The 60,948-nt window shown below is 37.5% G+C and overlaps 3 protein-coding genes across 3 annotated transcripts; 2 read left to right on the top strand and 1 right to left on the bottom strand.

Moving 5' to 3' along the window:
- Positions 1 to 8,472: 8,472 nt before the first annotated feature.
- On the bottom strand, positions 8,473 to 29,826 carry nol10 (nucleolar protein 10). The gene is made up of 21 exons (XM_030127522.1): positions 29,679 to 29,826; positions 28,705 to 28,750; positions 28,514 to 28,612; positions 27,948 to 28,025; positions 27,816 to 27,853; positions 27,406 to 27,542; positions 27,250 to 27,315; positions 26,982 to 27,042; positions 26,154 to 26,239; positions 25,784 to 25,862; positions 24,513 to 24,662; positions 24,155 to 24,221; positions 21,813 to 21,865; positions 16,887 to 17,013; positions 14,037 to 14,116; positions 13,819 to 13,917; positions 13,469 to 13,561; positions 12,496 to 12,672; positions 11,888 to 12,201; positions 11,579 to 11,681; positions 8,473 to 9,099 (listed from the first exon to the last, which is right to left on the bottom strand). The coding sequence occupies exons 1-21, from the start codon at positions 29,742 to 29,744 to the stop codon at positions 8,959 to 8,961; spliced, it is 2,160 nt and encodes a 719-aa protein (XP_029983382.1). The 5' UTR covers positions 29,745 to 29,826; the 3' UTR covers positions 8,473 to 8,958.
- Positions 29,827 to 30,530: 704 nt separating this feature from the next.
- LOC115414001 (V-type proton ATPase subunit C 1-B-like) lies at positions 30,531 to 42,061 on the top strand. The gene is made up of 13 exons (XM_030127170.1): positions 30,531 to 30,651; positions 30,882 to 31,081; positions 31,596 to 31,663; positions 32,230 to 32,315; positions 32,817 to 32,911; positions 33,109 to 33,200; positions 33,284 to 33,379; positions 33,467 to 33,535; positions 36,666 to 36,758; positions 36,850 to 36,937; positions 37,023 to 37,120; positions 37,229 to 37,358; positions 41,858 to 42,061. Exons 2-13 carry the CDS (start codon positions 30,953 to 30,955, stop codon positions 41,945 to 41,947), a joined length of 1,134 nt encoding a protein of 377 aa, XP_029983030.1. The 5' UTR covers positions 30,531 to 30,651; positions 30,882 to 30,952; the 3' UTR covers positions 41,948 to 42,061.
- A 2,137-nt stretch (positions 42,062 to 44,198) lies between these two features.
- kcnf1b (potassium voltage-gated channel, subfamily F, member 1b) lies at positions 44,199 to 45,700 on the top strand. Its single transcript, XM_030125918.1, has one exon. The coding sequence runs from the start codon at positions 44,317 to 44,319 to the stop codon at positions 45,640 to 45,642; it is 1,326 nt and encodes a 441-aa protein (XP_029981778.1). The 5' UTR covers positions 44,199 to 44,316; the 3' UTR covers positions 45,643 to 45,700.
- The last annotated feature ends 15,248 nt before the right edge of the window (positions 45,701 to 60,948 follow it).

Here is a 60,948-nt window from a genome sequence, read left to right on the forward strand (position 1 = left end):
AAATATTATACATATCAAAATAAACTCTGTCCATTTCATAGCTGTATCATGCATATAGATAGATAAATAGACTGTATTTGGAACATAAGTATGAAAAAGAAATTCCAGATTTAAAAGGAGACTCCAATATATGGAAATAAATCAACCAAAAAAGAAAAAAAATATCACACAAATGTAAACAATTTCACTGTGACTCTTTTACAATACTTAATGTCCAAAAAGTAGTGTGGAAGAAGCCCAGCTTATATTATCCTACCCCAATCTTACATGACTTTGCTAATCAGCTAAAGCAGTGGTTCTCAAACTTTTTACAGTGGAACACCCCCTGAAATATATTTTTTAGCCAAGTATCCCTAACTCTCAGACAAAATTTGTTGCTGTGCCAAAGGTGTCTGACAACATATATTTAACTTCAATATATTTAAAATAACAAATCTTTATAATAAAATTTTGTGTGCAAAATATAAACTGAAAAATAAATTGAATGGTCATTAAAGAATAAATGAACCTTTCATCAACAAAAAAATATTCCTGAATTACTCATATAAACTCATCTTGAATAATATAAAACAGAAATGTTACCAAAAGCTTAAACGAGATGATTGACAATATTAATAATAATATAAAAAATTAAAATATTGAAAGAAATAAGGTCGGGAGTGTCAATTTTATTATATGAATGTATTTATTGTGTTTTATATTTCAGCATTAAGTCTCATTATTTATTTTGTATTCAGTACATGATGACTTATTTAATGTATTCAAAAAAAAAAAAAAAGAGTCAAGTACCCCCTGGGCTTCTTCCAAGTACCCTTATTTGAGAAACACTGAACTAAAGTATACAGTCCATAACAAATAATAGGTCAGTCATTAAATTACAGAAAAAGACAACAAAAAACTACATAATAAATAATAATAATAATAAATAGTTTCATTCTAAAACCATGTGCGATTTAACAAACCCTGGTTATGACTCAGGACATTCCACTGTGAAGAGAATGTCTGAATACAATGGCAGAGGGCATGTACATGACCTCAAAATGGTGTGAAGTTTGACCCATTTGGCTGTTTTTGGTATGTAACATATCATCTGGTGGCTCTAGTTGTAAAAGGGGGGTCTGTTGTTCACTATAAAGGTTTTTAATAACACTGATTATGAGACAAACATGACAAATGCAGCATGTTGTCTTTCTGTGCTTTTTGTTTCTTATTGTTGCACTGACATTTCTGGGTCACTCCTTTGGCCTCATGATGATGACTCACTGTATCACTGACCTAAATGTATTTGTGTGGGTGACAATGTCAAAAGATTAAATGAATAGAGGATTTTGCATGAATACGAGCCTTTCTGGACCTTTTCAGTCATATATCGGTGATATAATATGAACTGGATCACATTTTTCATTCAGGACAACAGATCAATCCAAGTGAAGCTACAAATATTTGAGATGGTGATGGTTCGGACTAAGTTTAACCCATGAAGACCCAGTACCACTTTTGTGTCAGTTCCCAAATGAATTTTTATCTCTATTTTTGATCTATCACGATTTATTTCAATATTATACTCTGCATTTTGCATTTTTAAGTGAAAATCACCTACTTTCCTATATTTAACCCTTTAAACCCTAAGCCTAAAATGGGGTGCCTGGACTTTTTTTTTTTTATTTTGACAATAAAACAGTTAGAAAATATGCTGTGAGTGAGTCAGTTTGCCCATTTTTCCTGAGCACTTTTTTCCCAGGTCTTTCAAAATCTTGCAGTCATTTACAATTTACTGCCTACTATAATACTGCTAGAACAGCTTCTTCTCCAGCTTCTATTACAGGTGTGAGTTAAATGACCCTAATGATCCAATAAAGCCTATAAAGTGCAACATCTCAGGTGTCCGAAACCGGTGGAATTTTTCCAATTGTACAAACAGTAAAAGAGTTACAGTCATCCAAACTCCACATGTACAAGGTGTGTCAGCAATGACACGTTAGGGTTTAAAGAGTTAATTCACTGATCATGTAGATGTGCATAAAAGCTCAGAATAAAGTTGAGGGTTATTATGTCAAAAGCAAAGAAAACCGAAGAAAAAGTGACTATGAGTAAAATCTATCATTAACATAAACCAAGTGTCATTTATTAAACTCCATGGGTTTTACTGGTGAATCAATGTTATAGAAGATGACAGTGTTTCCATGGTAACTATGGAGCTTCTGAATGTCCAAATGGGTCATATCTGATGACCATGAGAAGATGACAAACTGTATTTTACACCAGTTATTTACATGTATTGATAGGATTAGTGGATCAACAGGAATTAAACAGTTTAGATCAGTAGATGCTTTTGGTCGCCAATAGCTGTTTGGGTCTTTATGAGTTAAATGTGAGGAATAGAATAAAAGGACATCACTAAAGTGTTAAAGGGGTCATATTTTGCTAAACCCATTTTTTTTTTGTCTTTGGTACATTTATTTGTGTATTTGGACCCTAATAGTTCATAAAGTTTGAATTTGAACCCTCCAGGTACTGCAAAGTTATCTTTTGGGCAAAAATCAAGGGGATTTCTACAACCTGTTGTAATTCCTTCTTAATTTGTTATGTTTTATAACTAGTTACATCACGACATTTGCACATATAAGGTCAAGAACATTTCTCCAAGTATGCCAGAATTATTTGTCAGCAGCAGCGGTTGTAGTCCATACTGAAAATATGTCCAAACTTCGAGCCAGTTAGGTAAAATGTTCAGTTGTTGGTTGAACAGGACAGAGCAACACAGCCAACAACCTGGAGGGGGTGGGGCATGAAGTGGCTCATTTGTATTTAAAGGGCCAGCGCTCAAAACGACCTCTCTGGTGTCATTACTCAGAAATAGGGTTAAAGATGGACCTGTGGAGTTGAACTAATGAAGAATTCAGACCCAAGCAGAGCATTTACAGTTTATGTAGGCCACAGGGGAATGTTTTAAAATGCATAATTCCATTTAAAAAAGCTAAATATCACTTATTTAAAACGATACCAGACGTTCTAGTTAAATGTGCTTTCGGCCTCGCTGCTGACCCACTTGTCAGCTCTGTCCCTGATGATGAGAATGAGAGTTGTTGAATCTGGCTCTGTGCTGACTCATCATTTTGGTCTTCTTTCAAGGTTGAGTTGTCCAGAGTTAGTTCACTCGGCAGTGTAGGGACCAAGGCAAAAAAAGAAAGAAAGAAAAAAAAAAGAAAAATGTAATCGTATTTTCACTGGAATATCTTTTGTGCTTCCCTGGGTTGGCCCAAAGCTCGGCGAACTGGCTGCATCAGCACATTTCACTGCTTTGATCCTTTTGGAGAAAAAAAACCCAGACTAAAGACAAGATGTTCAGCCATTAACGCAATCGTATCATCTCTTTAAAAACCTAAGACCAAAGTACTATAATCATAGAATATACATGTGCTATATCTGAGATGATGATGCAAGTTTATTCCTCTTAAGTCTCAGGGATTCTTAAATGGGATTAAAAGAAAAAAGTTCAAACTAAATGAAATTGACTGAATGAGGACAGAAAAAAGTAACGATTCAGACACAAGACATGAAGCCATACTGATCCTATTTGGATTTGCCTCTTAATTTTTAATCTAACATCACCAAGACATGAAATAAAAACAAGCAGTTTTGCATTTTGCTGTCCTGATTCATGATTATTACAAAAAAAATTCTAGGTTGCAAGGCCCATGTCTCTCTCATTACTAATATTTGTCTTTTTGCCTGTTACATAATCTTCAGTCTAACATGATATACCCAGTATTAACATCAGAATATGATCTACTTATAACTTTTATTGGTAACTCCAAGGTATAACTTAACTATATGTTCATTATCTAACCACCTTATAACTGTCATGTTAATACTAATATGTAATGTAAACTGCTTCAACATATGAGCATGTATGTGTCCAGTTCACATTTAAAACAAATATGCACCTTTGACCGCATAAAAAACACTTTGTAAAATAAAAAATCCACCCAGTCCTTATCTGGTCTCTACCTCAGAACCCACCCCCACCCCCAACCCACCTTCCTTGCAGCTGCCACAACAAAATGTTGACACCTGTCAATCCTGACCGATATCTGAGCCGATGACGCGTTTCTGGCATTTAAAACCATCTAACAACTTAAGTGGATTATTCCTTTAAACCAGCCCTGGCTCTGGTCTGAGCCACACCTGTTTGACACATATACAGTCGCAGTTGCACATAAACAATAAATAAACAACACTGTCTCAAACTACTTAACCCTTAAAGACCCAAACATCCACCATCGATCAAAAGATTTAAAATGTTTAATACTTGTTGATTCATTAATTCTGCTAATCCATGTAAATAACTGGTGTAAAAATGCACTTTGTCATCTTCTACAGCATTGACTCACCAGTAAAACCCATGGAGTCTGATAAATAACAGTGGATGGACATACTGGGTTTATATTCAGTTATTGATATCTTTGCTGAAAAAGTCAGTTTTTCATCAGTTTTCTTTATTTTTGATACAATAACCATCAACTTTAATCCATAAAGACCCAAACAACCACTGGCACCCAAAACCATTTACTGATCTAAACTGTTTAATACCTATTGATCCATTAATCCTATCAATATATGTAAATAACTGGTGTAAAATGCAGTTTGTCATGTTTTCATGGTCATCAGATATGAAACATTTAGACGTTCAGAGGCTCCGTAGTGGATATGGAAACACCGTCATCTTCTACAACATTGATTCACCAGTAAAACCCATGGAGTTGGATCAATGACAGTGGATGGAAACACTTGTTTTATGTTCATATTTTGTTGAAAAAGTCACATTTTCTTCAGTTTTCTCTCTTTCTGATATAATAACCATAACTGTAATCTTAACTTTTATGAACATGTACATGATCAGTAAATTAAATATAGGAAAATACTTGATTTTCACAGAAAATTCACAAAATGCAGAGGATAATAAATAACATAAGAAAGGTAAAATAGAGTGAAATATTCATTTGGGAAGTGACAAAAAAGTAGCACTCGGGTCTTTATTTAAAGCAACATCTCACTTATACTGTAATGTTGAATGTTATACTGCTGAAAATGTTGATTATTTGCTGTAGATTTGTAAAAAAAAAAAAAAAAAAAAATCAAGAACTGTGGTTTCAAGAAGGCAGTTATTTAAATAATAACACACAATTTGGTCTTTAATAATGTAATTTAAATCATATTTTCTTGTAAACAGCACTTTGAAACAGTTTGTGCTTAAAAAAATATTAGAATTAATAAGGCCAAAGGGCTTGTATTTTTTTAGCTGCTTCATTTGTTATAATCAAGTTTAGTCAGTGTCATACATAAGATTTTTAAAAAGACTATGATATATCTGGATGATGTGTGGTGGTTAGCAATGGGGGGGGGGGGGGGGGGGGTGCCAGTGCTCCCTCCCACTTTCCAAAGACACGCACCTTAATAGGTTTAATTGGTCAGTCTAATCACCCAGATAATGTAAGAGTTAATGGTGGTTTGTCTGGATTTGTCAGGCCTGCGACGAACTGATGGCATTGATTCCAGATGTAAGTGTCTGGTTACAGGTATATTTTTATGACCAGGAAACAAACCCTGTTGGTACTACTGTTCCCTGGAAAAGAAAAATAATACTTGTAGACCTAGAAAATAGGTTCGGGAAGTTACTCTTTAAATATCTGTTTCATATGAAAGGAAATCGACAAATGAGATGAGAACATAAGAACATTATGGAAAAAATTAACCCTAGTGTCACAGAAGCTGATGTGACAAATAACACAATAATCCTAAAGGAACTAATGTACAAACTAGCTGAGCAGGAACTCCTCATCCTTATTTTGGCAAACTGGCTGATCACTATTCTCACACCGGATGTATAAGAAACACGATCATGACTGGAATTAACTGAAAAACTTTGAAGAAACTGTGAATGTTTGGAGTGGTTTCAATACTTCAGACACATTCACAAGAGATGACGTTACTGTGTGAAAGGTTCCTTCATTAGATTATATAAATAAAATCAAGTGTATACAGAAGAGTAATGGAGTGAATATGTTAATATACAGGGTGTCCCATAAGTCTCCATACATAGGAAAAATAAACATTTCTTGACATAAACCATTTTTATTTATATAATATGCTCTATATGACTGCCATTTTGTCGGGAACACATTTCAATGCGTGTCTGCTGAAGAACTATAAAGAAGAAATATAAAGAAATACATGTTAGAACCATATATGTATGGAATGTATTATGTCTCCTATGTATGGAGACTTATGGGACACCCTGTATAAAATGAAAAACATGCATTAAAAGAATATTTCTGCAGTAAATGCTCCTAAGATGTAATTATTAAAGTTATGGTTCTCATTGATTCTGATACTGATTTTTAGCAGATGCCAGAGATCCATAAATGTATGTCACTTCAGATTAAAGTTTTTATCTAACTTTAATAAACCTCAACATATCTCTGTAGAATCTGTGTCTGGGTTGCTATGAAAATGCTGATTTTTTTTTTAAATAAAATGTTTTGGTGAGGAATGGGAGGATGACATCATAAGTCTGACCTTATCTAAACAAACACTGAATAAACTTTAATAAAATTACAATTATTAATTAAATAGGAAACCTTGGTGCTTTTTGGTGTTTATAATTAAAAAACTCAAAAGTACAATAAAAATTTATTGTACCAAATGTTCTCTTCTAACTCCGATTGTAGAAACCTGTAATATCAGCAATTAAAAATACCTTCTTTGGAAGTGTTAAAGCATGTTTACTGTAGATGTGTGTAATCTTTGGTCTGTCTGGATCTGTGAAATTTCAGTTGGTTTGTGCATTTCTTGCGCTTCCTTACGTTGACCCACTTCCTGTGTCCTCACTGCCATAATGGAGAAGGAGAGGGGGGTGATTTGCTTTGAACGCAGATTAGTGGGCTATACCAGATGACACTTGGCTAAAATGGGTCTATTTTTGCAACAGAGAATGTGTGTCACCGGTGTCCAGACACAATGGGATAAAGTAGGCTGCAGTTCCGTCACCTAGACCTGGTAACCTTTAACTTTTGTTCTGATTGCGAGCTCCTAACAAATACCTTGATAAAAATCGGCCCCGTTTACCCCAGAATAACAATGATTTTTAGTTTTAATAACCCTGACCTATATAGAGGGGATCTGCACAGGATGGATGTTACTGTTATACAGGATGTCCATAAGGTCCTCTTTACAATTTAACATATTTGTTACAAGAGCAAATGAATAGACAAATGTATGGAAGTTATAAGAAAATGAAAAGTAGATATTGATTAAGTAATATCTGACAAAGAAGATATGTTGCTGACTTGTGGAGGGGTGTTTTTTTTTCCCTGCACGTGTGTATGAGTAGGAGAAAATACATATCAGACAAGAATTGTACAGTATGTATGAGACTGAACTGTATGTCAAGAAATTTAAAAAAAAAAAAATGAAGTTTTTTTTTCTTTTCTATAAGGACAGCATTAGTTGCATGAAGTACATCCAGACCATACTGGATTTCTTCCCATGCTGGCTGTATCATAGCCTCATCAGTGGTTTCAACGGCATCAGTGATCTTTCGCTTCAGGTCATTTATATCGTATCTTTGTTCGATACACGATATCTTTAACATAACCTCATATAAAAATAAATCCAAGGGAGTGATATCTGGTGAATGAGGTTTCCAGGGAATTGGGTCATCCCTTCCAAACCACTGGTCTGGAAATGTTTGATTTAGGAACCCACCAACAGGCAGTCCCCATGTGCTGGTGCACCATCTACCTGGAAAATGATAGTTGGTTGAAGGTCATCCAGTTGTGGTGCCACATGTTCAGTCAAAAGGTCAAAGGTGAACATTTTCAGTAATTGATCTCTCATTGAAGAAAAATGGACCAATGATTTGACTGCACATGATCCCACAATGTGATTAAAAATCTAAGAACCACTGAGTACATAGAACAAACCTGATTGCTTACCATTGCTTTTGTAATACACTGTTTGTGGTCACCCTGTAGGTTTTGTTTGGGGGTTTCAAGCTTGAATCATTACTTTTACTTCAGTTAGCGGTGCTTATGTCGTCACATCACCAGAGCAGATGGGTCATGGTGAAAACCTCTGGTGGCATCAGATGACTTCAAATGAACCTATGGGCCTGTGTTGGCATGCTGAGGGCTGAGAAATGCCCCTCCCTCACATTTAAAATGAGCCAATGTTGGATCAGGGGGTTCAGACTGCAGCCACACTGGGGGATGGGAAGGACACCCAAGCCGCCCTCACATTTCCAAGAACTGCAGTTGTTGGCGGGAAAAAAAAAAAACTTTCCTCATCCCATTCACAGTTTTCTACTCCCCTCCTCTTATTTCTGACGCAACAAGGACTCAACTTCTGCAAAGAAAGCATGCTCTCTTTCTAGGTAAAGAACTGTTTCTAGGAATAAAAACACTAGAGACAAGCAAGTGTTGTACCAAATATAATATAGTACAAGTACTGTTATCCCAGTGTTGGATTAACAGAAACACAATAATAAAGAGTGTTAAAAATATACTATACACATATTTTCTCCCCTCCATTAAACTGAAATTGTAGGCTCCACTGAGGAGTCATTATAAGAAACTAGGCGTCTGAGACGAGACGAGTCACAACAGTCCCTCTGAACTCTTTACATATCCATTTTTCCTGGAACAGTGCTTTGAGGTGTTTTAGATAATAACACGGGCGTTATTTACACACAAGCAATCATTTTAAATATGCACTGAATTTTTAGAATACACCTAAACACATGGTAAAGACCACCCAGGACCAGTGCAGGTCTGTCTGTCTGTTTTGTCCAGCCTCTCGCTGATGTCAATCAGTTCTGAGGCGTCATCAGTTAAACTTTGCTGGTCTGTTGTGCTGACAGAGGACTGAGGCTTCAGGTCCTGGATTGAGCTGGTCTCCTCAGTACCTTCCTCTTCCTCTTCCTCTGCCGCCCCAGCCTCTCCCGCGGGCACTGCTCAGGTGTCCGGCTGAACGCCTCAGCTTCTTCCTCTCCTCGTGGTGATCCCGCTCTGCCTGCTGCTGCTTCCTCTGCTGCTCCGACTGCGGGGGAGGACAAAGACAGGATACACTAGTATGTGATCATATAACATAGTGGACGTAGATACAGCGATCCTTGAGTCTGCATTTTGTCTTACTGAGCCAAGAAGTGAATGTATCTGGGTAAAACCACAGCACTGGGGAAGCACGAGGGGTAATGAGTGAAGCCAATGCAGAGGCATCTTACAACAGAACAGCTGATATCAGAAAGCCCTTACTCAGCAGATGAGCAAACTGTTATTTAAAGCTAATAATTTACAAAAACATTGTATTTAATGTCCAAATGAAGCAAATGAGACCATAAAGGCTCCTAGAAGAAAAAAAACTTACTTGAGGCTCATTCATGCTCTACATTAGATAGGCATAGAACAGGGGTGTCAAACTCATTTTAGTTCAGTTCCACATTCAGCTAAATTTGATCTGAAGTGGGCTGAACCAGTAAAATAATAACATAATAATATATAAATAATGTCAACTCCAAACTTTTCTCTATGGTTTAGAGCAAACAAAGTAAATTTACATCATGAAAAGGTTTACATCTACAAACTATTTTTTCAAAAGATGTGAATAACATGAACAAACAGAAAAAAAATAAGTGTAAATTTAACAATATTATGTGTTAGTTTATCATTTACACATGTACATTACAACTTACAAATACACAAAACATTTAATAACAGGCAGAATATATTAAAATTGTACTAATTTCTCTTAAGACATTTCAAGGTTGTTCATATTCTTTCAGGTTATTCACATTTTTGCACAACTCCACTTTGTTTTAGTGTAAATACATGAAAATATTTGCATTTACAAAGAGAAAAATTTGGAGTTGTCATTATTTATGTTATTATGATAGTATTTTACTGAATCCTGCCCACTTGACATTGAAGTGGTCAGAATGTGGAACCTTAACTAAAAGGATTGTTAATATCTTAGAGTAATTTTTGCATTTTTGCACAAATTCACCCCGAGAGCCAGACTGGACCCTTTGGCGGGCCGGATTTGGCCCCCGGGCCGCATGTTTGACACCTGTGGCATAGAAGCTTACAGATATGGAATGTTGTAGTACCGCCAGAAACCACAGGGGCAGTATTGAGATCTGAGGTCAATAATTTCTAGGAACTTTTCACAGACCGACTGTGTGAGTTGGTGAGAAGCTACAGATATAATTACGACAACAAACATTAACCCTTCTAATTATCAACATTGATAATACCTTGTCTGCCGTCGCCATGTTTGTTATCACTGAATTTCTTCTCATTCTACTCTACTCTTCTTTGTGGTATTTTGCCAGTATGTTCACTCAGAGCAGCACCCTCTGGTGGATTCATTCAAAACGTGTTGGACACGTTCAAGTATAAAAGCATTGACGTTTCCACCGTTGGAAATGTATGCATTTGTTTTTGTATATGTGAAGAGCATGAAGGAGGCTTTAGTATTTGCAGAGGTCATTTTCCATTATTTAAATGGGATTTTTTTTTTTTTTCAGATCCAACATTTAGTGCCGATCAGCAATATTACAATTTAAAGGGGTCATATTTTGCTAAACCCACTTTTATTAGTCTTTGGTTCATTTATTTGTGTATTTGGACCCTAATAGTTCAAAAAGTTTGAATTTGAACCCTCCAGGTGCTGCAAAGCTATCTGTATATTCATTTTGGCAAAAAATCTAGTGCATTTCTACAACCTGTTTTAATTCCTGCTTAATTTGTTACATCTATAACTAGTTGCGCATCATGACATTTGAACATATAAGGTCAAGATTTCCCATGAACATTTCTCTGAGTACGACATAATTGTTTGTCAGCAGCAGCGGTTGTAGTAAAACTGAAAATATGTCCAAACTTTGGGCCGATTACCTAAAATGTTCAGTTATTGGTTGAACGGGACAGAGCAGCACAGCCAACAACCTGGAGGGGGTGGGGCATGAAGTGGCTCATGTGCATTTAAAGGGCCAACGCTCAAAACCACCTTTCTGGTGTCATTACTCAGAAATAGGGTTGAAGATGGACCTGTGGAGTTGAATTAATGAAGAATTCAGACCCAAGCATAGCATTTACAGTTGATGCAGACCACAGGGAAATGTTTTAAAATGCATAATTCCATTTAAAAACAGCAAAATATGACCCCTTTAAGACACTCCTAATATCATGTTGAGGTTCTTGTCCCTTAGTTTCAAACTTTTACACAAATAGTAAACCTTGTGTTGGGCCAGAGTACAGAGGATCCAGCAGGATGAAGGTCTATTCTCACATTCAGAGCTTCTCTTTTACCTGCTCATCTATTTTTATGTTCCTTGTTCTGTTTTTCCCAGGGGCATCTCAGTGTATCTTAAACATTAACTCACAGCCAGGGAGAACCTGTACCACTGGAAACTGACAGTGTGGAGCCCAGCTGTTGAATGACGAGGCCTTCATTTGTGCATTTCAGTTACTCCTGATGTGTTGTGTGAACATATTGTCAGGCTAAATGAACTATTTACCTTTTTCAGAGTAAAAGTTAGCTGTTTGCTTCCCACTGCGTTATCGGCCGTGTTGTTAGTTCCAGAGTTCTCCTCCAGTTTCAGACGGTCCTCCAAAGAAGCCCTGGAAGGAAATGCATTCAATAAGCTGCTGAGAAAGTTGACAGACATTCATTTACAGCATGCTTGTCATTGTTGGCTTCACACACCCAGATGAACTCTTCTACCCCTATAAGCGAAAAGCCAACTCTTGCCTTATAATCCCCGGGGCAATCTGATAATGTGGAGACACATAACACTCTTCCTGCAGTTTTTATGCAATGCACTTACTTCTGCAGTTTCTGCTTGCGGGCCACGTCATTAAAACTGCGGAATTCTTCCCCGGCTTTAATCTGATAAAACTCAGGCTGACTCTTCTTCTTGCTGTCGGCCATGTTTGAGGTCTTCTCCCCGCCGTTCTGCTCCCTCTCCAGCAGAACAGTGTTTCGGTCGGCGTCCTTCCTCTCCTGCCGCCGCCGGTCTCGGTCCTCCTGCTGCAGTAACCTCCTCTGCTCCCTCACCTCCTCCACCCAGCTCTTGTCGTCATCTGAACTTTCCTCCTCAGAGCTGGCTCTGCCCTCAGCTTCATCTTCCTCTTCGGCCTCCTGTACAGAGTTGTCATTTATTGGTATTTCAGCCTAAAATTGACCCCTCGAGATAGGCAATTATGTGTAAAAAGAACTAACACAAGAGGCCTGTGGGGAAATGACAGGAACAGCTGACTGTCTGGAAAACCTCATAATTTTTGCAAAACAAGAACTGATCCATAAAGCCAAGAATCTGTTGTGCTACTCACTTCCACCAGATGCATATTTACTTATTTTCTCTCAGGGTTCATGTTTGCATTTCTTGGCATTTGATTAAAACATTATGATGGCGGCAGTGCAGTGCAGTGGTACCTGCTGGGATGCGGAGGCCTGCTGAGCCAGAAGACGCAGCTTCTTCTTCCTCTTCTGGCCAACCTTTGAGACGATGGGGTTGAGCAGGCGGAACTCTTCGCTCTGCTCGTCCACCTGGTAGTCTGGGTTTTCGAACATCATCTTGAAGCGGTCGTCGCCAAGGATGCTGGGCAGAGCCTGTGGTTTGGGGTTTATCAGAATCAAAATACTTTATTTATCCCAGGGGAACTTATTGTGCTTTATAGTTGCTCCGTTCAAGTATATTCAAAAATATGTACACAAATATACATATAAAGCTCTAAATATACTCATATATATATATATATATATATATATATATATATATATATATATATATATATAAGTACCCTTATATACACATTAAACACTCCATTAAACAAAATTAGAACAATGATTTGCACAATATTAAGATTCTTTGTCATGTACCACACACTGAAATTGACCCTCTGCATTTAATCCATCACTAGAACATGAAAGCAAATGGGGGGTTAAGTGCCTTGCTCAAAGGGCACATCCGCCAACAACTTTCTGCCAGTTCGGGAAATCAAACCAGTGACCCTTCAGTCACAAGCCAACTCTCCAGCCTTCTAAGCCACGGCTGACCCCTCTTATATGTATTTAATATGTACTGGACAAATATTATCAATACGATAATTAAAATAAATGTAGATAAATAAGTGAGCAAATATAGTCTTCTGTGTAATTATAATTATGTGATTATAAGGTGGAATTAAACAGTCTGGTGGTCACAGGCAGGAATGATTTCCTGTCGGTCAGTAGTGCATTTAGGTGGAATCGGCCTTTCACTGAATGTGCTCCTGTATGTCACGGAGTGGGTGAGTGGAATGATGTGTTTACAGATACAGTAGGTGGAACACAGAGACATTTAGGTGAAAAGGAAAACAACACAGACACACAACTGTTCTTATTTCATTGCCTATGTTTCTCCTACCTTGCCCTTCTTTTTCCTGGCAGCCAGCTCTGCTTCGTCATCACCCTCCTCCATCAGTTTGAGAGCCAGCTCCTTGTTCACCTTGGGCAGCGTCTGGCTCAGTCAGAGAAAAAAAAAGCCCTTTGATTACACACACACTGGAAACATTAGACGGAATTTAATCTGTCTGACTTATGACACACATTCTTGTTGACATTAAAGTGGACTGATTCCTAAAGGTTAACTGTTCTTTTTTTATAATGGTGTGGTAATTGGGAAGGATACAGTCAGTTGATAATGAAAAGCCTCAGAGACAGTTTATGACATTGGAATTGCAATGTGATGTGAAGACTTTTTAAAGGATCCCCCACCTTCATCTGCACCCTCTGGGTCCTGGACTCCTCGATCTTCTGGCGGATCTTATCCTTACGATACTCTTCATATGCAAAAGGATTGACCATGTTTTTGACCTGTGGCCACACAAAAGAGCATTGGCATAGTTTCAGTTAAAAGCCACACTGTTAGATCTAGACGAGTACTGAAAAGGTTTACAGTCATTTAGGAAACAGTGAAAACACAGCAAACGCACCTTGTGATAAAGCCTGATGTCCATGAAAAAGCCGTGCATGTAGGCTCTCAGGAGGGAGGATCCCACCAGGTGAGACAAACCTGACAAGGCAAACACACAATTCAATCAGAAACTCTGGACGAGGGTGGCATTTATTCTACAAACTGAAAAGGGACTGTATTTAACATTACAGCTATGATTATAGTAATATTTTGTGTTACTTTATCCAAGGCTGTATTTTATACGTAAACTAAAAAGATCTTAGTAAAACTGTATAATTTCTAGCCTTTTGTGTGAAGGAGTTAAGACTAAATAGTGAAACAACTTATGAAGACGCTACGGAACTTGTCAATTCAACAGGATGTTTCCTATGACTACGTTCATGTCTTTTAAAAACAACTTTAACATATCAGGTTCCATTGATTAAACAACTAACAACTGTATGATGCTCCATTAAGACTGCCATTATAACAGGCTACCTTAATGTTTTCTTAATCTATCTTCAATAAAAGTGTCAGAAAATGTCTTTTTTGCCAATTCTTTTGCACCTTTGTTTTCAGGAGGAACTTGACTTTGGCCATTAATTGTCATTATTAAAAATGATAAATGCTTAAAACAGTGTGTTTTAGTAAGACAGAAAAAAAACCGGACTTGAAACAACAGTAAATGTTCATAATGAAACTTTTTGAGACTGCAGAAAAAAACTTTCAACTATTTTACATCTGCTCAAAGATGCTTTTTGGTCTAGAACATTCAGTATTCATATAATGGCTTTGTATTTTTTGTTATTTCCAGGTGTTTTTTAGCCTGTGTGGAAGTATCTGAAACAGTTCCTTTCTATTTGTAATAGAGCCCCACATTACTGCCATAAAGTGTTATATAGAGTTGGAAAGCTCAGGATCTCAGCTTTCTGATGCCGTTTGAATTTTGTGGATAGCACAAACGGTTCAGGAGCTACAGAATTCGAATGCTGTGAAGTGCTAAATGCAGCGCCGGAGAGCTTGTCATTGTTAAAGGGTTAAAGATCTTCAAGATTTTTTAACCTCTGATGAAAAAAAATCAGTTGAATCTCAGACACATATATGCTTTTGTGTGGCTACATGTCATTTTTACATGAGAGTGAAGGAAAATGTGAAAATGCATCAACTTCTCTATTAAGTATGAAGGATAATCCCAGGATCTCCACCCTGGACTTTACCCGCTCTCAGAGTAAGTGCAGGCATGTACTGTGTAAACTGTTGGAAACGACATTTGTTACGTCAAAGCCTTCAAGCAAATGAGCGTGTAGCTGGAGAGACATGGAGAGATGTGAAGTGGGGGCTGCAGAGTCCACCCAGGCTGCCTTAAGGTTACATAACGGGGCCACGTTACGCGGCTTCTGTAAATCAACACCGCTGTTTCCCTGCCTGCCCCCTCTCCTGCCTTTATTCCACAGCAGCCAACCACCTTTCTGCTTCTTGTCATTTGATCTCTTTACTGCTGAGCCTGCATTCCAATGTTCATTCAACCCTTCCAGTGAGTCCCAAAGCCCTTCTACTCCTCACCTACCCCTCCCCCGACACACACGCCACTATTCTTACCTAAAGTCATTCCCTGCTACTTTATCCAGCCTGTAAGAAAGTTCAGGATCCTTGGGCTTTTTTGTGGTTTTAAGAAGGCAAATCAGGGTTCCTACAGATTTCTACAAATTAAATTTAAGACTTTTTGAGACCTTTTTAAGACTACTTAGAACAAAATTTAATGCCAGACTGGCAAAAATTTGTGACTCAATTTAGAAAAATTTTTTTATTTACTCCCACGCCTTGATTCCCACCTTTCCCAGTCATTTCTCACTGGTGGCTGCAAAGTTAGCAATAATTAGTTCCTAATTTCCAGATAAATTGTCAGGTTGGAACGGGTGGAACTGAGTCGACTAATGTTACTTTCTTTGCAGCTTGGATATTTAACAGACACATTTAAACACAACACAGTGAACAGGTGTATGGCAACTAATAACTAATAACTTAAGATTTACTGTAAACCCTACAAAATTAATAAATCGCGAACATAATAAAAATTTGTAGCTTATAACGTAATAATCCCACAAATGTAATAACTTTCCCATAAACGTAATAATTATAACTTCTGTTGGGACTTATTATGTTTGTGGGACAGTAAAAAATTTTCAGATTCCAAAACTGTAATGACTTCCCACAAATGTAATAAATTACTACATCACATACATTTAAGTAAAGCATGCATAAATATTCATTCATCTTTCTTTTTCTTCCCATTTATTCTTGTCTTTTGGATACTTGCCTTTTTAGAATGATCAAATATTGCAGTTACACCACATGGTACTAATTCCAGATTAATAGGTGTTTAATTACAAATACAAGTGGACAAACAGAACGGGCAAAAATATTGTAAAGGTTTTATTATAAAAGCTTCAGTATGAACTGGATATTATTTATTCTCATTAAGTATAATAGAAGCCTATGTTTGAACCATGTAAATAAAATGTCTGGATATGATTATGATAACATTGGAGAGGGTAGCAGCACACTGGGAAAATGAGGTATTACGTTTGTGGTAGATGACTGTTACTACATTTGTGGGAAAGTTATTACATTATTACATTTATAAGATTATTCCGCTAAAAGCTGCAAATTTTTATTACATTTGCAGTTTATTACATTTGTGGGTTTAACACCTACCATATGAAAATTAATACCTTTTAAAGACTTTTGAAGGTATTAAATGCAGATATGTAAATTCAAGACTTCTGAGACTTTTTAAGACCACACAGGGACCTTGGAAAATCACTACTGTGAATGTTTCTGTGAAAGGCCCTAGGGTTGAGGAGGATAAAACAAAGCGTGGAGCTCTCACCCAGATTTTCCAGGTCCTTCCGGGTGACAAACTTGTAGTCGTCATAAACCGTGCTCTCCGGGCTCTCCTCCAGCTCCTCTGTCAGATTATCAAGGAAGGAACACCAGCGAGGAGCCGGGCCCAGAGCCTAAACACACAAAGACACACATACATCTGGTTCAGATTTAGACTGCTGAGAAAGTGTTACAACTAGAGTGTATTTGTTGAAACAAATATAGCCTAAATGGCCGGGCTGAGAAAGACCACGGCGCTTCCTTTTTCTATGAACCATGCAATCGTGCTGATGTGTAACCGAACACTGATGACGCAGCAAAAAGTCTCACACCTTCTCCTTTTCACAGTGCCGAGAGCTATAAACACTTTAAGTGCACTGACCTTACACTGACACCACTTGTGTTGAGGCAGACATTCTCATTTTAGACTCATTACAGTTTACTCTTTTTAGGAAACTGAAGGCTGTCTGTAAGTAAACGGCAGTTGTGCACACAGGCTGCACCAATCTGAACATTAATGAATGAATCATGTACCTGATAGTTTTGGTGAGTAAGTGTTTCTAAAAAATACAAATGAATGACTAATATCCAGTAATTTTCATTTAATTTATTTAGAACTCAATTCAAATAAAGGTTAAAGGTTGTTAATTTATTGAACTAATAATGCTGATTTCAACATAAATGCAGAAAATCAATACATGACATACAACTTTACACCAATAGAACAGTCAGATTGATGGGTTTTACTGGTGAATCAGTGTTGTAGAAGGTGACGGTGTTTCCACGGTAACTACCGAGCTTTTGAACATCCAAATGGGTCATATCTGATGACCATGAAAAGATGACAAACTGCATTTTACACCAGTTATTTACATGTATTGATAGGATTAATGGATCAACAGGCATTGAACATTTTAGATCAGTAGGTGGTTTTGGTCACCAGCGGCTGTTTAGGTCTTCATGGGTTAATACATGACAAGTCTATAAAAATGTAAATAACGACTGACAAAGTCTGTATCAATATCTAAACCACAGCCTTTTCCTAATGTTCTCGTCTGTTTGGCTCCTTTAGAAAACTACAGCAGATCCAATCCCATTCATTCCAATGAGAGAAGTGAATGTGAGTCACAGATTTTGACTACCTGCTCCAAACCAGTTCAAACTGGACCTATTTTTACATAAGCTATGTATTTTCTGAACATTGTGACAATTAAATGACATTTTTCAGACTTGTTTGAGGCCTGTTTCACTGAACGAAATGTGGAAAAATCTTGCAATACAAATCTTGTCTGGAGGAGGTTATAACAAGCAGGAGAATAAAATAAGTAATAATTCAGATAAAATACATTTAGTTACCAGTAAAACATGTGATATTACTTTCTTACTGTACTTGGAGCTTGTGAATCTACTTTCATGTTCGGAATTCTTCTGACCACGCCCACTTATAAAACAGGAAGTGAACAGTAAAGCTTAAACTGCACCATCTTTGCAAACACGTTTTCCTTAATCAGGTACTTTTCTTGGTTATAATGCTTAATTTTGATTTCAGTTGTTCTTTTTTGGATACGATAAAAGTAGAAGGTATAACTTCAACTACTAAAATCTAGCAGGTCTGGTGAAAAACACTGCATCATCTTCCAGAGATGCTGATCAATGTATACCCTGAATTTTATGCCAAGGGAATAAAAAACAGGAGCAATAACATTGTTTGATGCCAACAGGGCTGCCTAACACAACCTATGTTTGCAAATGTGTCTGTGTCTTGTAAAAGATTAAAAGCAAAATAAAGAACTGTAAATCATTTTCACAAAATGGCATTTAAACATCCTGATTAATTGATTCCACCACTACAACCAACCACCTGTCGACTCAATAAAAATACGATGAGCTCTAAGCACTGATCCTAACTTTAGCTGTAGCTTAGTGAAGGTTTAAAGTAATTTTCCAGAGACTGGGTTCATATCAACAAAGGTGATAGATCTAGTATCTTTAAATGAACAAATCAATCCACAAGAGTCACAAGTCACCATTGTATTGGATGCTTGTCTGACTGTGAGCTCTAACTACTAAGCAACTGTTTAAATGACTGAAAAATTAATCTAATTATTTTGTTATAATTGATTTATATATATATATATATATATATATATATATACACACACACACACACACACACACACAGGGTGGGGAAGCAAAATTTACAATATTTTGAGGCAGGGATTGAAAGACAGTGTATGACCAATTAGTTTATTGAAAGTCATGAGAATTTATTTGCCACAAGAAAATTTACTAAATTTAATAGAAAATATTTTTATTCTATGTGTCCTCCTTCTTTCTCAATAACTGCCTTCATATGCTTCTTGAAACTTGCGCAAGTGTTCCTCAAATATTCGGGTGACAACTTCTCCCATTCTTCTTTAATAGTATCTTTAAGAAAGTCGACATTGCTGTGTGATGTTCTATTGGTCGCATGTTCTAAAACGCCCCAAATAGCATAATCCAGAGGGTTTAGATCTGGGTTAGAAGGCGGCCATAAATATGATTCCCAAAAATTGCTAAAGTCGGATTTGTTGCTGTTGTCAGCAGTGTTTTGGTGTTCTTGTGTAAGATTTTAACTTCAAATCGTATTTTACTGCATTTCTAACGGTCTTGTTGTCTACCTCAAGTTCAATTGCCATTTTTCTCATGGATTTGGTTGGATCCTTTAGGATTTTGGATTTGAGAGCTTTAATAAAAGCTTTGGTACGTTTTTTGTTGCTTCCTCCACTTCCAGACTTTCTCGTAATAGTTTTGCTCATAGTCATTCTCTTCTTTACATTATAAACAGTCTTTATGGACACTCCAACTATTTTTGAAATCTCCTTTGGTGTGACGAGTGCATTCAGCAAATCACACACTCTTTGACGTTTGCTTTCCTGATTACTCATATGGGCAAAAGTTTCTGAAAAGGTATGGATAATAGTGTTAGGATGATCATGAAATCAATATATGTTTGGTTTCAAAACAATTGACGTAGTGCCTGCTGAGAAAAAACAACTAAATGTTCATTGTAAATTTTGCTTCCCCACCCTGTATATATATATCTGCTTCTCAACCGTGACAATTTATTCACATTTTGTGCATATTTTTGTCTTTTAAAGAGTTAATCACAACTGTAGCTGATGAAAAACTTCTTTTTAGATGTCACTTTGGATTATTGAGGGGTTTTTTCTATCTTTTTTTTTTTTTACCCTATATAAGGATAGGAAAATGGTTGTTTGTTTCGGAACTAGATTGGTCAGACCACTTTGTAATCGATTAGTGATAGCAAGATTTGTACACAAAAACAGTAACACATGAAAAGATCTGCTTGTCCCCGGATGGAATTGTAAGAGGCAATGATTCACAGATTTGATCATCTCTGGTTGTTTTATTTAATGTCTGCCATAAAAACAGAACAAGCAGAACACCAAGTTCCTATTGAGTGGGCTAATGTACGTAGCGGTGAACGGGGTCACTTCCTCTTAGCCTGGTAGCATTCGCATGTGATTTATTAAAAGTAAACACAGTGTGTAAGGGTACTACATCTTCTGCAGAATTATTATCACATTAAGAGTCATCAGCTTCACGCTAACACTGGATTGGATATCAGAAGTGTTTCAGTCCAGACTCAGGGATGGGGGGTAGGTGGATCAAAGATCAGCTCATACATACTGTATGTGAGTTGAATGGTTCACACAGAGGATGACATCACATGGAGTCAAACACTGAGGGCAAAGTCAACAGAGCCCACCTTCCAGGGCCTGATGTGATAACACGTTCAGCTGTTCAACCCGGATAATGTGCTGTATACGGAGCCTGAGGCTGAGAGCGGCGGCTCATAGAAACACGACAGAGGAAGAAGTCCATAAACCAGAGCATAAAAAGCTGATCTCAGGACAGGAAGCGGTCGGGCACACTGAGATACAAAACAAAGGCTGCGCTTCTCAAAAAATGATAAACAGTGGAATAAGTGAAGCCAACTGTGGAAAGGACTGAACTGATTTTAGATAAGGCAGTGATACTTCTGTGAAACACTCAGGACTGTGAGGACATCCTCATGACAGAGCTGGGCAATAAAAAACATATCAAGTGATACTGATATCTATTTGCTTTTTTTTTTTTTTTTTTATCTTTGGGGCCTGTTTATACTGAAAGCTAAAATACTTACAAAATGTTGTTTTACATATTTCTACTATTACTACTTAACTTTGTTGAACTAATATCATTAAATTAATTTTAATGTTTCTAAATTGTTCCACTGTTTGGTGAGTGTTTGTCATGTTTTGGAAATAAAAAATATTCTAAAACAACTAAATCAACAAACTAAATCATGAAACTACATGTGTGTGTTTTATAACATTTTCACCTTTATGCACTTTTTGACAAATAGTTTAAAACCACATCTTTCTTCAACTTTTACTCAGGAACAAAAGTCTACTTTTACAAATAATAATTTCACATGTATCATAAATTAGTTTTTCCCACTGATATCGACAGATAGTCCACCTCCTGATAACAATAACAGCACTGATTTTCACATTTACTCAAATAGGATTAACTGACTGACTGTAAGTCTCTGTGATTCAGGGAACAGTGTCCAAAGATCCACACATCCTTGTCCTACATGCCTGAAAGGTACATATTTACACAAAGCAGATTAACAATACACACATACCTTCTCTAAAACATCTGAGTCAAAAGTCAACACTGCTGATGACGGCACACTTTCTCCAGCTGTACTCATCACAAAGAACCAGAGTGATCAACAGTGGCTTCAGTTGTGTGAATCACTCATTGCACACACAGATACTGTACGTGTGACTGGTGTTGACATATCCTTTACTGTGATTAACCTGAAAGCTGAGCCTGATGTGAACACACAACAGAGGAATGTAAATGCCCGTAGACTCACCGGAATGTAGAACGTGTTCATCTTGGGATCTTCATTGGCAGTGAAGAGCATACCTGTTAATGAGACAGAGAATACAAACGAACATCATGAGGATAGGCACTGAGGGGATATTAACCCTTTATCGAGCAAGTGACTATTTTTGGCAGTTTCCGCATACAAGACAGTGACAGCAACAGTTACAGTGAGGACAATGAGTCAACAATCTCAGGTCCAATGTGGTCTACAGGGTCTGTAAGGTCCACCTCTGCATGAACAGTGAGTGTACCTGCTTTGTTAGGTACCATGAAGTAATGGTACTAATGAAAGGAATGATGTTCAAAGGGATAATGTGACAGGGGTCTGGATCAGCACTTATGTTGGTCTAATGTTTGAAAATATATGGGCTGGATCAAGTGAAAGTGAACATCAACACGAAAAAGGACATTTACACACCATTTTTCAAGTGGGCTCATTTTTTTAGCTTAAGATCTCTATTCTATGTAACTGTTATCCTTTTTAAAATACCACTTACACAGTACAGGAGAAGTTCGGAACCTTCTGCAAGACTGCATTAAATGAACAAAAAGACATGTAAAAGACTGTCTATTACTTTGACAAATTAAAATTCTGAATGATGAAGTTTGTGAATTCATACACTGGTCACATTTAAAAAGACTATCTGTGAACTGTTACTGAGAATGGACCACCACAAGTTCTAAATAACACTGTTAGTATTAAATACATTAAATAAAGCATTGTGATTATACCTGGCTTGTTGTTTTAAAAAATAAGTCACCATTTTGGGTGATGCATACAATGGCAGAGTCGTCTGCTTGTTACTATGGCAACCTGTCCACATGTTACCACAATCTCATGTCAATAAAACGGAGACTTTTCAGTATTTTACTCCAAAATGTATTTTCAGCATAGTTGAACATAATATCTAAAAGGTTTCGTCCTACTTTATATCAATTTCTGTCGAGAACTGCATGTTTGAATGTTTGCGTAAAGCTTAAAAAATTGATGTCCGTTTCAAGTTTACGTGTTACTGAGTAGTAATTTGACATTTTTCACTTAAAAATTTTACCTCCCCAAATTTTGTTAGACATAATGTTAAAGTGCTTATAAATACCTACTCAAATATGTATAACACATGCATATAAGTCACTGCTTACATGACAGAGACTGTTGAACATGAAATGTGTCCACATGTTACCACTTGATCAGACGCTACATGTTCCTGTCACCTTACATGTGTTTTTCTTGTATTTTTTTTTTTTTTTATATACACTTTACTATATACTTTTTTTGCCACTTACTGGCAAGGAACCAAATATGGTAATTTCATTGACCTTGCTTTTCTACATAATACAACATTTGGAAAAACTTCACAAAAGCCATACAGTCTTGTTACACCCTCCAATTACACACTAAGGTTGAAATTTTGAATGTCAGAGTATTTCTATGAGTGAACTATAAAGGGTAAATACATCACAATGCGTGGTGACAAAACAGAATTTAGTTTCAGTCGTCAGTCTCTCAGACTTATGTGAAGCGTCTAAGGCCTGTGGGGACGAACACTCATCCACACGAGAGTAAAAATAACCTCAATGACTTTTCTTAGTTCTATTGTTTGCATCTGGTTCTTACTGATTTTCTAGGATGTTTAGCATTGACTATTTTAGGATGCTGATTGTTTATTTATTATCTAGTCTAGTTCTTCACATATTGTACATGGTAGTAAAAAGCTGGAATGACGCAAATTATATACCGTTTTCCTCTTGTGGGACGGACCCAAAACCTTCCCCTGGGCCTAAAAGGTCTGGGTCACTGCCCTCTGAAATGCTTTGTTCATGAACATGTGAAGACTCTCATCATACGACTGTGTTTTATGTGAAATAGTTTAAGCGTCTTTTTAAGTTGATGTTCGTATAGCTTAAGGGCAGAATTGAGGTTCCACTCTAATGAGACGATAATGAGAACAATACGGAGGATAAGCTGAATTTGTGAGCTGAACGATGCAGAAAAGTGTTTGAAGTTACAGTCCTGGAAGAACTTAAAAGTCTAAAGAACAAAAGGATCATTTCAAAGAAAAGTTCACAAGTTCAGTCTCACATTTAGTGTAAATTGGCGAAAGTACAACAGCAAAGACTAAACTACAGGGTCACACAGTGAATCAGTCAGATGGTGCCACCCGGAGGTGGAAATGAGCAGCGCAGGTGCAACATATGCACTCAAAACATTAGACAAAAAAAAAAATCTAATTTTCTTTTTATTTTAACACCTAACCAATAACCCTGCCCATTTCTGCAGACATATTTAGCAGAGTGAATACATGTGTGGTGTAAAAGAATTGCTGTCACCTGAGTGAGGATAGATGCAAACATCATTGATGTTGGCCTGAGGCTGTATGGAGGAGAACACTTTGCCCTGTGAGGAAAAGAAAAAGGGAGAACATCCATTAAAATAGTCCTGAAAGAGTAGATCTGGCCTTTTCTGCGGTTCACTGGTACAAACACAAACTTGAATGTGTCTGAGAGAACTGAATGATAACTGTTAAATGTCTGTCATGTGCTTATGTTAATGCTCAGGTGCACTTATAATAAACAAAACACTGTCATTCATGTGCGGCATGAGTACAATTAATCACAACATAATAGCTTTAAAGGAAATTAGCACAATATCAGCTGATTTCCGGTCACTGCTCTTCCTGAGGCTTACAGTATCTTTGTTCCACATTTTGATGATCTTGGAGTCAGCAGACACAACCAGGTCCAGCTGATCATGGAAGTTGAGGGATTTGATGGGCAGGTTGTAGAAGTGGTCTTTAACCAACAGCGGCTGACTGGAGCGCAGGTCATACAGCAGCACCTTTGAGCAAAAATAACAACAAAAGAAACACCCCCCTCTTTGCTTTAAAAACCAAATGAACATGAGATAAGGTGGGAGTCAAAGGCTAAAACAAGATGGAAAGAAAATGTGTTCATGATGAGTATTCACGTCATTACGTGTCACATTTTAACAATACAACAGAGCTGAGAGCAGGGGATCTTTTTAGAGGACACCAGCTTTATCATGAGTCGACTATTCACAGGAAGAAGAGGCGGACTTTCACACCATGTGGGCAGCCGACAGAAAACAACAACAAATGGAAAGTAGGAGGATGGAACCGTAGACCAGTGTTGTAGAGTTTTCACTGTCTGAGATGGACACACTGATGCCAACAACAGATTTCAAGCTGCTACAAGTACACATTAGGAAAATGCTGACTGTTGAATCCAGTACATACTGTTTTACATTTATATTTATATATACAATGTACATATTCTTATAGTGCGTTTATATTTTACGTTGAGTATTTAAGCTTGCATCTTAGCCAAGAACTACCTGACTAATTTTCGTTATGTGTACACATGATGACAATACAAATTCTTGAATCTTGAATTTTGTCTTATTAAGCCTATATCAGGCAAGTGACTATTTTTTGTCATTTCTGCACACATTACAAGATAGTGAAAGCAACTGTTACAGTGAGGCAACAATCTCAGGTCCAATGTGGTCTACATGGTCTGTAAGGTCCACCTTGAACAGTGAGTGCACCAGCTCTGTTAGGTACCATGAAGTAATGCTACTAATGTAAGGAATGATGTTCAAAGGGATAATGTGGATGTGGACAGGGGTCTGGATCAGCACTTACGTTGGTCTAATGTTCAATGTTCTAAAATGCATGTTCCTTTCACCTTACATGTGTTTTTCTTGTATTTCTTATGTTTTCGCCACATATAGGTAATGAACCAAATATGGTAACTTCATTGACCTTGATTTTCAACATGACAATACATAAATTTGAAAAATTTCACAAAAGTAATAGAGTCTTGTCATGTCCTCCAATACCACACTATGGTTGACATTTTGAATTTCAGAGTATTACTATGAGTGCCATATAAAGAGTTTATTCAAAACAGAGCTAACAGAGTAGGTTTTCTGCTCACCTGCCCTGTACTGGTGCCTACTGCCATGGTTAGAGAGCCGTTGAACTTCAGAGCACTGATTGACGGCAAAGCCTGAACCCTGTTACCAACAAACAAAAGAACAACATTTGATGTTACCATGAATATTGATAAAACAGCAGAAATATGGTATGAAGCACAATCTCAAAATTACACTGTTGCTTGTTTGTGAACAAGATCAAAATCAGATGGAGGCCTGGTATACAAGCAACATAATGATGCACAGCTTGCAGCTTGTTTTTCATACAGCAGAGACACAGCCAGAGAAGACAAGTGCCATGTGGCTACATATGTATCCACGGGCTGATATCGGCTCAAATCACTGACTTCTCAGAGACAGATTGGTCCTTACTCTGTTCCCTCAGTGAGGCTGCTCAGGGCACAGTCCAGCAGGCCAACGCGAGTCCGTACACGGGGGTCCCAGCATTCGACCCGTCCCTGGTGTAACCCAACACAAGTCAAATAGTCAGTCTGCGCAGATTAAAGAGCTGTCATGACAAACTACCACAGGAAACTTCTTATACTGGCCGCTTCAAATGCATATGAGAGGTGATGGATTGAAACGCTTGAACTTTAACACGCAGAAATCATGTAACAGGCTTATTTTTATCAAGGCAGATGGTGTGTGATATCAAAGAGCTGAGAGCAGAGAAAAGGTCTGCAACTGGAGAATGCACAAATGTACAACTCTCATTTTCAGACCATAACAATGCACATGTGTTAAGTTTTATAGTGCAACACTAAAAAAATCTCATTTGGTTCAATCTAACCCACATATTAGCATAACTGTAAATCACAGAGATAATTACTGGACTTTACATCACAACACAGCCGATGTGTGATGCAGAGTGAGGAAAAACAATGTCGCATTTGGAGTAAAACGCTATAAGATCTCACAAATATTATTTAGTCACACATAGAGATTCAAGAGAACTGTCTGAATAAAATCTACAAGTCATTTTTCTTAAACTGTTTAATAAAACAGGCCCTAATATGGCATGATTGCATGAATAACACTGGATATTTCAGTCCTTACAATGAGCTTTCATTTTAATAAATAACCGATGGCGTTATAAAGGCACTTAGTAATGCACGGCCAAACACAGTCACTGTTTCAGTTCGGATAAAGCCTGCTGATAGCTGGTGCCTCATTTCACAGGCAGCCTGCTTTGACACTTACCTCAGAGGTTCCTGTTGCGAATAAGTGATGGACAGGGTTGATGTCACACACGTTGTGCTCCCTGGTCGAGAAGGCAAGAGAAGAAAGCATCATCAACATCAGCAATGACAAGAGAGGGAGTTTAGTCACATAACACCACAGAGACTGACTTGTTGGGACTAAATCACATCCTGGGAGGTAAAACTATGACCCATGAACGATTAAAGCACTGGTTCTTCCACTGAAATCACTGGACACTTCTTCTGGTAAAACACAGCTTAATACTTACACTGCATCTGTCTGAAGTGAGTTAAGGAAGCGCCCTTGTTCCAGATTCAGTCTGTACACCTCTGAACTGAAAACACAAACAGTGCAATCAAAAACAAACAGGCACAGGATCAACCTAAACCATGTCTCAGTCATTATCATTGGATTCACCAAATACCTTGTGCCTACAAAATAGAGGTCACATGAGGGATAGTGGTAGGAAAAGTCTCGCCCAAACTTTGGGATTCGTGTCTTGTAGTAGTGTCCGTGCTGGGAGTGGAACTCTACGTAGCGGTCACAGTGTAGGAACACCAACTACATGAGAGCAGAAAATGGAAACAACTGAGGATTTAAACAGTCTCACACTGACATTAGGAAAATTAATAGGGCCTGAAAAATATAGCTTTTAAATCAGTCTTTTGTGGGGGTTTTTTGCTCATAAAAAATTGAGGAAAAAAAGGTAAAGTAAACAAACTCAGGTGAGTTAACTTAAATAAATATCAAATCCTTGCTAAAATAGAATAACTTTGTAGCTCTCGTTTCAGTGGTAAAATAGCAACATCAACTCTCCTTGTTCCAATGTCTTACCTTAGAATAGTCATCAGACAAGACATCAAACGCCACAACTTTAAGGGGAAAGAAAAGAAACCCGTCATATTCAAGTATTATTAATGATATGGAGGCTGTGTAACGGGGATGTGTCTGTTGACTGTAACACACCATCTGAATCCAAGCAGCGTTCAAACTTCAGGGACAACTGATACGTGTCATAACAGCGGATCCTGGGTTTGTAAGTGCCTGAGATGAATAGAATATATGTTTATTGTCATTGTTACAGGGACATGAAAATCTGTTTAACAGCAAACAAAGTGCAAAAAAGGCTGTTTAAAAATATCACACATTATACTGAGAAAAACTAGCAATGTACAAAAACTACTGCAATAAAATATTAAATATACAAATTCTACTCATTACGAGTAAAATATACAAAAAGCTAACGCTATACTACAGATAAGAAACATATACATCATATAAGGACATATACAGATAAAAACAGGAAATACGCAAGGTAAAATTACAAACAAGTTGCATGGGTGGGATAATTGCACTGAGGTAGGGTGAGTATTGCATTGTCCATTACACTGGGAGTGGTGGTTATTCATAAAAGGGGAATGAAAACAGAGAAAAGTATCCTTAATATCCACAGATGCTTATTTTGAGGTAAACAGTCCACCTGTGATTTTAAAGATCTGATGAACCCCTGTCCACACGTCCTCTTACTGTACCTGCTGCCAGGATGTACTGCCCATCCCTGGACACTTTGATAGAATGGCACACTGTGGGCATCTCAAAGTCCTGGATGAGCTCAATCCTGCGCTGGATGTCTGCAATTAAATAACAAAAAGGAAAACAAGTCAGACTAACAATTTACAGTTATGAGAGTATTAATAGGAAATATCAAATAAAACTAACTTACCGACATCTTTCTTTTGAAGCTGTCTTTTCTTTCGATCTGACAACCACTGTAGATCAAAGAGGCAGATGAACAATGAACTGATGTACTCTGGTCTTTGTAATTTACTCATATTTATAACACTGAATGTGCACTGGATGTATCTGTTTGTAATAACCTATGGTTATGTTGTGCCCACTCATGTCTGTTAGCTTGTTTTTTGGTCTGCATGTCAGAAGCATTAAACAAAAACTACAAAACTGTTTTTCATGAAACTTGGATAAAGGGTAGGGCATGGGCCAAGGACAAATTACTGAAATTTTTGTCCAAATCTTTCATTGGCATGTGGTAGGGTGTTTGATTTGTTTACATGAGCATGGGGGCTTGACAGGGATATGTTAATGTTATATATTAGTAATTTTAAGTTAGTATGATGACACTTTGTTAATTCATCTAGAGACAATTTAACACCATTATTAAAACACTTCAACACCTTATCAGTTGATATTCAATAATTCTGTTGTTGTACTGTGTCTGCAAACGAATTATCACATATACTCTGTGGATAATATGTTAAAAATCATTGACCATTTCGGTGTTTAAGGTATGAATGCCAAGATGACATTTTATCATTATTTTCTTTACTCGTTCTTGCGCTCACACCCGTTTTTCTTTCTTAAATTAATATTAAATATTGACTAAGTTGTTGAACTGTTACAGGTACTCTGTAAACTCCTTGTAGGACTATCCACATCACATGTTAGTGTTAATACTAATACAAGAGTTGTATGAAATGACGGAGGTTAAGCTAAAAACAGGGGAGTTACTGGCGCCTAAAAGTTCTCAAATTAAGCTATAATGTAATGTGTCTTTATCTCTTTTTCTGTCACGAGAGAAGAACAAGTACCCGGTCCACTCTAGGGGGCTAGCTGTGTTAGCCACGAGCTAGTTCCAAACTAAAACTAAAAAGCTGAAAAACGGCGGCTCGTGCTTCTTACCTCTGGGAGAGATTTTCCGTAGCTTAAATTGTAAATCTTGACATCATTCACACTAGATATCTGCATTGTAAATGGTAGACAAAACGCAGGTCACACATAACACTATTACTACACACAGGTGAACTGCACTGAACCCACGTTGTTGCCTCAGCCGCCAAAACAGGAAGTAAGTTTGTGTGTTTTCACAAATAGGTCCGTGTGGAAACTAGAAGTAGAGAAAACGATTTTAAAAAGTATCCGCTTCGTCTAAGTGATTCACGGTCTAAACTATTTTAAAATCATTTTAAAGAAGCAATAAAATAATGCAATTTTATGCAAAATTTTAAGACGCTAATAATATTACATAGTTGCGCTCTGTAGGCGCGTTAACTTTAAATGCTGTCATTTAGTATCAGCTGACTCAGAAAGTTGAGGTGTTGAAGTTACACTTTCACGTCAGCCTTACAAATGAGTAACTCTTTATTTCTTTAAAAAAAAATAAATTATTATTGAGTTTTCAAAGCAAGCTTCTCTTTTACTCAGCTACTATTGACTGGAAAATAAAATAATATGTAATAATTATAATGTATATTGTTACAGAAATCTAACAAACACATTGCAGTGCAATAATAATGTAAGCTTCATTAATATAAGTTGTTTCAAATGGCAATCGGACATTAACTAAATTTGCATAATTGCCTATAGAAATGTCAAACTTCTTGTTTATCTCATTGTTTCAGGGTTTATTCTTTGAAATAAAGTGCCCAGTTTGTACCCATTAAAACCAGCTTGTTTGCATATGTATGTGTAAATAAATTATGTAAACAATGTTTGAGTAGTTACTTGCTCACATCACCTGGAGTGATGTAACAGCTCAGTGTGATCCTGAAGGACAGTGAGCTGCTGTCAGTCAGTCTCAGGTGAGCCTGCTGCTCAGACTTTCCCTACACTGACTCTGGGACTGACAAAGGATGGTCATGAAGATAACCTGACGGTGAGTTAAAACTCATGATTTTACTGTTATTTGGAAATGCTTATACGCCTAATGAATTGATAGTTAAACATTATCACAAAAGGGGGTTGTAGAACTGCTTGTTAGTTTTCTGTAATGAATATATTTATTTAAAATAAATTATTTAAACATTTATTAATGTTATTAAAAGTACATTTTGCATCATGAGCTTAGACTAAATAAGTTTTCTGATTATTCAGTTCTTCTTACAGTGTGTGGAGTGCCAACGCCCATTCTTTTTTGGGAGGATTTTTGGTGGAGTGGTCTCTAAACAGTGGGAGTCATGACAGACCTGTGGCTGATTTCTGTCCCACTGGATAAGACCAGTTTAACCAATGTAGAGAAACTCAAACGCACTATTGCCAAAACAAACCAAGCCTCCTGCTGCAAGTTCTCCATTCCAGATCTCAAGGTAAGAAGAGGCCGTGTGCCATCTATTAGGAGCTTGAGGGGATATGAGTGGTGTGAACAAAGAAAATGTGTTGTCAGACAGAGAAGAGCGCTTGTATTCTATCATGAGATGTGCATTGTCAAAAACAAAGGAAGTGTATGTTAGTTCAGTGCCTGTAAGGGTACAGTAGAGTGTAGTTGAAGAGGGTGATGGTGTTTGGTGTCCTTCTCTGGTGAAGGGATAAAGGCTCAGGTTGCTCTCTACAGTTTGAGGCAAAATTTCCATCTGACCCATTTTACTCAGCATGATCACGGTGGACTGTGGCTCTCAGAAAACACAGCGGCTACATACTTTTATTAAGAATTTAAACATATAAAAGTCAGAAGTGGTATTGAACAAAACATGGGTCTTCTACTGGCTTGATACAGAGCCAGTATATTTACAATGCAGAGCTCTTGCTGATGTTTTGAAGACTTGAGCTCCCTATATATCATCTACAGTAACAATAAATGTGCTGTGTATGCTGTGACCTCAGGTGGGAATACTGGACAGTCTGCTCAGCGTGTCAGATGATCTCTCCAAGCTTGATACGCTGACCGAAAGGTAAAAAGAAAAAAAAACCAAAGTGCCATCACTACAAATAACGTTGAGCACAAAACCTTTTCGGCTCAATGGTCACTAAATGTTTGTACCTTAATGTTTGTGGCTTTGTCCTTAATTAAGACGTGAAACTTTGCGCTTGTGTGCGGTCGGTACAATGATTAATTGATGGTCAGGGGCAGCTGACGGTTAGTTTTCCCTGCTGATTTTAAATTCATTGTTGGTCTGTCTCAACTGATGCGGTGTCAGTGTGCATGCTAAAGCTTATTTATAACCCTAAAATTAAGTCCAGAGGGACCTGACCAGAGAGAGTTATGCATACTGTATAAGCTGACCTACCTTAGATTTCTGTGTGAAGGTCCATCACTTTCTAAACCTGTCTTTAACTGAAGGCTTTTACTTGAATAAATAAAACCTTGTACCCACATTAATAGTTCATTTTGCGCCTCCATGTCAATCACTGGTGAATTTGAGAAAAGACATTTCTAGGAAATTCATGAATTATTAAAAATGAAAGAGAATGAAATGCATGTTCTGTAAATACTCTGCTTTTTCTGTTGCCTGGTCAGTGTGATTAAAAAAACATGTCAGTGTATGAAGGAGGTGATGGAGCAATCCAATGACAAAGTGCTGGAGAACGCTTTAGCCAATGGAGGTGAGTCACACATACACACACATATACACACACACACACACACATGCACACAGACATTGTTAAGGTGTTAATTACACTGTATAGAAACTCATTAAGTAAGTGCATAGAAGCCTCGGGCAACATGCAAAGTGCAAATAAGATCTACAGAGCAACGCCCATTTCACACACATTTAAAGTACAAAGAACCCATGTTCATTTATTCACCTTTATACTGCCTCCATATTTTCTCATTATCAGGCCATGGAAGGAGTGAAAAAGCCCCCCTGTCACCCCTGAAAGCTTACCTCAAGTCACTAAGGGGTATTTCAGTTTGCCCTCTGACTGTAGTGCCGTGTGACCTCCCATACACTGTGCATTTGCACTGCGCTTTAACCTTCTTGTTTTCTGAGTGACATGTCAGTGTGTGGTGGTTTGTCTTTCCAATTATTTCTACTAGACAGTTTATGATACTTGTATGTGTGTGTGTGTGTGTGTGTGTGTGTGTGTGTGTGTGTGTCTTAGTGGACCTGCTGAGCTATGTGACAAAGTTTCAGTGGGATATGGGCAAGTATCCCACAGCTCTGCCTCTTTCCAGCCTGGCAGAGCTTATCAACAAGGTACAAATGTATGAATATGAGTAATTATAACAGTAATAATAATATTAATAATAATGATAGAATGTCAATATTCAGAAGAGCATAGTGCACAGAAAGCATACATACATAACAGACGTCATTAAGGGTGACACATAAATGTGTTCATTTTGACTATATTATACATATGCCTGATGCTTATGTCTCTTTTTGTGTGTCAGGAAGTTTCTCAGGTGGAGACAGAACTAAAATCTCGATCTGCAGCGTACAACAACGTGAAAAGCAGCCTTCAAAACCTTGAGCGAAAACATCAGTGAGTGACATCACATATGATAAAGTAAAACTACAATAATGTATTTGTTTTCTGAGTATGAACTGGAGTGTCTGTCTTTCCAGGGGGACGTTGCACACTCGCAGTCTGAATGAAATAGTGAGGAAAGAGGACCTGGTAGTCTCTGAGTACCTCACTACTCTACTAGTGGTTGTGAACAGGTCAGTGACACATGCTGACTAGATAAACTGATTTATTTCCCTTGTTTTTAGTTGTAAATCTTTGTGTTTCTATGGATTTGCTTACAGGGGGAGTTACATACAGTGGGAGAGGACCTATGAATCTCTGTCAGAATTTGTGGTTCCACGGTCCAGCAGGTGAGCCATGTTTTTACACTCCTGGCTGCAATACAAGTGTGTCCACTCGATCCAAGTACAAGTGTCCAGGCAAAGCTCAGAGTACCTGCTCTTAGCATTCAAAAGGTCAGGCAAACCACAAGTGTTCCCTTACCAGCAGAAAGTAAGAGTCCACCTGGCTTGGATCAGTGGCTGGAAAGGAAATGCCTTTTTCCGCAAAAAAAAAAAAAAAGCGCTCTAAGATGTCAGAATCGTAATGTGGGTCATGATAAGTTCGCCTTACATGGAAATGTGATTTGTGGACTATCAGCTAAGGCACAGCAAAATGAGAAAAGGTTACAGGGCAACACTCTTGTAACAGCATTCTTATGTTTCCCTGTGTTAAACACCCTTTAAAGTAACGTTAAGAGTCCCCACTGGTCAGCCCTGCAGCTCTTCAACGTTTCCAGTTTTACATCTGCATGACAGCACAATTTAATGTCCCTGTAGACATTGGAGGAGCAAACCCCGTTTACAGTAGTATCAGTGCAAACTAGAAAAACTTGCTATTCAGCAAACATGGGTGGTGCAGGTGAGTTTTGGTAGAACAGATAATTTCTTGTTTTGTTTGTTTGTTTGTTTTTTAGTATTCTTTATATTCCATTCATCCAGTCAGACATTAAACACAAAGGAAGCATTAATGATTAGCAGTACAGTGGTCAGTATACAGGATATTATTAGTGGGTGGCTAATACAACAGGAAATCAGTATCAAATTAGTACTAATATAAAAATACAGATCCCTTGTTAAAAAAGACTACAGTGTATACAGAAGAAGACTAAATGAACACACAAAGCCATGCATACACATATACACACACTCACATATACATACATAAATAAGACATGTGTAGCACACTTTTTACCAGACGGACACAGTTTTAATGTTTAAAGTTGCATTGGAGCAACTGGCAACTGTAAAGGTCAAGAGATTTAGGGATGTATAGGAGGACCTGCAATGTAACTGCAGAAATAGAATATAATATTCATAATTATGTTTTCATTACTGTATAATCACATGGCAATGGAAGTCATTCTGTTTGTGCATCTATGAATGAGTCCCTTATATCTCAACATTGACAGAGTCAGCCTTGTTGTACAGCCATATTTCTACAGTAGCTCTGAATGGACTTCTTTTTTCTGTTTCATAGTGAATGGTAGAGTTAATATCCCCTAAAAGCAGTGTTTTTCAACCTTGGGGTTGGTACCCCACGTGGGGTCACCTGGAATTCAAATGGGGTCGCCTGAAATTTCTAGTAATTGATAAAAAAAAAAAAACCCAACTTACTAATAAAAAAAATATGGTGAGTTGAGAGAGACAATCACAATTCATAAAAGACATGACAAACTGAAGCTTAAACTGAGGCACTGTGGTTCTGTTTATCTTTCAAATGTTCCTTGTGGTCAGTTTCAGATGCTGCAGCTCTTTCATAATTCATAGTTTGAGTTATAGTTTGTTCAGTATTAATTGTCAGCCTTGTAAATCCAAGCTGGACTGACTGTACATATCCTGACCAAGGAAAATAAAATTCTCACTTTGTGCAGTAATCTACACCTGGCTTTTCTGCCTCCGTCCATAATAATATATGTTATATAGCCTAAATGCATCTAAAATTAATGTTTATTTGCAACATAGTATAGCAAACTATTACATGATCAAAAACAAATTAATTTCAGCAAAAAAAAAAAAGGTCTTCATTTTGAATGTCTGGGGTCGCCAGAAATTTGTGATGTTAAAATGCGGTCATGAGCCAAAAACATTTGGGAACCACAGACATAATACCTCAGTGCTTCAGAGTTTTTGGGAATTGATAAGGGGAAAAAAAATCCAAAGTGACAAAATGTCATTCTATTGGTCTGAGAGGAAGCAAGAACAAAACATCTACTCCATGATGCAGACTATGGTTTATTACTGCCTTATTGAAGCAGGTAGAAGAATTAAACAGGACTCACAGCTGTCATTACTTATCACTGATCAGATATGTGACTCTACTGCTCTGCACTACTGTGGCTCACCATGGAAGTCATAGCAACATGAAACAGCATCAGCGCATCTATCTTTATACTTAATCTTTTCATGTGGACAAAGAACAGAGATCTCCAAATAGACAGTGTGTAATTTAGAACCTTGGTGTTTTACCTCTGATTTCAGTTTCTGCAGCTTTTACTAAAAATCCAACAGTAGCTCTGACAAGGACCCTCTACATTTGTTTGAGGCCACTAGGGGTGGAGGATGGGGGGTATTCATTCTGTTGCATTCTGCTACAACACTAGTGTTTTAATAAATGAAAATATTAGTTTGCTTCTGCTTGTGAGTATGTATGAGCAATTAAGAAATAAATACTCCTGTATAACTGAGTATTTAATATTTTGGGAAATGGGGTCGTTAAAAGTTATCTATTGTATGAAATGTGTACACCGCAGCCCTGTGGCTAAAATGTTAAAGCTGTGAAACTTGACCATTCAACTTCAGTCCCCTTCCTGTCTATTTTCATAAATAGATAAAATAATATTTCGATTAATATTTGTACCAACAGCAACAGATATATGCAATTTATTGATTTTATAGAGGCATAACAAGCTGCAGAATGCTCTTTTTTTAACCTTTATTTAACCAGGAAAAAAGATCCCATTCAGATTAAGAACCTCTTTTTCTAGGGAGTCCTGGCCAAGAGGCAGCATGAAATACAACACAGTTAAAACATACAAGAATTTATAGATCAAGTCAAACTATGAAAAACAAGTGCAAGTTATTGAGTTAGTCGCTAGCACTTTGAGTTTGGATTTAAAAGCATTCGAGGAGATCAATAGCAGTCAGTTTCCAGTATTTTAACAACGTATTCCATGCGCAAGGAGCAGAGTAGACAAATGCCCTCTTACCCAGTCCCAGTTCTGTACGGGCATATGGCACAGAGAGGAACAAATGATCATTTGATTGCAGACAATAAGAAACAACATTTCAACTCTGATCAAGCATCAAGTAGATATTACTGTGCAATATGTCATTTTTGCATTCTGGTCTGTGCTTCTATTGTCATCTTTCTCCCTTTCCTGCCATTGCATGATGCCATGTGTTGCTCTGCTTTGTTATCATTTTTCTTCGTAACCGACAGGAAGCTCTATGAGGAAAAAGAAGCAGGCGTCTTCTCAGTTACACTTTTCAAAAGAGCTGTGCATCAATTCAAAGCCAAAGCTGAGCAGAGCAAGTAAGCAGGATGTATTGCCAGAAAATACAGCATCAAGTCAGATTCATGTTGTCTGTGTCAATTACCATAGTGTAGCCTATGATCCACACAGGTTCACTGTGCGTGAGTACTGCTTTGATCTGGAGGAGCAAAAGCTGCAGGAGATGAAGCAGCTCAGTGTTCACAAGAAGGACCAATATGTGAGTCAAGCATTACCTCTCAAAAGTTCAGCTGTGTGTCCGTCGTTGTGTTCTTTAGTGTAAAACGTGCATGCTTTCTCCATAGGGGAAGTTTGTGCATTGGCTGAAGCGGAATTTCAGTGAGGTATTTGTTGCCTGGATTCACTTGAAAGCACTGAGGGTGTTTGTGGAATCAGTCCTCAGGTCAGCGTTGTAGTAACTTTATGATAATTCCCAATTTTTGATCACTTACTCTTGTTCTGTTCAGTTCTATGTATGTCTGATTAGAATCATGATGCTATTCCCTGGCAGGTATGGATTACCAGTGAGGTTTCAGGCTCTTCTGCTGCAGACTGACAAGAAGCGCTCCAAGAAACTGAGAGAAGAACTTGCCTCGCTTTTCATGCACCTGGATCCCAGTTTTGCTGTCAGCAAAACAGATGTAAGAGTGCAAATATACATTCAGTTCTGCAAACACTCATTAGAGTCATGTTAATAGTGCCGGAGCTATTCATTTCATTTTAACCCATAAAGACCCAGTGGTGTGTTTTTTTGGCAGCTCCCAATTAAATTTGTCTGTTTTTAACTTTTCTTAAGTGATTTATCACCATTTATTCTAATATTACGCTCTTTATTTTGCATTTTTAAGTGATTTAATTTACTGATTATATAGATTTTGAGGGTTAATTTGGGTAAAATTGAGGGTTATTATATCAAAAACAGAGAAAACTGAAGAAAAAATGAATTTTTCTACAAAATTTATCATTAACTGAACATAAAATAAGTGTGTCCATTCACTGTCATTGATCCAACTCCATGGGTTTTACTGGTGAGTCAATGTTGTAGAAGATAACAGTGTTTCCATGGTAACTACGGAACTTCTGAACATCCAAATGGGTCATATCTGATGACCATGAAAAGATGACAAACTGCATTTTACAACAATTATTGACATGTATTGATAGGATTAATAGATCAACAGGTACCAAACAAGGGGTGACACGGTGGTGTAGTGGTTAGCACTCGTGCCTCACAGCAAGACGGTCCTGGGTTCGATTCCAACACCAGTCGATGGGGGATGGGACCTTTCTGTGTGGAGTTTGCATGTTCTCTCTGGGTACTCCGGCTTCCTCCCACCATCCAAAGACATGCACTAATAGGTTAACTGGTTAATCTAAATTGCCCATAGGTGTGAATGTGAGAGTGATTGTCTCTATGTCAGCCCTGTGATGAACTGGCGACTTGTCCAGGGTGTACCCTGCCTTCGCCCCTGTGTAGCTGGGATAGACTCCAAGCGACCCCTGTGACCCTAGTGAGGATAAAGCGGGTTCAGAAAATGAATGAATGAATGAAAGGTATCAAACAATTTAGGTTTTAGGTCAGTGGATGATTTTGGTTGTTGGTGGATGTTTGGGTCTTAATGGGTTAATGTGGCATGAGCAACCCTTTTCATTCTACTGCAAATTATGTAAATTATTTTGAGGGGAAATAGTCACAAGTCAGCGATTTGGCTGTTTACGCATCCATAATTATGTAGCAAAAATCTGCATTTTGGTTGATGAACAGATGAATGCAGACTATGACCCAGAATACTGTGCACTGATTCCTGTGTGAACCAATGTTTTTTAAATTCATCCATGCTTCACAAACATCCATCAGCCCCCATTAAATAAGGAACTGCCTGAAAAATTATGTTAGATTTCAATCCAAGTGGACTCATGGATGAATAGATCAGATTTTGGTGGCCAAAGGTCAAAGGTCACTGTCACAGTGATCTCACAAAACACATTTCTAGCCATAATTCAAGATTATACATATGTGGCAGTTAGAAGGTAAACGTCACAGAAATACTGTTGGTATTAAGATAATATGATAATGTGATGTAATTACCTATCCAAAAGGTCAAAGGTGAGGTTTTTTAATTTTTTTTGTTGCGTTTTTTTTTTTGTTCAGTTGGACTCAGTGCTGAACTTTTGTTGGTCATCAAAACATGATGTGGTAAATTAAACTAAATTTTGGTAAACTGTAGGTTTTGCTAAACTGTAGGTTGCTAGAAACTGACAGAACTGAATGTGTTCATTATTCTGTTGTATGATTCAGGAATATTGGACACAACCTTTTGAACTCAACTGGTCTTAATATCATGATGGTTTTCAGTTACAGACACAGATTAACTTAGATTCTCAGGGGCGATTCACTTTTTTCATCAGCTCACTGAAAAGAAAGAAAGAAAGAAAGAAAGAAAGAAAGAAAGAAAGATAATGAGCTATCGTCAGTCCATGAATCATATAACGGAGGCATTCTATAGTCTGATGGCTGGATTTGGATCCTCTGCACCTCTCAATCCTTCATCTGAATGAGGTTTGTTGTCCACCAGCAGTTTGGTTTGGTACCAAGACTGTTCCCTTAAGGTTTTGGATCACAACATTGACTACGTGTTAAAAAGACTTTCTGCAGAACATTTTCCTCAGGTGCGAATATCACACAGCAGTGAATAACACAAGGCCAAAGCTAGTATTTTGAGTCAACTGCTGTGTTTCAGTGGTTCATGCAAAATGCTGGTCATACAGTCTGAATTTAGTCAGATTTTAATGGGAATAAACAAACACCTGAAAGACTAAACCCACCATCTGTCACAAAACTGCAACAAAAGTCCATCACAGTCTGGTTGTCACTAACTTATTGCACACATTGTCTCACCAGTGTGTTGGTAGTATTGTGTGTCCACACTTAGGTGTCCAGTCTGAGTGTGTACAGTATACACTGATGTGAAGCCTAAGGTTTCTGCACCCACTGTTTCTATTTACTGTACATTGTCACTGTTACTTAGTTTGACCACCAGGGAGCACTGACATATCCAAGGATACTTGGATCACTGTTATAAAAAGATCCTTTGAAGAGTCCAGTCTTTATTAGGCTCTAATGTGAAGTGATTAAAATGAGATTAATCTCAGAATTCAAATACTACACCTTAATACATTGACCATTATGATACGTCAGTATGATGTACAGTTCAACACACACAGAGGAACCACTATGTTGGATAAAGTGCATCCTTTGGTAATATTCTACAGAGGCCTTTCTCAAACTTAAGATCAGGATACAAAATGAGTCACAGAAGTGTTTTTATCTGGTCAGCAATTGTCACAGTAAAGTACATAACAATCATATTATATGTAAATTAATTTTGAAGAAGAGTTTTCAGTGGAATAAGTTTATAAATGCTGACCTCACTAAAACTAAGAGAGGACCCAGTAACAAGACAAAAGCAACACACATTTACATAAAAGACAACAACACAACAAAAATGAGCATTTTTAATTCAGTGTTATTTTGATGACAGACAAAAAATGTAGGCCTATAGTAATTTGTAATATAATTAATTAATTATAATTAAAGTTCATGTTATGGATGACATACAAAACTGACTTTTTGAGTTTTGAGATGAAAATGTTTGGGAACTACTGCTGTGAAATTCAACTAGCCATGGAAGAATGGGTGTTTCTGAAAGCTTTTTCATTAGTCATAGTGTCAGCTTTAACACATATTCACAATGAAATCGTTACTAAAAATGTGATGATGTTACTCAGCTCCTTCCATTTAAATTTTCCAATAACAGCACACTAAGTGACATAATTGTCTAGTCAGGTTTCATGATACTGTCTGAGAAAAGGAGAGTGTTTGTGAACCATCTGCTGTCCCTCCCACTTAAAATGACATCTGTCTCATGCAAATCCATCTGTGGCCTGGTCAAACCACAGTGAGAGGTGAAACTGTGGGCTACTGTTTTGTGTGTTCATACTGCAGCAAATAAAGACATAAGCCCCTTTTACACAGCACTTCTGTTCTGGGAATACTTCACCTTTATTCTGGAGCGACGTAAACAAAATGGTGGGATCATTTGGTCCCACCTCTGTCACACCTCTGGAGATAGTAATAGAGCCGTGATAAAGGTAGAGTCATGATTCTGGGACACGATGTAAAAGGAACACCTCTCATTCCACAACCAAGGTGTGACGTTTTGATGATGTATTGCGTGTGCGACCCCCACGCCTGGGGGATTTAAAAATGAGTGCAGGCCATGTACAGTAGACAAACATATCAACGTGACCAGAAAGATGTCAAACTGGGGAGACACCGAGAACCATGAGCTGTTGTCACTTGGGGCAGAGAACTCTATCCATGCTAAGATTTGTGGAACGGTGAAAGACTCTGGAGAGGTTAGCTAATGCTCGGGGTATTTCCAAGCCGCAAGTTATACGTCACACTATACGCTGCGTTGTGTCACCGCCCTGGAGTGCAGTAAAGAAGGGGGGTAAACATGACAAATTCATGGGGCCCAGCATTTGTGGGGGGCCCATAGAGTAGTGGAGGGGGTCCAGTGTTTCCAGGTTGAAGTTGTGAAAAGGTTAGATCCGGTGTATAACAGAGGCATCGAAATCGGGAGTCCAACGTTGAAAGCATGTTCAGTTTCAGTTTTGTTTCATGCTAGTTAGTTATGGACCACACACCCCCACCACCACCACCACCCGCTCTGACAGATCGACAAGATACTGAATTTCATGAAGGGTCCTCAACATATACCTTTCACGGGGCCCACAATTGGTAGTGGCGCCCCTGTAACTGCCTGTTTGATCCCGGAACACAGGTTTGCTGTGTAAAAGTTCAGCCTGTCTCACCTGTTACTCCTTTGGCTTGGCTGTGGAAATCAGTCAATGGTGGAAAAAAGGTGAGATCACCATCTCACCTTTTTTTCCAGGATCTCTGTGTAAAAGTGGCTATAGATGATCACAGCGCATGTTATAAAACACAACCACATATGAGAAGAACTTACTACACATGGACGGTCCATTTCACTCACTGCTGTTTTGTATTTCTTTTCAGGTTCAAGGTATTCAAGGATGACTTTGTCTGACTTTTGTCTGTTTCTTTGTCATGCAGATGACCTGTGACATCCCAGGACTCAGTCAACAGGAGTACTTCTCCTACATCTCCTTTCATATCAACACCAACATGCTGGAGATCAGCTAGCAATCAGCCGTTTAGAGGAGCATCGAAGACATGTGCTGATCAGACAGTGGCTTATTCTCAGCTCTAAACTTATACTTATGAATTATGTCCTTCAGTATCTCAGTTTTCAACATTTCTCATGATCTTGGAGAGCTGACTGGCTTTCCAGGACAGTGGAGGAGTGGATCTTTGCACATATGAACACTAATTGGATTTGGGTCGTCTTCAGCCACAGTGTTGGCAGCACATGGACTACTACACTTTGGAATGTGTTATGTACAGAACCGTAGAACATTTGTTGGATATCTAAAGTGCTTGCTGAAGCTATTCTTAAAAGTAAATCCACTGTAAATAGTAATATCCAGCTTCAGGCAGGTAAACCATTTCGAAACCTTAAAGTGTACCTGTACTGGTCATGCTTACAACATTAATTGTGCTTTGTGTATTAGCTCTAATCAAGTGAGATGCAAATTCAGTAGAAAAAAAAAATCGCCATAAATGCACCACACTGGACCTTTTTATTACGTAAATAACACATGTGGGCAGAACCTATGGGGAGCAGCCATTGTTGGCCGGAAGTGACGTACCCGTGTTGATTCTGGGTGACGGGTGCATGTAAACAAGCAGCAGTCGGTGAGCAAGATTGAGTGGAAAGCATATGTTTACGTTTGTTGTTTGTGCAGCCGTAAGCTTTGCACCCCACCGTTGTCCTAGAGATGCGACCCAGTACTGGCTGATAATGTGTCATGGTGTCTACTGCACGGGGTCAGTGCAGCCCAGGAAATCAGACAAATCAACAAGTGCCGGTGCTGAAACAGCCCATGAAGGAGGCAACATGTCTCTGACCATGAGTGACTGACGGAGCAGTGACTTAGTACTCACATGTACTTGACAACAGGCTGTAACATAAGATACCGGATGGAACTGCTGGTATTATACATGATCTTTGGAAATAGCTAATAATGAAAATTCACTACAGGTACCCTTTCAAGCATGGATGTCAAACTCATTTTAGTTCAGGGGCCACATACAGCCCAATGTGATCTCAAGTGTGCCAGACCAGGAGGCATAATAACCATTACAATAATAACAATAATCAAAATTTTTCTCTTTATTTTAATGTGAAAATATGAATAACCTGAAGAAAAATAAGTGCAATTTCAACAATATTATGTCTCAGCTTATTATTAACACAACTTACAGATTTATTATTTTATTAAAATTGAACTTTTTTTGTCTTAGGTTGGTCATATTTGTTCAGGTTATTCACATTTTATTGTAAGGATACTTTGTAAATGTAAATATTTTCGTAACGCAAGTTGACACCCTTGACTGTTAATATCTTAAGTGTAATTTTTTCGTATCACAAATTCATCCAGTGGGCCAGACTGGAACCTTTGGCGGGCTGGTTTTGGCCCCTGTGCCATATGTTTGACATCCCTGCTTTAAAGCTGTTATGTATAATATTGTGGATCGTACATCAGTCACAACACTCATACATTTCTCTGTGTATTATATTTTCTTCAGGGAAGCTGTATTATGCTTAATATGTTCGACTTCAATCATATTTGATCAGAATGCTTGTAAATGTCCTGCTATACAGTCCATGGTCACCAGAGAGTGCACTACCTTTGTTCTTTGCAGCACAGTGTCACAGTATTTATCAAATAAATTATAAATTATATTCAAGTAGTATCGTATATGTTGAAAGATTTGCTTTGTATACTGACACTTTACATTCTAGGAACTGACCAGTCTGTGCATTTCTCATATCATAAAAAATACTGAGCATTTTTTCCAGAGTCAAAAGTATTTTCCTCAAAAAGAGTAAATTTGGCTCTACATGGACTTTGGAGAGCTCTACCCAAAGAGTAACTTTGACTATTTTTAGAGGGGGACCAAATGTTATCTGAGTAGAGTAAAATTTTCTCAAGTTTGAATAAATTTTACTCAGACAAAGTTTGAACAAGAGGCCTGTAACCTCTAAAGAAGGTCACAATATTATTATGAATAATTAGAGACGATGATGTTTTATTTATTCACTGATCCAAATCGCCAAACAGGCTGCATATTGCATCTCCCAGACATGACAAGAAATGACAGAAGTGGATGTAACATTTGTCTCTCTCACCTCTGTGTGTGTGCGTGAGAGAGAGAGAGAGAGAGAGAGAGAGAGAGAGAGAGAGAGAGAGAGAGAGAGAGAGAGAGAGAGAGAGAGGTGGGAAGTGTTGGGAAATGCTACCCGCTCAAGCTGTGCCATTCATTTCACAGATCAGTCTGGAGAGGAATCATTTTACGCACAGAAATAATGGACACTAATTCTGGTTAGGGTGACTTGTTCCCAAACTACACATTTGGACAGACTTTTACTACCGTTAATAGGGAGTAAAATGTGGACGATTCCGAAGCCAAAATACAGAAATGGATCATGCTCAGATGGTGAAGATGAGATCGCTGTGAATATTGGCGGAGTCAGAGTGGTGCTGTTCGGGGATGTTCTGAACCGCTACCCGGAGAGCAGACTGGCGGAGTTACTGAACTGCTCAGATGGAGATTATGAAGGCATCGCGTCGCTTTGTGATGACTTCGATCCTGGTAGAAAAGAGTTCTACTTCGACCGTGACCCTGATGCCTTCAAGTGTATCATCGACGTTTACTACTTCGATGAAATCCACATCAAAAGCGGCATTTGTCCCATCTGCTTCATCAAAGAGATGGAGTTCTGGAAGATAGACCAAAGTGTTTTAGACGAGTGCTGTAAAAGTTACTTAAGCGAGAAGGAGGACGAGATGAATGAGATTGCCGGCAAGGTGAAAGTGATTCTGGAGGCTCGGGAGGTGGAGCGGTGCGTAACGCGCTCCCAGCGGTGCCAGAGGTTCCTGTGGAGGCTGATGGAGAAGCCGGAGTCCTCTCTCCCGGCGCGCGTCATTGCCATCGTATCCTTCCTTTCCATCCTGGTGTCCGCGGTGGTGATGTGCGTTGGAACCATCCCGGAGCTCCAAGTGGCAGACTCCGAGGGCAAACTTGTGGAGCACCCGACCTTGGAGGCGATAGAGACCGCGTGTATGTTATGGTTCACGGCGGAGTACCTGCTGCGTCTTGCGTCAGCTCCGAACAAGCTCCACTTCGCGCTCTCCATCATGAATATTATAGACTTCATGGCTATTATGCCTTTCTACGTCGTTCTGTCCTTAACATACCTCGGGTCCTCATCTATCATGGAGCTGGCTAATGTCCAACAGGCTGTCCAGGCTTTGCGCATCATGCGTATTGCGCGTATCTTCAAGCTGGCGCGCCACTCCTCCGGGCTGCAGACTCTCACCTATGCGCTCAAGAGGAGCCTTAAAGAGCTGGGGCTGCTCCTCATGTACATGGGAGTGGGGATCTTCGTGTTTTCAGCTCTTGCATATACCATGGAGCAAAGTCACCCGGACACCCTGTTCAGGAGCATCCCACAGTCTTTCTGGTGGGCCATCATCACCATGACCACCGTGGGTTATGGGGACATCTACCCGAAAACGACCCTGGGCAAGTGCAACGCGGCTTTGAGCTTCCTGTGCGGGGTCATAGCCATCGCTTTACCCATCCATCCCATCATAAATAACTTTGTCGTCTTCTACAATAAGCAGAAAGTGTTGGAAACGGCGGCGAAACACGAGGTGGAGCTGATGGAGCTGAAGTCTGGCAGAGAAACTCGTAGAAAAAGCAAGGATTAGGAGCAAGTTTAGACCTTTTTTAGTCAGATCGAGGACAACTCAAAAAAAAAAAAAAAAAAAAGAAAGAAAGAAAGAAATGTGAAAATTTAAAAAAAAAAAATCTGTTGTATAAAATCAAATGTACAGAGACAAATATAATGAAGATACATTTCGTTTATAAACTGGACTGAGTTTAAGAGCCAGTTTAAGGCTTTTTTCATGAAGAGCTGTTGTCTTTTTTTCAGCAGTTATTGTGTGTTATTTATTCCTGTGGCCCATCTGTCAGGTCTGTGTGAAGATGAAGGCTGTGGTTGTAACAGATTAAAACTTGTGCATGAGCAAAAAACTTGCAGAGGGAGTCATTGAAGCATCCTCACTATGGAGCATAAACATACACACACATCTGAACTCACATTTCAAGATTTATATATGACTCATAAACATGACAAATATGAATAGATGTAATTAATTTTTATCACACATATGTAGTGTGTGAGTGTGTTAATAATCTCATAATCTCGTCTTTCATTTTGAGATCTGATAAAATAGGTTAATTAAATGAGATTATGACTAAATCTGAGTCATAAAGTCCTGTAAACAGTTGTGACTATGAGGAAAATATCCTAATGAACCGCAAAGTGTGGCTGTTTTTCTTGCTGATTTTTAAAAACCAATAGGATGGATAGACTTAAAGCAGCAAATCAAGCTTTAAAACATTAAGCATCAAGGTATTGGATTTTTTTTTTTTCTTCTAAAAATGTAAGTGTAGACATGATCTAACCAGTCAGTGACCTCAAGTCACTACTGAACAGCTGCCTCAGAACAAATCCTCCAGAGAACAAATACACAGATTTCGGATTTCTTTTTGTTTGTGTGACCTGTATAGTTTTCAGGTCTGCAGTGCAACATTTCTTTCATATTTTTGTTCATGTATGCCCTCACATCTACTCTGAAGATCTTTCTTGCCTTTGTTAATGTATCTAACCTCTAAATTCAATTCAATTTTATTCACAAAGCACATTTCATGCACAAGACAGACTCAATGTGCTTCACAACAAGTAAATAACATAAAAAACAATCACAAAAAGAGAGTGCAAATGCAGGTAAACAATCATATGTACACACACTTAAACTCACACATGCGCACATACCCACACAACCACACACGCACACACACAACTCAACAGAACGCTGTCAAAAAAAGGTAAGTTTTTAACCTGTTCTTTTTTTTTTTTTTTTTTTAATGTCTACTGATGGGCATGTCTAACTGTATCAGGCAGGGTGTTTCCACTAAAAGCTGCCTCCCCTTTTGTGGATCTAGTGTGAGGGACGAGTAAGTTGTCACTGCCTGTTGACCGAAGTGTTCTTGCTGGGTGTAAGTGATGAGCATATCTAAAGACCCGGTGATACTTTTGTGGCAGTTCCCAAATGAGTTTTTCTTTATGTTTAACCATTTTTAAACGATTCATCACCATTTATGAAATATTATCCTCTGTATTTTGCATTTTTCAGTGTAAATCAGAAATTCAGAGTAAATTCAAAGATTTTTATAGGGCTGTCAAAATTAATGCATTAATGCGGATTAATCCATCATCATGATTAATCTGATTAAAAATCTTAATGTAATTAACCCATCTGCAGCACAGTATAACACTGAATGTTGTTTGCAACGGATTCCATGTCGTTTGTCTGAATAGTTACCGTTGCGTATGTGCAAATGGGCAGTTGATCTGGTAGTGACAGGCAGCAGAACCAACCCATAAAGATGGAAGAAACTAAACAGCACGATGGCCCTCTGGATGGAAATATGAGGACAAAGAAAAAAGAAAACAAGACAGAACAGTTGTTTCGAGTTGTTTTAATGAAACTGTTGAAGGTGTTTAATAAATATGTTAAGTGCATATATATTCCCTTCTTTCTTGAGTCTGTTTACTCCTGCAAAATGAAACATGATTAATATAGATTAAAAATGAGTGATATATAATCTAGATTAATTGAAATTAATCTGCAGCAACCCTGTAATTAATCTGATAAAAAATTTTATTTCAATCATTTGACAGCACTAGTTTTTATGTCAGCAACAGAAAATTTGTGACTTTTTCAGCAAAGATATTAATAACTGAATGTAAAAACACTGATCAAACTCTGGGTTTTACTGGTGAATCAATGTTGTCGAAAATGACTGTTTGCACGTTCACTATGGAGCCTCTGAACGTCCAAATGGATCATATCTGTTTATGATTTAAAGCTGACAAACTGCATTTTACCTCAATTATTTATTGATAGGATTAGTGGATCAACAGGTGTTAAACAGTTTATAACAGTAAATGTTTTGGTGCTTTCAGGTCTTTATGGGTTAAGGCTACACCTTTGTGCATAGGTGCTCTATTTTTCTTTTTGTATCCATCTTGTGAAGAATACATTAGATTTCCGGGTGGATCTTAGGTCAGAGATTGCCGGATGGTTGAGTGACACTGTTTACCCTGTAAGATGCGTTGATTCCAGTCCATGCACGTCCTCATCTGCATGTTGACATATAAGTTTCAGTGTTTATTCGTGCTTGAGCATCGCATGTCACACATTCCGAGGCAGTCTTCTGTGAGAAAACACAGTCCCCAGCGGGAAAACAACTTCAAAGTAAGGCTATACACACACCCACGCACATTGAACACTCAAAACACTCCCCACTATCTCCCCACCCGCTGTTCCTCTCTGTCTCTGTCTCACTCTCAGCTGTACTGCCTCCACCTCCACCTCCTCACCCTCCACCGTCTCTGATGATGATGATGATGATCTGTCAGCTTCCACGGCTCAGAGAGCAGTGATCAGACGCAGTGATACGTAAAGCATTAGTACTGTCATATTTCAAGGTCATGAAGTAATGCAAAACTTTCAGCTTGAAGTTTTAAAACTGTCCACAACAAATATTTGTGCAGATGATGGCAAATTATTACAGACATTAGGTGCATGGACTACAACCAAATATAGTACGTCATATGTTATGCATCAGCAGCCACTGGAGGTGAGTCACTCTCACCACATCAGTATGACACAGACACACACAGGTTGAAAGTATATACTGCAACACCAGGGTCTGTAGTGACCTTTAGGATCAGAAAAGACACAAATAATAAGCCTTTACAGTGAGTGTTGCACAAACATGTCACCAAAGTATATTTTATTCTGTGCACCCACTGTTATGTTTGATCAATGGCACCCTGTTAGATAGCACATGAAAGAGATATATAAGGCTTTTTGTCAATACAAGGCTTTACCCAGTGAGCTTTGATGCTTCACAGGAGAGGTCTCCCACGATCCTCAGAGTCCAAGTGCACGTGTGGAATGTTGGAAAAGGATTGGGAGGGTAAATACTGTAGCTTTTGACTGAAGAATGGTGGATAATTAGTCCCTTTAAATGAGCTCCCACTGGGTGTAGTAATGTAGTAGTGTAGGCGGAAGGAAAGGTAGGATTCCAGCATCACAGAATACACAGACATAACTAACACGCCTTAACAGCTACTGGTGACTGGAGCTGTGTGTCTCTGGTTTATGGACAGGTTGCATGTGGTCATGATTCCTGGACAAGACGCAGTAAAAATTCTGTTTTCTGAGGGCGTTTCATTTCATCTTTCAGCCATGGTTTTTGGCACTAGAGACTATTTCCCATTGATGGAAGCAATATAACCTCCTCTGTCCTTTTGAAATTACCTGACAGTTCTTACAAAACAGATGTGGAGATGAAAGAAATTGGTCAGAGGACAAGTGGATGTTCATGTTCCAAGAAAAATAAGTCTTGAAAGTGGAGTGGATTGTATTCAGATAAAGCCCCGTTTCTGAAGAAGTTTGGATGCTGTGTAAAATGTAATTAAAACTGAACATAATGGATTGCAAATTTCCTGAACCCAAATTTAATCAATAATATAATATAGAAAGCTTATCAATAAATAATTTCTAGACTACTTCTTCTTGTTGTGTCCCTCCTTTTCCCAGTTTTGAGCTGGGCTATGATAAATGATGACACTGACAAAATGTATAATTTTAAGAAACAAATAAGGTAATTTGTAATTTGATGACACCAAAATGTCAAAATGCCATGTTTACCACTATGGAACATCCCCTTCTTCTTTTAACCATAGTCCTTGAACGTCTGGGAACTGATACAGTAACTGATACAGTTCTCTAGTCCTGGCTCTTCTTTGTCATATCAAATGTTTCCAGTTTGTGAAATGTCTGGATGTCAACAGGCCATGTCAGCACCCGGACACATACTATAAAGTTATTCTGTTGTAGATGCAGTATGTGGTTTAGCACTGTCTAAGATAAGATAAGATAAGATAAGATAAGATAAGATAAGGCCTTTGCTGTAAAAACAAATGATTTTCACCACTTATGTCTTCAACCTTTTCTTGTCCCTGTCCCGACTATCTAGAGATGTTTTGTTGCTATAAAATTCTAAATTACTCTTTTTTTTTTCTTGAAATTATACATTTTCTCACTGTAAACACTTTATAGATACTTTGGATACTTTCCACGCTCGACTGTGAATAAAATATGGGTATTTGTCATTTGCACATCATTGCACTATGTTTGTGTTTACATTTCCCACAATTTCACAACCTTTTTGGAAGTGGGTTTTAGCACTTTCTATCTTACCAGTACTCAAAGTGTGGGGGTTCAGTCCAAGTGCAAATGTACATTTTAACTCTGTGGAGCCAGAGAATGAACAGCCAGTCTTTGCCTTTTACGACTGATCTGCTCTCCACAAATACTGGAAAATATGTCTGCCAGATCTTTTTATGTATCTAAAATGGCTACTATAAAATATAATTAATCCATAAAGACCCAGACCTCCATCTGCTGCCAAAAGCATCTATTGATATAAAATGTTTAATACCTGCTGATCCACTAATCCTATCAATACATGTAAATAACTGGTGTAAATGCAGTTTGTCGTCTTTTCATGGTCATCAGATAGGACCCATGTGGATGTTCAGAGGCTCTGTAGTGAACGCGGAAACACCGTCATCTTCTGCAACATTGATTCACCAGTAAAACCCATGTAGTTTGATAAATGCCAGTGGATGGAAATACTTGATTTATGTTCAGTTAATGACATATTTTACTGAAATTTACTGATATTTTTGCTAAAAAACCTCACTTTTTCTTCAGTTTTTGCTTTTTTTATAATAACCTTTGAATTAACTTAGAATTTTCACAGTCATCTAAATTAAATATATGAAATTTACTAAAAAATATATGATTTACAGTGAAAAATTCAAAATATAGAGGATAAAATGGTAATAAACCACTTAAGAAAGGTTAACTAACTTGAGAGAAAAATTCACTTGGGGACTGCCTCAAAAGTAGCACTGGGTCTTTATGGGTTAATATTTATAAGTGAAATTAGTTTTAATAAAACACAGTTTTAACTTTTGTCTTCACTCCTGGAGACAATAACCTCTATGACCTTTAACATCCAGGCTAAAGAGCTCCAGATGAAGGGGTCCACTGAAAACCCACAAGCTGGATTTACAAACTAATCACAAAGACTCACATTTCTCTCACAGTGAATATGAAAATGTCACAGTTAACTAGAGAGATTTCTGAGATGATTTTTTTTTTCAAGACAAGAGAACAATGACAACACTGTAATCCTGCCCTAGATGTTCTTGTATTTGTGGAGGAAAAAAAATCCTACTCTTTACTCTGAAAGGTAAAAGAAACCACAGATTGCATCCTCGCGCCTCTTGGAATATTCTCACACTGAACAATTCTACTGTGCTGAATTCCCATGGGGGGCAGTGTTGAGCATGTTACTGAGGAGAATGAAAGTGAATTCTTAAAAAAATCAGTCTTTCAGGAACACTGAGATACATGAGAGATCAAACTTTTGTAAAAATTTTGAGTTGATACGTGATGTGAATTTTGAGATATAAGTGGACAGACACAGACATGACTGCGAAGTATTTAGATTGACCCAAAATTCAGATAAGCAGAGGGAATACAATGAGAACTATGAAGTTCTTTGCCTGATTATGCAAATAGAAGTCATCTTACATTTTTGCCAGGAGCAACAATTATAATTTATCAGAAACTGTGCATGATTCTTAATGTGTAGACATTATGAAGAGAAGAGAAGAGAAGAGAAGAGAAGAGAAGAGAAGAGAAGAGAAGAGAAGAGAAGAGAAGAGAAGAGAAGAGAAGAGAAGAGAAGAGAAGAGAAGAGAAGAGAAGAGATGAGATGAGATGAGAAGACATGAGAAGAGTAAAGGTAAGGTATGGCAAGGAAAGGAAAGGAAAGGAAAGGAAAGGAAAGGAAAGGAAAGGAAAGGAAAGGAAAGGAAAGGAAAGGAAAGGAAAGGAAAGGAAAGGAAAGGAAAAGAAAGGTAAGGTAAGGTAAGATAAGATAAGATAAGATAAGATAAGATAAGATAAGATAAGATAAGATAAGATAAGATAAGATAAGATAAGATAAGTAAAGGAAAGGTAAGATAAGATAAGATAAGATAAGATAAGATAAGATAAGATAAGATAAGTAAAGGAAAGGTAAGATAAGATAAGATAAGATAAGATAAGATAAGATAAGATAAGATAAGATAAGATAAGATAAGATAAGATAAGATAAGATAAGATAAGATAAGATAAGATAAGATAAGTAAAGGAAAGGTAAGATAAGATAAGATAAGATAAGATAAGATAAGATAAGATAAGATAAGATAAGATAAGATAAGATAAGATAAGATAAGTAAAGGAAAGGTAAGATAAGAAAAGATAAGGTAAGGTAATTTAAGATAAGATAAGGTAAGGTAAGGAAATGTAAGGTAAGATATGATAAGATACGATAAAATAAGAAAGGAAAAGATAAGGTAAGGTAATTTCAGATAAGGTAAGATAAGATAAGGTAAATAAGGTAAAGTAAGGTAAAATAAAATAAGGTAAGATAAGAAAAGGTAAGATAAGATAAGATAAGATAAGATAAGACTTTATTTATTTATCCCACTGTGGAGAAATTTCACAGTTAACAGCTTACAACAAGCAAGTGCAGAGAAAAAAAACACAAATGAGTGGAAAAATTAAAATATAAGGAAAACAATAAGACATTTGGTATTCATATAAATATTTCTATAAATAAAAAAATACAATCAAAAATTAAATATTATTTACATATTTACATTGTGGTTGCACATGCACATAGTGTGATATGGGGAAGAACAAGACTGTTGTTTTTCATTCTACAGTACTTCATTTTAATCACCCAACCATCAACCAACATTTAAAGTATATTATATCTGTACCTGTTATGAGCAGAAACTAAGCTAAATAGAGTGTCACAGTGGAGTTTACTTTCCGAGAGCATTTTTCTACGTTCATATGATCAAAAGCAAAGTTTTTAAAATGCTAATTCTCATTTATTTTCCTTAATGTTAGTTAAATGTTAATTTATTCTGGGTTTGATTTTCAAAACCGTATCACTGTTTAATAGCTAAGATGCATCCCAGATGTCAGCCCCTCTCACCAGTGCATGAATTTGCAGTATTTCTACCTCCAGATTGTCCTCCATCATTGCACAAACACATCTCCAATCTGTCTGATTCAAAGCTGCAGCACAGAGTGTATGATTTAATGTACATGTAGTCAAAGGAAACCAAACTGAATGGGAGAAAAATCTGTATTTGTTCCAAATGGAGAGGGAAACATAATCCTGTGATTAAAAATATCAAAAACACAGTCCTCACTCAGGAACCAAACCTTGTTTTTCATGTCATGACCACATTTTAGCAACATGTCTCCCTCCACTTTCTTTTTATCTGAAAAAAAAAAAAAAAAAAAAGAACACTACTATTTCCCGTACCAGCAGTGGTCTTCTGTTGTCATGGCTCCAGTCTTTAAATAACAGTCTCACTCTCATTATTCTGCCTCGACGAAGCTTTTTGCTTTTAGACTCCCACATTGAATGTACTCTGCAGTTGATTGTAATAGACTTAATAGAGCAACACATTTTTATTTTTTTTTTAATGTGATGCACGTCAGTAGAATGAATGAGAACAGATATTTTCAGGTGTTGCTAAGACGGACATGAAAATAGAAGGGGAGTTGCATTACCTGAAATCTGAATCTGAGTCCCTATGTACTGCAATAAGAAACCACAGAGTTCGTATATCAACTTTACAAAGGGATAGATTACTTCATCCAGAATAAAACCAATGGGTTACTGAAAATCTCCTTTTTTTCCTTATTTTTGAAGAGGTCACAGCCTTCTTTACAGAGGCACAGAGAAAGGCTCTCTCAGTCATTTAGTCACAGATTCAGTGTATTGCATAAAGCATCAGAATGCAGTGTGGTGGGAGGTGGTGGCTGATTTCTCCCCTGCCTCTTGTGTACATATGTGTATCTGCTTAGAACAGGGCCTGTAACACTCAATAAAGAGTTATATTTGAATAATCTGGTAAAGAATGTCATATTTCAGTTCATATTTAACCGCTGTAATGTGTTAGAAATCTGCTCACATCTTTAGTGTTAGTGGTTCAATATTGACCCATGAATTAATGCACGAAATACTGAAAAAACAATAGATTTCCTCTAATATTGTTTTTCCCCTCATAGCTAAGTTAAATCCATGTAAACCTTGTTTTAAATGCATTTATTTTGGCTCCACTGGTCATTTATTTTACAATATTCCACTGGTTTACAATTTAAAAAACTGTTTAAATTCACTAATTATATTTCCGGGAGAGAAGTCTGAAGTCTAACTAGATGGACCCCCTCATGTGCCCCCACCCTACTGCATCTTTACAGACAGGAACTTCATCCGCAAATGGACGTCCATCAGTCCTGGTGCATTTATAGCCTGTCCATCTATGGGAGTGGATCTGTCCTGCACTGTGGTTCTCCATGAGGTTTCTTTTTTCCCACTGGGTTTTTGGAGTTTTTCCTTAACGAAAAGGAGGGGCTAAGGACGGGGGATGCCCGGGACATTAATCCATTTCCTTCATCTACTGTTTATTTGACTGTTGTTTGTTTTTATATCCAACTAACTCTGTAAAGCCCTGTGAGGTAACCCAGTTGTGATATAGGGCTCTACAAATTAAACTGAATTGAATTTCCTATTGAACACAATGGGTAAGTATATCATCTAAGTCTAATAGACCAATATTAGAGCACACCTATCAAAAATTTCTTGTTTTCTTTCTTTTTTCTTTCTTTTTTTTTTACATCATCCTCTTCTTCAGACACATCCACTTCAATTTTGCTTGGCTCCCTGTGCTCAGTATTTTTCCTGTTATCAAAAATATGAACAATAGCCTCATAGACAGTGAATCTCCTCATGCTGACCCATGGCACTGTGGAAGAAAACACCCAAACTCTATTTATACGTTCCAATTTTTATTTTCAGTCTAAATGTATCAAATTTTTGCAAAATTTGTGTTCCACTGGGAGAGGGGGGATGTCGGGTACCTGTGTGAGTGTGTGTTTGTGTGCATAAATGTGTGTGTGTGTTCATGTGCATAAATGTGTATGTGTGTTCATGTGCATAAAAGTTTATGTGTACGTGCATGTATATGTGATGGGTCAAATTGTATCATTTTTGATCCACAGCTCCATGCAACAGCCAGTATTCTCTCCTAATATTAGACCCATAACACCACAAATGTCACTTTTATTTTTGGAGAACTTTAGAATTTATTAAAATGGTGAAATTTGTTGTTGTTGTGTTAAAATAGTTGTTTCTGAGGATATGATGAAGACTCGTTTCAATAAAAAAAAGTAAATGGTACTTTTTATTAGGGGTATAAGAAAATATTGGTTCTGCAATATATGGCTATATTTATTTTCATGATATTAGAAAGTACTATATCGATATTTTTAGGTATTTATTCAAATGCAGACATGGCGGAGGTTCATTTTTGTTTTTCTTTTTTGGTTTATCAAGCTCTTTTATATATATATATTCACATGGGTCTTTTGCCCTGTTGTTTGTATACTAAAAATGTAGTATTGTGATATTGCAGGTTATACATGTAGTTTTTTTTAAACTGATAACAGTGTTTTGTTATATAATGGTTATTTCAAGCATCTTAAAAGCACTTTTTATTGTCTGAAAGACACAGATGTTAGTTCCTTTGTTGAGATTACACAAAAATGATGTTATAATGTTGGATGAGTCAGGGACTGTCCACTATGCATTCTATTCATAACTGATAGACTATGAACATTTGAGCAGGATCTTACACTGTAATGTCTGTAAAGCATAATTTTATTTATTTATGTATTTGTGTGTTTTTGTTCTGGCAAAGCTGCATGTTATAACTTTATTTATCCAAATCCTGTACTTTAAATTTTCACAGAGGAAAATTTTGTGATAAAGCATTAGATCCTGTTCTGATCAAATAAAAATGTGTTTAGTATTTGTGCATATTTCTGGTGTAATTAAATTTTTCCAAGAGATTAAAAAAAAAAAAAAAAAAGAAACACAGCAAACAAAAATATTGCTATGTTAACTGTATCGTGACATATTGCGATATATCGTATCATGATCCTAGTATTCTAATTTGTATTGTATTGCCATATTCTTCCCAATACACACCCCTACTTTTTACATACCTAAAGTTGAAAACTGGTCAAATTTGACCCAAACATAATATAAGGGATAAGCTGAAGTATCACTGGTCTCATCCATGATTCAAGCCCACTAGTGCTTCCATGTACTTGCTGTGATAAAAATCAGCGTTTGGGGAATATTTTTTTTCATTTTGTGTATCATTTAAGACATTTGTTTTTCCAGCTCAGTCGTGTATCAAGTAACAAAATGTGCTCATCCTGGTGCCAACCGGGACGGACAGACGGCCAGAGGAGACAGAGACACTAATGATAGTCACTGGAGTGAATATATAAAAATAGAAGTTTCCAGAAAAGTTTCCAAAAAAGTAGGGAATGTTTCTAAAATGGAATAAAAACTCAAACCTGCAATTTGGTCATTCATTTGCACCTTTATTTAATTCAAGGGTGTCAAAGTCATTTTACTTCAGGGGCCACATACAGGACTAATTTGAGTGGGTCAGATCAGGAAACTAATAACGTAATGTCCTATAAATAGTGTCAACTCAAAACTTTTTCTATGTTAAGATAAAACTACATAATGAAAATGTTTACACCTACAAACTATACTTTAAAAATATGACTAACATGAACAACCTGGAATTACTTTTAACAATATTATGCCTCAGACAGCTTCTCATTTACACATATACATTACAACTAACAGATCACAGTGGATCTACAAAAGCACAAAACATTTAGCAACAGGCAGAATATTATTAAAATTGCACTTCTCTCAAGACATTTCAAGTTGTTCATATTTGTGCAGGTTATTCACTTTTTTTGTGAAAGGACAGTTTGCAAATGTACACATGCTCATGTAATTTTACTTTTTTACTCTAAAACAAAAAGGAAAAAAATTGGAGTTGTGATTATTTATAGGTTATTATGCTATTTTTTTTTTACTGGTCTGTCTCATTTGAGATCATTTTGGTCTGTATGTGACCCTTGAATTAAAATGAGTTTTGACCTTTGATTGTTAATATCTTCAGTGTAATTTTTACATTTCACAAATTCATTCCATGTGGGCAGCAGGTTCAACACCCCTGATTTAAGTGACAAATTCACAAAGAAAATATTATAAATGTTTTTACTGCAAAATACAGTATTTGCGTTTGTAAATGTAAAAAATATAGATTTTGATGCCTGAAACAGAAAAGTTGAACCAGAGACAAAAAATGTGTAAAAGTGTAATAGTCCACAGGTGTCAGTTTAACTGGTAACAGCTGAAGAGGCCATGGCTAGATATATAGGTTGCTTCGACCAAAGGTTTAGTCTTTAGGATGGACAAAATTGTCAGTCATTAACAAAACTAAGAAATTCTGTTAATCAAAAATAGCAGAGAACTGAGGTCTTTCTCCGTCTGTAGCACAGAATATTGTTGTAAGATTCAGGGAGTTTAGGGAAATCTCAGTGTGTTAAGGTCAAGGACAGAAAACCCTGTTAAATGCTTGTGACTTTCAAGCCCTGAGACAGCATTGTATCTGAAACCGTGATGCTACCGTGGTGAAAATAGATACATGGGTTTGGGAGCACCTTGAAAAACTGCCTCCCCAGAAATGCTACCTGAAGCCACATTACACACAGAGGAGGCTCTTCATCAGTTCAGTACAGAAACGAGTTCTCATACGGACTGGAAGACAGCGGTCAGACTAGTCCACATTTCAGCCTGTTTTGTGGAAAAATGACATTGGGTTCTATGTGCTAGAGATGAAAGTCCAGACTGCTATGAGTGAAAGGTGCAAAAGCAGTATCTGTGATGGTCTGGGGTTGCATCAGTGTCCACATACCTGACCTGCATATGTGTGATGGCACCATCGATGTGAAGGCATCAAGTAGAATTTTACAGAAACTAAACATTTTTTTCCTGCAGTCTGTGGTTATTCAGGACAATGTCAGACCTCATTCTGCACCCATTCAAATATGGTTTCATAGATACAGAATGCATGTGGACTTTCCCACCTGCTGTCCACATCTGTCTCCTATTGAAAGTAAACTGGCATCATAAAGAGGAGAATCAGACAAAGCCCAGTGCAGAGATCATATGTCTTATAAAAAGCAAGGACTGCACTTGCAAAAGCTCAACAATAAGCTATTAAAAAACTAAAAGCAACATGACACAGCAGCCCCTTTTACACAGCACTTCTGTTACGGGAATATTTCACCTTTATTCCGGAACAACGTCTGTGTAAATGAAATGGTGCGATCATTTGGTCCCACCTTTTTTGCAGCTCTGTAACGCCTCTGGAGGTAGTAACAGAGCCATGATAAAGGTGGAATCATGATTCCGGAATGCTATGTAAAAGGAACACCTCTCGTTCCGCAACCAAGGTGTCGTTTTGATGACGTATTGTGTGTGTGAACCCCACACCAGGGGGATTTAACCCATAAAAACACAGTGCTGCTTTTGTGGCAGCTCCCAGATTAATTTTTCTCTATTTTTTAACCTTTCTTAAGTGATTTATCACCATTTATTCCAACATTATCCTCTGTATTTTGCATTTTTAAGTGAAAATCAGGTGTCTTCCTGTTTTTAATAATCTGACTATGTAGATGTTCATTAAAGCTCAAATTAAAGCTGAGGGTTATTATATCCAAAACAGAGAAAATTGAAGAAAAAGATTATTTCTTTCTGCAAAATATATAGTTAACTAAACATAAAGTAAGTGTCTCCAGCCACTGTTATTGATCCAACTTCATGGGTTTTACTGGTGAATTAATATTGTAGATGACGACGGTGTTTCCACATTCACTATGGATCATCTGAATGTCCAAATGGGTCATATCTGATTACCATGAATTGCATTTTTCACCAATTATTAACATATATTGATAAATGGTATGTGGTCGGTACTTATACATAACATATATTTCGATAGGATTAATGGATCAACAGCTATTAAATATTGTATATCAGCGGATGATTTTAGTCTCTGGTGGATGTTTGGGTCTTTATGGGTTAAAAATGAACATGAGCTGTGTACAGTAAACAAACATATCAACGTGACCAGAAAGATGTTGAACTGGGGAGACACTGAGATCGACAAGCTGTTGTCACTTCAGATGGAAGACTCTATCCATGCTAACATTTGTGGAACGGTGAAAGATGGGCTGACTCTGGAGAGGTTAGCAACACCGCTATACTCGGGGTATTTCCATCGCGCAACTTATACGTCACACTATATGCTGCGTTGCGTCACCGCCCCTTTGATTCCAGAATGCTGGTCCGCTGTGAAAAAGTCCAGCCTGTCTCACCTCTGTTACTCTTTTGACTTGGCTGTGGAAATCAGTCAATGGTGGAAAAAGGTGGGATCACCATCTCACCGTTTTTCCAGGGTCTGTGTGTAAAAGGGGTTAGTGATAAACATGCCTCTTCCTCAACTTTTTTGAGTATTTTACAAGCATCAAAATCTAAATTGGTTTATTTTAACAAAAATAAATAAAGTTTAAAGTAAAAACAAGGATTTTTTTCTTTGTACTTTTTTCATTTATATAAAGCAGTGAAACACAGATTTTAGTTTGTATTGTATTTTAGAGAAAAAAAATGTCCAAACTGTCCTGGAAATGGGGATCACATGTGAGACCTGAGATTGAATTTCAAGGCTCCATCTCAGCTGTCCCCAGAAAACAGCCTTTCATCAGGGTGAAGTTCTGTTCTCGGCTGTCAATGCACACTTCAGTTTAAGTCTCAGTTGAACATGGAACTGTGAGACAGAAACACTTCATGAATGGAGTGAGAAACGCTCCAGTGTCCTTACTTCTGATTGGACAATCTTTCTGACAGCTAAATTATTGATCTTGAGAGTTAATCTGTAAAAGCAGCAGGATGGTGACCTTTTAGACATCTTTTCTTTTTTTTTTTTTTTGAGTATGTGGGTCTGATGCAGAGCGAGCACTCAGCCTTACCCACTCAATGATTGCTTTGTCCTCCTCCATAGCCCCCACTCGCTCACAGCTGGTCACTGTGTCTATTTTTTGGGCAACTCGCGTCTTTCAGAGAATGTACTGCTGCTGGAGACTGTGTTTATCTCAGTTTTTTTAGTTCTGTAAAGCATGTCTTGGTCAATAATGCGTGTTCTCTCTGTAAAGGCCACTGCTTGTGGGAGGTGCAGAGCCTGTGTTGTTCGCTAGGTTATGGGAACATGTTAAGTGTGTAGATTCCCATCTACAGTATCTACGGTCATCAGGCACCTCTAAGGAGAGGAGATTGATTCATGATCGATCATGTGTCCTTGACCCAATATTTGATTTATTAAGAGACACACAGGTGTAGTTGATTAAATGTTTTAAGAGTGCCGTGTGCAAAATACATTAAACTTAAAATGGAGCCATAAAAATATAAATCTTTTTTTTTGTTTGCTTATGTGGCTTACACAGTTTTCTCAGTTGCTCACATCTTAACCCAAAAAAAACCCAGTTCAAAAATATTTTCTATTTTTTTTTTATCACCATGTATTATAATATTATCCTCTGTATTTTGCATTTTTTCAGTGAACATCAGGTATTTTCCTATATTTAATTTACTGATCATGTAGATGTTCATAAAAGTTCAGATTTAAGTGGAGGGTTACTATATTAAATACAGAGAAAATGGAAGAAAAAGTGAATTTTTCGGTAAAATATATCATTAACAGAACATAAACCAAGCGTCTCCATCCAGTCATTGATCTAACTCCATGGGTTTTACTGGTGAATCAATGTTGTAGAAGATGACGGTGTTTCCATGTTCAC

The sequence above is a fragment of the Sphaeramia orbicularis genome, chromosome 22 (genome assembly GCF_902148855.1).
Source record: "Sphaeramia orbicularis chromosome 22, fSphaOr1.1, whole genome shotgun sequence".
In the NCBI taxonomy this organism is placed as follows: domain Eukaryota; kingdom Metazoa; phylum Chordata; class Actinopteri; order Kurtiformes; family Apogonidae; genus Sphaeramia; species Sphaeramia orbicularis.

Bases quoted from the DNA above. Each gene is read 5' to 3' on its own strand.
- kcnf1b (XM_030125918.1), top strand. From the start codon at position 44,317: ATGTGGACGATTCCGAAGCCAAAATACAGAAATGGATCATGCTCAGAT.
- LOC115414001 (XM_030127170.1), top strand. From the start codon at position 30,953: ATGACAGACCTGTGGCTGATTTCTGTCCCACTGGATAAGACCAGTTTA. The intron at 31,082-31,595 runs GTAAGAAGAGGC...CTGTGACCTCAG, and splicing joins TCTCCATTCCAGATCTCAAG to GTGGGAATACTGGACAGTCT. The intron at 37,359-41,857 runs GTAAGAGTGCAA...TTTGTCATGCAG, and splicing joins TTGCTGTCAGCAAAACAGAT to ATGACCTGTGACATCCCAGG.
- nol10 (XM_030127522.1), bottom strand. From the start codon at position 29,744: ATGCAGATATCTAGTGTGAATGATGTCAAGATTTACAATTTAAGCTAC. The intron at 24,663-25,783 runs GTGAGCAGAAAA...TTTTGCTCAAAG, and splicing joins TAGGCACCAGTACAGGGCAG to GTGCTGCTGTATGACCTGCG. The intron at 24,222-24,512 runs GTAAGCCTCAGG...TTTTCCTCACAG, and splicing joins AAATGTGGAACAAAGATACT to GGCAAAGTGTTCTCCTCCAT.